This window comes from Paralichthys olivaceus, chromosome 7, assembly GCF_024713975.1.
Source record: "Paralichthys olivaceus isolate ysfri-2021 chromosome 7, ASM2471397v2, whole genome shotgun sequence".
NCBI classification, from domain to species: Eukaryota; Metazoa; Chordata; class Actinopteri; order Pleuronectiformes; family Paralichthyidae; genus Paralichthys; species Paralichthys olivaceus.
The window spans coordinates 22120711-22192488 of record NC_091099.1 but is presented as its reverse complement, the minus strand read 5'-3'; the positions used below and the strand labels follow the sequence as shown (position 1 = coordinate 22192488).

At 39.6% G+C, this 71778-nt stretch overlaps 3 protein-coding genes across 29 annotated transcripts in view; 1 reads left to right on the top strand and 2 right to left on the bottom strand.

The window, feature by feature from the left end:
- The first annotated feature begins 29902 nt into the window (after nt 1-29902).
- Nucleotides 29903-58115, top strand: ankrd26 (ankyrin repeat domain containing 26). 27 transcript variants are annotated; one of them, XR_011243418.1, is made up of 47 exons: nt 29903-30825; nt 31465-31753; nt 32605-32719; nt 32839-33012; nt 33300-33406; nt 33897-34034; nt 34337-34497; nt 34624-34650; nt 35002-35038; nt 35122-35191; nt 35270-35321; nt 35688-37942; nt 38150-38342; nt 39083-39144; nt 39233-39350; nt 39583-39681; nt 40173-40231; nt 40311-40380; nt 40461-40505; nt 41138-41149; nt 41554-41802; nt 41899-42006; nt 42081-42151; nt 42612-43565; nt 44591-44766; nt 45425-45640; nt 46209-46236; nt 46334-46472; nt 46554-46767; nt 46931-47114; nt 47383-47529; nt 47732-48194; nt 48906-49411; nt 49553-49705; nt 49839-50014; nt 50635-50728; nt 50926-50970; nt 51335-51412; nt 51576-51710; nt 51903-52015; nt 52817-52964; nt 53044-53334; nt 53598-53833; nt 54010-54253; nt 54721-54778; nt 57042-57087; nt 57203-57292. XR_011243418.1 is itself a non-coding variant. In XM_069528227.1 (46 exons), exons 2-46 carry the CDS (start codon nt 31554-31556, stop codon nt 57331-57333), a joined length of 9333 nt encoding a protein of 3110 aa, XP_069384328.1. In that variant the 5' UTR covers nt 29903-30825; nt 31465-31553; the 3' UTR covers nt 57334-58115. The 27 variants fall into 27 exon arrangements, 25 of the variants coding, with proteins under 25 accessions (XP_069384328.1, XP_069384325.1, XP_069384338.1 ...); XM_069528227.1 differs by lacking the exon at nt 54721-54778 and having other exon boundaries at nt 51903-52009; nt 57203-58115; XR_011243419.1 differs by lacking the exon at nt 50926-50970 and having other exon boundaries at nt 29904-30825.
- On the bottom strand, nt 57818-66340 carry LOC109624269 (myoD family inhibitor domain-containing protein-like). The gene is made up of 4 exons (XM_020078822.2): nt 66003-66340; nt 65581-65670; nt 64626-64862; nt 57818-63302 (listed from the first exon to the last, which is right to left on the bottom strand). Exons 1-4 carry the CDS (start codon nt 66061-66063, stop codon nt 63031-63033), a joined length of 660 nt encoding a protein of 219 aa, XP_019934381.2. The 5' UTR covers nt 66064-66340; the 3' UTR covers nt 57818-63030.
- Nucleotides 66341-69691: 3351 nt separating this feature from the next.
- LOC109624118 (forkhead box protein P2-like) overlaps nt 69692-71778 on the bottom strand; it is an 11700-nt gene continuing 9613 nt past the window's right edge. Inside the window, exons 11-15 of the mRNA XM_069528464.1 lie at nt 71731-71778; nt 71500-71621; nt 70848-70917; nt 70616-70752; nt 69692-70531 (exon numbers count right to left, since the gene is read on the bottom strand). The exon at nt 71731-71778 is cut by the window's right edge and continues 54 nt beyond it. Of these exons, the coding sequence (XP_069384565.1) occupies nt 70402-70531; nt 70616-70752; nt 70848-70917; nt 71500-71621; nt 71731-71778 (507 nt within the window). The 3' untranslated portion in view covers nt 69692-70401. The remainder of the gene's footprint in view (nt 70532-70615; nt 70753-70847; nt 70918-71499; nt 71622-71730) is intronic.

Genomic DNA, 71778 nt, shown 5'->3' with positions numbered 1-71778 from the left:
TGGGGAAAAGGGAAATGTAATTCACCTGCACTCAGCCAAGCCATGGGACCGACAACCAGCGAGAAAAACCACTCACAGTCCTTCTCTAACAACACTGCTGATCAAGTTGTAAAATTGAACTTGTCCACTGGTCAAAGAAAACACTAACACCCTGTAACACGGGGCTTTTGTCTGTAGTGGAAATTGATACAATCAGCATTCACTCCAGTGTCAAATTACTCTACAGACAGGTTTTTTTCGGCTACAGCACCACTCAGCAGTGATGGAAAAGAGAAACTCATGTGAACACACTAATTTGGTGCCTCGGTTTAATAATAATAATAACAGAAAGACAAACTCCTCTACTAGCAATGGGAGAAGAGTTGATCGCCTCTTGGAAATGAGTTTTCACACATAAAAAAATAAATCATGGGTCCCCTCTTATTTTGTTGTAAAAGAGCTATAGGTAAGGAGAGAATTGGGATCCTCAGAGTTTAATTGCATTGTAAAGAATTTTCATAAGAAATGTTAAATATTTAAAGAAACATCATACAGGAAACAAAACTACTTATCTTTGCTGCTTTAGAGGCTGTATAAAAATTGCTGAGGTTGAATGTGGGGCTGAATGTCATATTTCCCCAAAATAATAATCAACCTCTCTCCTAACTGTGCCTGGTTTATGAAGGCCATTTTTGAACCCTTTAAAATATTTCAGAATCTAAATAATACAAGTTGATAGTATATGTACTTGATAAATACATTTTGGCAGCATTTTAAATTGACTAAATGCTCATGGCCCCTGTTTCTGTTTTATATGAGGTCATAGTTGAATGACAGTATTATATATATATATATATATATATATATATATATATATATATATATATATATATATATATATATATATATATAAGAAGGCCCCTACAGGAGAGGGTGAATTATGGTTTTTATTTTTTTTTTTCTGCAGCTGCAGACAATATACAGCAGCTGCAGAAAAAAACAACATTATATATATAGATATATATATCTATATATATATATAAATATTGCCTGTCTCTGCCAGATACCCAGGGCCATTTTAATATTTGATGTCGATACTGACCGGAATCTCATTCATTAAAACCACTCTCCTATCCCATCTGACATTAAAGAACAATTTAGAACAGAGGAAATAAAACTGCCATCTCTCCTCTGACAAAGGAAGCCCTTCAAATAATAAATCATATTTCTGTTCAGTTTCAGTGTTTACACACACAGACCAGTGACCACTGCTAATCTTTTGGGAACAGACCGCCTCAGGGTGAAGAGGAAAGTAGCTCTAACGATGTAATGTAGCTGTTATCTACAACCAGCATCAGGAGCACTGAGCTGAGAGGATGCTGAACCCTTTACACCTTTCGCTTCACCCAAACACAGTGTAGAGCACCAACACCTCTAAAGGGTCACAGAATAAGAACCAATTCATTCACTGTGTCTGGTTGGCACACATAGATGTATGTTGACATCACAACTAACATACCGACACATACGTACAGAAGACACCCTCAGTGGAGGAGGGTAGTGCAGGATATATGCATGCATCCTGTAAAAAACTACGCAACAACTACGTTTGCAGGCAAAGAGAGACAGATGAGAATCTGTAATGTGATGAAATCTGATAAGGATGAATATAAAAAGAAGAAAATAAAAATGTGAGGTATGCACATGTTTTCACAGATGTTGAAGTGTGACATTATGTGTAAATGTATGTATGTTTTAGGTGCTTTTTGGGCTTTTTCTGAAAGGATGGGGGGTTGACATGCAGCAAAGGGCCAGAGTCGAACGACACTGAAGAGACCCAAAGCCTCGGTAACGATCTCATATTTTTAAAACCACTTAACATTTTAGGTGGGGTAGGTGATTTTAGTCATATTCACAGTAGAGCTCCAAATGCTAAGTGCAACACAGACAGTTAACACATTGTAGGTTACAAAATAACACACACTTAACTTCAGAGGTGGGTTCTATTGATTTATTTTTGCTTATATTTGGTTAGTATTAGTTAAAATATCAATAGTCATTCCAGAGAATAGCTCACCCCACCTTTATGTCAGCTTTGGCTGAGATTGCATCAGTTGTAAATAAAAATCTACACTCGAAAGACTTTATGCCTGCTGTTCCGTCACTTGGATGTTTAAACTTCCGTGTGCAGAATAATGTATGTTCAGACTTTGACAATCAGCCGCAAAAGATTCTATAGTGTCAAATACATTTTATTCATAAAGGCTTGTGCTCACCTTGTGTGATTTTTAAGACTCATTTATGACGTAAATTATGTATAGGGAAACGGAGCCTTCGGTACTCTGCATTCCTTTAATCAGTATTTGTTTTCTGAAAGATTACAGATATGGAAGAAACAGAAAAAATGGAGCAGTACCATCAAAAATCCTGGGGGCCTGTGTAAACAACAACCCCTGGACAACAAAGAAGAAATTACAAGTTTGGCTGAACCTTTTCAAGAGACATTGCAAGTTGGTAAAAAAATGTTACCTCATCCAGGCACAGGGACAAATGGCTGCATTTGCCTCTTTCTTACGATGCACATGTCAGAACCTCCTCCACCATCCCCATGGTTGTAGTTGTCAGAAAATATATTTATCCTGCCTTTAGTATATAACATAATACCATGACATCACAATCGTGATGTGGCAACCGTAATATATTCATTAGAAATTAATTTACCTTTTTTTGTAAAATCAGGGAGAAGTGGATAGCTTTTTTTTAGTTTAAAGCCAACTCAACCTTTTTAAAATGAAATTCCACTTCATAAAACATTACTCAAAGCTGAGTCTGGAGGGGATTTTCCCTTAAATATTACTTATAAGCCATTAACCATGCAAATTATAGACCTACAAGTCAGTAAAATCCCTCACCACTCACACAGATTGTTACACCTCACCTTTTTGCAGAGAATCTAGACCAAACTCCATTTAGCCAGTTATTAATAATTAGCACAGAAAAGTTTATGTGCCATGTCTACATAAATCCCAACTCATACTTTTTTTAAGCAATCCTTTTGCAAACACTTCCACAGCCTAATAATCTTTGCTTAAGCAAAATATTCCGTTCAGGTCCCTCAATGCATTAAACTTTACTCATGCACTTTATTTTATCTTCGCTGTGACAAAGCTATTAGACTACTTCTGACAGTTTTAAGACAGGTAGATAGGTAAATCAGAACATTTTGACAGTGGAACATTGTGTGTTTAGTTTTAGGTACTATATTTTACTGTGACTGACTGGGACAATGAGAAATGGAGTTTGTCCAAACTTCTCTTACATCAACTTACTGAACATAAATTTGCTATAAAGTTTGCTGTAGTATTGTTTTTGTTTATGTGCCAACTGAGGCACAATTGTCTTCTCCTGCCATGGCAGACATTTGTGACGTGGTTCACCAATCGTCATGATTAAAAGAGTACTATTATAATAAATTTTTTATATATCTGTTCATATAATCACGGATCATGTGTATTTGTACTATACGTGTTTGTGCATGCGAGCATTGACACGTCTCTACACCTCGTTGGAAGATATCAGCGGACATTTAGGCTAAAAACATTGTGTAAATGATCTTGTTTAGAGTCGAATTTGAATGTCAGGGCTTGCTGACATTTGGATGACACCACACGAGCAGTATGGAGGCATGGTATGTTTTTAATGTTGTTTTATTACGTCTGAAGAATCCATCACCATTGACTTCAATTGTATTGGATTCTGCTGTAACAAAGTTCACCCCTGAGACTCCAGAAGTGTTTTGTGGTCCCAAACACTCCCCCCTCTATCGACATGGTGGTGGGTAGACCATGATAGAATTTTCGTTTCAGAGTGAATTATCCCTTTAACTGCAGCTCCTCTTCTCAGCCTCTGTCTGAAAGACTTGGTTTAAGCTCCTGTCTCTTTAAGCCCCTCCTCCCGATAAACTTCTGCTGTGATTGACCAGCTGGCCCACTTTGTAGTGATTGGTCAACCGCGGTCAGTGCATGTCGGAAATGTGGCCGCCTTTCTATCATTACCTGGCTTTGTTAGGTGTCAGACTAGTCCTTAGGCTTGCATTATGCAAATGTCGGGCATAAGGGGCATGACATCATGATTACCCAGAAGTATTTGCTGGACTATTGATGAGGTGTTTCAGGAGCTTCATGAGCAGTGTTGTCTGTTCTACCTCAAACTTTGGGGTTTTTAACTTTGCCAACTTTAAACATACACAAAAAAGGTATATGATAAACCAGAGGGCCTTGAAAAAGAAAGAGGTTGCAATGCTCAGATGTATGCAGGCGTCTACCTGCCAGGCATTCACATTGAGGTCACAATATTCGGTTGAAAGCTGCATGCTTTCATTGTTTGCGCAGTGTCTATTTTTTTACAGTCATAAAAGTAGATGAAGTGATAGTACTTTGTTTAATACGCAAACAGATTACAAATAGGTTTCACCCGACACAGTCGTTAGAAATACACACTGTGTGTACATTTGATTATCAGATTGTATTATCGTATCAAATCCCTCAACAAACACACTGAAATCACAGCTAATATTCAACTTTTGTATCAACGCACAGTCAGTTGCTTGACACAGTTTATTCAAGGACGTTTATTTATTGAATGGATTATAGAATGAGGAGGATTAAATGGCCCAGGTGAATGGAAGGAATGCTGCAGTGAATCTATATGCAGTGATATAAATAGAGGCACATGAAATAAGGTTTTTTTATATGAAGAAGATAATCTGAGGGCAGCAAAGGAGAAGACTGAGGGATATTTATCTTGTCACAGCATGTCTGGATCTGTGCACACAGAGATGTACCTCATTTCTATCAGCTTAGAGAAATGGATGTGAATTTAATTTCATGTCATCCACAGTAAACTGTCTGACTAAAATTATATATAAAAGTTTACAGCCAAAATGTGCTGTGTATATGAAATAGATGTTTCTTTTATGGCTACGCATGCACAAATTAAAAGAGCCAGGACCACAGGTCTATAGATTCCTTAAGTTTAATGTTCCTTCATATGTGCCCATTTCCTTGGTCTCTGCTAAAGCAATTATACAGATTTTTTCCTTATAGTTTCATAGAGTTGTGCCTTAGAGCTGCAATGATTTTTTTTAAATATTAGGAGAGGAAAAAATGACTACTAGTAATGTAATGCATTGATATATTGTGAAGAGCATTGCTCATAGTGACAAACCTCCACCTCCAAGTAGTCACCAAAATTATATAGGAGCACTTAAGAGTCTTTCAATTTATAGTTTTGGTTTTGTGGTGCAAAACTTTTAATTCCCAGTTACTGCTCTCATTGTTTAATCCAGGCTACAGTCGACTGAAAACTACTGAAGCTAAACAAAAAAGTAACAAGAAATACATACTCGATTTAAGGTAGGGTTGGTAATTTGTCTCTGAAAACCAAGGACAAATTAGTTCTGACTGGCCCCGCATTGGGAACTCCCACACAGTTGTTGGAAGGGTCCCAAGTCCAGGCCCCATCTCTTTACCGAGTGTAATGGAAACTGGTTTAGTAGTTATTTTGTAATACTGCTGACAAATAAACCAGCAAGCAAACCAACAGCAACATCAATGTTGTACTTTCATGTCCTGAGAAACATCTTCAAATAAACGTTAAAATCACTGCAAGATAAGGTCCAGTGTGTAAGATTTGGGTGAAAGGGAGCTACTGACTGAAATTGAGTGATTAAGTTTTCACTAGTGTGTTTCATCTAAATTGTATGAATTGTTGTTTTCTTTACCATAGAATAGGCCCTTTAAATTTAAATACTTTATATTGACATCGAGGGGACCCTCTCTACGGAAATGTTTTTTACAGTTGTTCAAACTCTACAAACTAAACACCTTTTGAGGTTTTATGACAACTGAAGGCTATTACAGGTTCATGTTTGGAAGGGGAGGGTGAGGTGAGGGGGTATTCAGCTGCAACATGCAGCTGAATACCCCCTCACCACTAGATATCAGTAAATCTTACACACTATACCTTTAAGTATGATTAATTAACCAAAAGAAGCCGATTTTTCATATTTTAATGCTGAGAATCTGTGATGTTGTGTGAAATTTCTCTAACTTGGAGATTGACACAAACCAAATGATCCTCAGACTCAGGAGGAATAGAGAAGCAGGGAACATGTTTCAGCCAGTAGTTTAAAAGTCATTAAAGATAAAGTGTGTGATTGTCTCCTGATTCCGCTGGTCAAACACAGACAGGAGTGCACAAACATTCATAAGTAAAAATAATGCAAAGTAATTGACTTGTATCCTACTAAGAATGATAAAACCAAAGCTGCTTCCATCTGTGATGTAACAGTGGAAGCCGGACATTACAATATAAAACATTATGTACACTTCTGCCTTGTGTTTATTCAGTGTTCCCATTTTCTCCATAGGCGTGTATCCTGTGCAAATACATTATGTTAATCAGTGAGTACACAGAGAGGGGGATTGCATAATTTGCAATTATGCAACTGCAGCACAGCTATGTGTCCAAACACTTCATGAAGTCATATCTTATAGCACAAATACTGGGTGTGCTCTGCGCACTTTTTTCCATCACAAAAGAATCAAGGAGGACCCTGACATTTAAAAATCAAAATTGAAGGCCACGTTATTTTACACAGTGCAGCATGTACAGTAAATTAGTTGAATTTGAATATGTCAGCATTTGCATAAATGAACCAATCTCATTATATTGTTGACTTGTTTTAACCTTCATTTGTCTTCTCTGTTGTTCTGTGTAACCATCAACTTTCTATTTTCCTTCTATTTCTTAAAATATAAAGTTTACAAAAATACTTTGTTTTTTAATAATCCAGTTATAGAGTTATAGAGGATTGTACAGCCTGAAGCGTACAAAGTATGTATTAGTATTGTATTGCATTATTTATTTTGTTTCTCTACAAAACAGCATTTCCTGCAATGTCAGAATGATACATAACTAAAATCAACACTTCGCTGTTTCATGCCCCTGCCGACCAGGGAAGTTACAGTTTACATCCATGTCTCCATTGATGGAATTTAATGATAGTTGTTAAGTGCGTTTTATCTTATCTTATCTCAGCTTATCTTATCTTATCTTGTTTATTGAATTCAGCTAAACCAATGAGTTTGTGGTGGAAGAACATCCTCTCTGCTTTTCATCCATGAAGATGAGGTTGAGCTCCTGCAAGTCGAATAATGAAATACTTTAAAATGTCCTCACTTCATTACCATATCATGTTTAGACATTTGTGTGAAATTTTGTCATAAATAACCTCCTTCACGGAGGACATGAGGTCTGCCTTTGTTTGTTTGTTAGGAAAACACAGAAACTACTTAATAACTTACTAACTTCAGACTAAAAATAAAAACTCTGGATCTAGTGGTTTCTGATGTGGTTTCAAAAGGGGACTGTTGGAGCTTGGTGGACACATGCACAACTGCACAATGGACAACTGCCATTCTATTTACAGCCTGTAGTTTATGCCCAGTCCACAGTGAGTTACAGTGATTATGTTGAATATATTTTATGTGCCATACAGAGAGTGTGGCGACATCTAGCTCGGGAACACACCATGACGAGCAAACTCAAGAGAAGTACAAGTGTAAGAATGACATCATGTCTCTCTGGATTCCCGGTTGGAAACCCCCTTATCGACCACATCCATCTGATCTTGTGTTTAAATCCCCTGAAATGTGTTGGCATAACAAGTGAAGTGTTTGTATTCAAGTGTTTAACTATGAGTACCTGTGCTTACTCATGTGATGAGACCCAACAGCCTCTAACATTTCAGATATGTAAACTGAACCAGGGTGTTACTGTCGGTGCATTCAAACATTTCTAATGTGTTGAATGGTAACAGGGCATGTGAGAATGTGAACTATGAATTTGTCTTGACTCTCTCTCTCTCTCTCAATATATATATATATATATATAATATAAATTCCTCTGGGGTCCCTGTTTTTCTGCCCATACAATACATTCTGCCAATATCTGGTTAGTTGTGGTTAAGGGACCCCACTCTATTTATTGGCTCTGACAAGTTCATATGATATCACAAATGTCCCACACATATTTGTCCCTCTTGGTTCTCAGCTCTTGCAGTCAAAAATATAAGTGGAACCAAATGGCTTCAACCACAAATGGGGATGGAGGGACAATACTCAAGGGTGAAATAGAAAACCTCAGTTCACTCAGGAACTAGTTGTCTTTATTAACGTATGATGTACATTAGTGGGAATATTTGAAATTCCTGGAAATCATGAACTGTAATCGTAGAATAACGCACACATGCTCATGTTTAAAATGTTTTCCCATGTGACTGATTTGCAGGTCTTTAAAGATCAGGTGCTTTTTCATTCAAGGTCTACATTACATGAAGACAGCACTGAGTAAGCTACTCCTTCAGATTAGATGTTTGTGTGAGTGTAGACTATGTACAGCATTTTTAGGTGTGATGTGAACATTCCTCTTCATATGCGTGTGTGTTTATTTGTGTTGGCCTGTGCTGCAGTGTTTGTGAGGACCATAATCTTGAAGGCGTTTCTATATTTTGAGGACCTCATTAAGAAACAGTTTGACAAGGATAGGACATAGACATAAATCTACGTGTGTGTGTGTGTGTGTGTGTGTGTGTGTGTGTGTGTGTGTGTGTGTTCTACTAAGTGACAAGACGGTGGTTTTCAGTCTAGTTTCCTTGATGTCATGCCAAAAAAATATCATGCTGCACAGAAATGTATACATGTTAAAGGGCAGCTGTGGAAATGTAATGCTATACAGCTAAATGCTCAGTGGTGTGTTTTACACACTGAGAGGATAAGACAGGTTCAAATGTATTGTTACCTTAAAAGGTAGAGGGAGTCTTTCCGCTGACTTGCCTCCACTGTTATCATCTCTCACACATGAGGAGAAAAAAGGAAGCTGCATGTGACCTTTTCAAGAAATTGTTTTTCTTCAACAGTTTTTTTTCTCATATCCAGCAAGTGTTAATCATCAAGGCAGAACACAACAGAGCTGAGGAGGCCCCATGAGAATAGACAACCTTTGTCAGAATCCAGTAACCTTGTAAATCCTATCATGTTTTTTTAATCATTATTTTTAAAATGTAGTCTTTGCTCCTCCACACATCTGCTTGCATACGCCAGGTTTTTGATAGCATCTCATTTGCTATCATTAAAGTGGTAATACTTCAGCTCATGCATTCACCAAACAACCCAGATGAGAAGAGGCACAGGCAGATCTGTATCTTTCAATGAGTGCTGGTCCTGTAACTGATCCAATCTCTTTTCATTATGCTTCTAATATGAGGCCTGAGACAAGTTTGTCTTAACACATTAATTTCATGATTGTCACAAATCTCACTGGCTTTCCAAGTGTCTTCTACGTGTGTGGTTCCTCTTTTCCATCACAAGATAATTGTATTCTGTCTGTTTTTTTCAGATTTGTGCAATCACAATAATGTCAACTGATTCTCTTGTTCAGGGTTCATAGTAAGTCGGGCTTCTGTGGACAGAGTCCAGCTGAGGGTCTATACTTCCCATGGCTAAATTACTGCAGATCACTTTTAGAATTTTAGAAAGAAATCTGCTACTAGCATTACCATAAGACAAGCAAACACCCATTCCAAACAGGCAGGTTAAGTATGGAAACCGCACTAGTTTTACGTAAGGTGAAAAGGTAAAAGATTACTGAGCCGGGGTTTCAATAAGGAACCGCGAAAAAGTACAGATTCGGGATCAGTTTTAAGAATTCACAAAAAGCTTTTATGATGTTGACTTACTCGTGCGTAAATGAAATCGAAGAATTGATTTGACTATTAAACTACTGCATGATTTGGAGAAAGGCTTTCGCAAATAGTCAATTAATCAGACTCGCTTTCAGACATCAGAAAGCTGCCACACTCCTGAAGTGTCCATGAGCAAGAAATTAAATATCTTTCAGCTTCAGGGACTCCTCTGTGTGGCTCACCTTAATCCAGAGATGTAGCTTCTAATTAAACTGAACCCTTAATTCAGAGAAACATGTCTTGATGTTTGTTTGTAATACAACTTTTGACAGTGCTCTTAAGTACTAACATGTGTAAACCCAAAATAAAATCCTTTGACGAGGCATGAAGCAATCTATAACTTACACCGACCCCCGGGTTGCAAAAAACCACAGGTGTCTGGCACAGCATGTGTTCAAGTCAGATTGTCACAGTACTGAAGAGAGAGGCTGAAATATTGTACAGCAGAGACCAGAAAGATAATCAGAAATATCTGGTGATATTTCTCAATACAAGATACATCTTGAGCACACACGCATGACCCAAGTTACTTCTACAGAGAAGTCTCAGCAGTGCTTCATTGTTACTGATCATAGACAAACGTTCACCCATGCATCTTGTAAACTCCTGGGACAAGTGTAATTCATTGCAGCTTGCGTCTTACATGTTCAGATAAGCACTTTTTGGGGAGACCCTAAATGCTTAGGCTGAACACCACATGACCACTCATGTGGACTCCTGCTTACATCCCCTTATCCCCTTGCATTAACTGTTCGTCTCAGCTGCCCCAGTCCTACAAATGAATAAGATGCCTCCAAAAATACATATTGAATTTCATTCCCTGCTTAAAATAATCATCGGAAAATCTTCCCGGGTATATTTTTGGCAAGCCACTGTAAAATGCGATCATAATTCAGGCTTTCTTTGACTGATGCAGCCTGCTCGATTCTCATGGAACATCAGCAGGCACAGTGGGATCATATCTGCTGACAAACTGCTGACAGATGAGATGCTTCATCAAAACCAGATTTTTCATTCAGAAAGTAAGAATTTAGCTCTGTCATCAATCTTCATTCAAGTTCTGTTATTTACCATCAGCAAAAGTACCACAAATGAGGTAAGTTAGTAATGTTTGCTCTTTAAAATTGTCGAGACATATTAAATTTAAACTTCCTGCAGTTTTAATACATTTTATGGCTGTACCGTATAGTGAGTCAAATGTAATTTTGCGGTTCGATTTGCAGCAATTTCTTTCTTTTAAACTACCAAAAATACTTTATTTAAAAACCAGATTTTTTAAACTGGATTTGGCAGGACTATCAGGGTGACAGCATCATCTGAGAATGTGCCTTGGGCTTTAGTGTTCTGTCTAAAAGCCAAGCCAGACCCGAATCCACCAGCATTCTGTTTTTTGTGTCTGATCCCTACTAAAGCTCAATGTTATCCCTGATTGCAGGCAAGTGTAGCATAAAAAATCAGGAGATAGCACAGCCCAAACGTAACAGAACTGTTAAAAAAAAAAAATTGCAGACCTTTAGCCACACTCTACAACATTCATGAAACAATGATAACAATGGATTTGAAATGTGCAAGTTTTTACAGACTCTAGAAAATGATAGAAATTCATTGGCTGTCAGCTTTTTAATTTATCTGCATTCATATGTAGATAGTTGTTAATAGAGATGATCCAAGATGTCTTGAATCGGATATCAGCTGTACACTGGAAGCCCCAAAATATTGACCGTTGCCCCCAGAGGCTAATAAGACAAGAGCCAACGAACTCAGAGATTGCTAGAAATCACACAAAAGCCCAAGACTACATTGATTCAGTTGCTGTGAGCTGTAAATTTTTGCTACTTCTGAGGTGAAGGCAGAAGTGATGTGAGATAATGTTAGGAGCTTGATCAGGTGAGACTTCTTTTCCTCCAGGCAGCTGCCTCCGTCTTATCCAGACTCACCCTGGATTCAAGTCCACAGCTGCGTACCCGTCATGTCACGGTCATCCTCACCAAGCAAACAGGAGGACCTGAGGTAGTGGAATGATTTTACCCTGGAGAGCAGCGTGAAGGCGAGGAGTGCTCACTGTGTAATGCTACGGACCAAAGTGTCTCCAGATGTCCTCTCTAAACTTCACATCAATCAACAGAGGCTGTGAAAAATATATATTTATACCTGCATCAATTATTTGATTATGGTGGGGTGTGAGACATTTGTCCAAAGGTCATTTTCGGGTTATGTGTAAAAACAAAAATATCTTTTCATTCTATGGCCTGTGACAATTTGAATTAATATTTTAAGTTATTTTATGAACTGTAGCTAATGAAAGTATCATCTATCCAACTCTCCCTCCCAATGAACTACATATTATTTGAACTCTGTATGATACAGGTTTATACACACATTAGAGGTGGAGACCATTTTCAAAAATCTAATGATTGATTTCCAATAACAACACCCAGAACATTCACCTTGTATGTGGCTCGACAGACAATCCGTGGTGCACTTCTGTTATTGTCAGGTGAAAGGTCTGGCCAAGTGGAAACGTGACTCAGATGATGAAATGGACACCAACCTGGCATGCCAACCTCTGCCCCCATAATCCCTCTTAATCCCAGCCTCCTCGGGTCAAGCATCACTCCAAACGAGCTGTGGAGGAGACAGAAGCTGTCTTCGGTGCAATGTGGCTACAGGGAGTGTGTGCAGGGAGCAGATTAGCTTATAAATTCCTCTCATTAGAAGGATTTTATGCCAATCACCTTCCCGTGTCTACCACAAGGGTGTTAATTTTCTGATGTATTGGTATTGCTCAACATAGTTTGACACTGGAAACACGCAGAGGTCATGTAGAGAGGCCAAGGGAAAAGAATAGGCAAGTTTGGCACTGGATTGGTATAAATTGATCAGCACATTGACATGATGTGAGTTACCTGACTCGCTGTTTCAAATACAGAGATCAGCCGTACACCGAATCACTAAAGCATGTGCGTGGTATCATACTTTCAAAATTAAATGTATGTTCAGATGTTCCTGTCTTTTTCTTTCTCCCCTCTCTCAATAAGTTGTACACCGATACCAAAAGATGGGAGTATTTTTTCAATGACAGATGCAATAAACCTCCTTGCAGAGTTTCTGGTATCATTCTCTGATTTACAGCATTCAGCAATGTTCTGCAAGAACTAAAACAATCATATGTTATATTTGTCTGTTTGCCAGTTCGACCTCTTTATCCCACTTGGCCATGATCTGCAGCGATAGATGATGGAACTATCTCCTTTTGAAAAAGCCTCGTCAGCAGTCCAATGTGATCATTAATGACTAAAATACTAAATTACTAAAATATATACAATATTTTTGAGCCCACCCCTTCAATAAAATTATCTTTTGATGGTATAAGATTAGATTTACAAAGTACTTTTAAATTACTGAGTAACTGTATACTAATACAATTTACTTTAGCATTTTAGAGCCTAATATTTATTCGTAACATCATAAACTAAACTAATTTATACAAATCACACAGTGTGATATTAAATAGGTACAGGTAAAGTTACCAACTGTAATCCAACTGAGATCTTAAGTTACCGAATTGTAAACTATGGATTTTAAACAAAAAAAAGCAGTCACCATGTGTGTTAACCTGCTGAAGATTAGACTGGAGACTAGACACTCCAAAAACAACGCAAAGTGAACATGGCTGGAATACAGATGTGGTAAATCATTACCAAGGAGGACATCAAGAATCTGTTGATCTCTGTGAACTCAGATAGCAGGAAATGTTCTTACTTTTTACTCCTCATTAATAGATTTTATTTTGACTGTCAAAGGGCAAGGTCATGGTGACCTTTGGCCACCATATCTATCACATTTAATTTAGAGTACAAGTGGTAACTGATCAAAAGTAGAAGAAATTCACATTCAAGAGGCCAAAAACATGTTTTGTGAGGCCTTGCCCTGTGACCATCAAAATCAAATCTATAAACCCGGGAGTGCAAGCCAATATGAGTGCTAAATTATTGCCTTGACATGTTCCTGAGATACCGTGTTCTCATGGCAAAACAGATGCTTTGAGAAGTCACAGTGACCTGGACCTTTGACCACTAAATTCTATTCAGGTCATCAATGAGTGATTGTGCTAAATGTTCTCTAAGGGCAATCCATATATATATTTACAGGAACATTGCCGTGACACTGACCCTTTGACCTCCGGGCACCAAAATCGAATCATCTTTGAGTCCAAGGGAATTCTTTACCAATCAGCATTAGGATGTTCAACTTCACACAAATGATGTGTGTACATGCAGTACTCACTTTAGGGGATGTGGGGTATGGCTGAGAGGTGGTAGAATGGTGGTGGAATTTGCAGGTTATCAAGGGGGCAGCATTTTTTGTCATTTTGGTTTAATTGGGATGGCATCCATCCTCATTCCCTTAAAGATCATCTACACACAAAAGTTGTGTTGTGTAAATCTATTTCACATAGATAAACAAAAATAAGACCTATTTTGTTTGCCCAAACTCATGATTATAACCAGGGGAATGATCATTTTACCAAGGTTAATTAAAGGCAAAGTCATGAAAGGTTGTTGAAACTGACTTCTCCGACATGTCTCTTCACTTGCATCCTTCGGGTGACGACTTTAAATGGCAGTTTCTCACCTGAGTATTGGGTCACTGATGCCTCAACTTTGCATTTACCAGCTGAAGTTTTGCTTGTTTAGATCCTCTTTAAAAAAGGGTCAGTCAATGCCGGGAGACGCAAGATGTTTCTGACCTCTTGCTCTGCTGTTCTCAACAGACGGCTGCACAGATCACACATGTTTGTGCGTTTCCTCTGTAGTTTCAGTGCTCTGACAACGCTTGCTCCAATGATAATTAATTGTTTTCATTCCTCTTCTATGTGTGCACAACAGCTTCTTTCCCAAAAGACACAGATCCGGGCAGTCTGACTAACAGCCCTCAGTTCACAGCGGAGATCTCCTGGGAGCTGCTCCTCAGCGAATACCAGACTGTTGTGCCTTTATAAATCGTTTCTTGCCGTTCTCGAGCCACCACATGTTTTTCAAACTCTCACAAAGGTTAAACTTTTGTAATTCACAACCCGTCATGGAACTTTATATCCATGTGTGTTGCAATTCCTTCTTCACTTTTGTTTTGGTTTTTCAGTGAACGTAGAAAATATTTCACACTGTTTGGTCATTTTGTTGGCATGAACACCAACACATGCTTATTAATAATTACAAACAGGCAGGAATACTGTTTGAATTTAATGTCAGCTGACATAGACATACAGGGTCTGCAATCATTCTGTACATTGTAGAATTTTTTGGCAGAAACACCAGCCCAATTTCAAAACGCAAGAACATATGGAAACCTACATGGCCAAAAGCACTGCACTTGAATTAATTCGGACAAAGCCCACATAGCCAATCAAAAAATGAGCTGTAGAAGCAGTCACGCTGGATTTCACTCCACACTGCTTTCTACAGTTGCTTTCAGACAAGCACTGTACCCCAGACATTTTCCTGAAAGTATCTGGAGAGGCCATATGTGATTTAAAAAAAATGAGGGACCCCCCGTGTGGGAATACATAGGGAAAATGACAAGAATATGTAAAGCGATGGACATTCAACTGAAAAAAACAAACACGATACAAATATCTCAAGGTGAAAGAGATGAGCCTTACATATAGAAGAAGCCGATGAACATTTCAACTTGGAAAGACAGGACATTTGACAGCCTATTGGTCATAAGGGATGAACCCACTGTTGATGTGCTGTTAACAAAAACATTCCTCAGAGGAATATTTACATCATTTCCTGCCTCCTCTGTGGTCTACCCAGACACCACCCCCCCATTTTGATAAGTGCTTATGAGAAACAGGGTAAGGTGTCCTACTGTTATATGTCCTAGTTTGGCAAAATGATACAAACAACAGAGAAGGCTGCTCAGCTCCATTTGACTTCTGTCTGCGGCTCCGTTAATTCCAGGTGAATCGGATGCCTCACTTGAGTGACGAGTAAATGTGACAAAAATGTTGCATCTCGCACAGTCAGAAAATAAACGGTGTGTGCATTTTTTGGAAAACCCCCTGCCAGAGTAGAAATCAGAGCTGTGATGTAGAGGATCATTCTGTGGACTGATTGTGTGGAGTTTCCAAGTTCATGGCCGTCAGTGTCAGTCTGAGTGGTGATAGGCTCCAGTCCCCTGCTGCTCCTGCAGAGTTAAAACAGTAGGTAGAGATAACGGATGGAGCCCTGTCTGACACATTTGGGATGAAAAGGAATGCTGACGGTAAGCCTCATCGCCTTAAATTCATGCCCCACATCACTTATGTTCTTATGGCTGGACAGGAACAAAACATGTCCCTGCAGCCTCCTTCTAAAGGCCTCGCCGGAGGAGTGGAAGCGTTGTGTAATTTTATCAACGGTTTCAGGATGAGTTTGAGACAACAATCACACGTGGGTGCAATGTTTGGGTGTGCACATACTTTTGAGGCTCATCTCTTTTGACATTTTCGCCTTCAGTTTTCTTTGGTTTTCAATCCTTATCACATGAGCATGGTTAAGGCATTAATCTGGAAGTGCTGATGCCCGTCGTTCTCTCAATGGGCCTCTTAGCCGAGCTGAGAGTTAACCAAGCTGTCAGTGTTATTCGAGGTAAAAGAGGCCTCAGCCTAAGTCCTGGGGGCTGACTTAGGTGTACATGCCTCAAGAAATGTCTCTCTAAAAACAAGCTCTTGAATATTTTCAACCCACTGTTTGTATTTCCTTTCAGACACCAGATATGTGAGCAAACAATATTCAGTTGATTAAGTCATTGTACTTGTGTGAGACTTGTGCTAAATATATTTTTATAATACTGTGGGACTAAAGTGAATGATGTCTATAATTTGGTGAAAGCTACTCCAAACCAAACATGCAATATCTACCGCATGCCTGAGATTGTTGTTTAAGTAGAAAATACAACGGAGATTTTCAAGTTAAGACAACCACTGCTATTGTTAAGAATCAATGAATTTTCCTCAATAATATTTAGAGGCTCTTATCAACAAGAGAAAAGTTTGGATTTTCTGCATTTAAAACACATTCTGGAAGTATTTAGAAAAAAAACACTATCAAGTCATTTATCTGAACGATAAATGTTCCATTTTTCATTCTTTGACTATATTAACCCTATTGCACAGTCTGCTTTAAGAGAAACCAGATGACCAATCTTGTCAATCCATCCTGTCATATCAGATCTTCACTCGTCACTGACATGAAACACATCTTCCCAGTCCCATTTCCCAGTATTTGGCCACGAGAGCTGCCTTATATACTGTGTGTTTGTTTTTCCAGAGCTACTGTGTATTCTGGAGATTGTACTGTGGGGTTGAACATATTAGAGTGGCACTGAAGTCATGAACCAACATGAACTTTCATCTCAAGTGAAGGAGAAGGTAGACAGCTTGACTATGCCCTGACCTTTACAGGTTAAGCAGCCAAACAGACACTCAGAACCACTTACTGATTGAGACTTTCTGGTCATTATGCAGCCCTTGCTGATTCGACAGGCCCCGTCGCATGAGCTCTTTCGGAAGCCTCTAGCTATAGCACCAGCATTAGCCTCAGTTACAGGTGTAGAATGCAAAATGGGTAGTGGTAGTAGTGAGTGACTCAAATGAGAAAAGGGCACTTATCATAATTATTTAAAAAAAAACATTTTAAACAAAAAGTTAAATATAGTGGCACATCTCAGACGTACTTACTAATTTATTTTATTATACTCACACTCACAATTGTTAAATACTCAACAGTTCACACAGAGACAGTGGTCTTTTAAATATTTACTAGGTTTATCACAAGAGTGGTGTTAGCCAGCCCGAGCGATCGAAGTGCTTTCAACATTTTTCAACACATTGTATTGCCTGACTACACTGCAATGAACTCTGAAACCTGATTATTTGTGGAGAATAACACACAATTTCAAAATGCATAATATTTAGACAAATTTTGCACAAACCGTCCCAGTTCTGTGTGACTTTTTTATGCATCTGTGCACATTCAGGTGCAGTTCACTTTTTATCGGGGAGTGATTTTGTCGGTGAGCAGCGTGGGCCTGGCCGCTCAGTGAACCTGTCTGGCCTATTGATTTGTTTGGATGAGTCACATCCTCACATGCGGAGCTGTGATGTTCTCATATAAAGAAAAAGAAGAGGAAAGAGAAAAGTTCAGCTTTCCCAGCCAGTGGATTCAGTATTAAATTCTGAGGATTTACTCCTGCCACTGTATTAACCACTAAATCAGCCGTTGCACATCATGGTAGGTTATTGAAATGGAGAACATGAATTGTGGTAAGAGATGCAGTAGGGGAACAGACCACAATTAATCATGTATGTGGCTTAGACTTTCCTAATTGCTAAATAATTTCCCTTAAGGCCTCAAGAATAACATTGCACGCTATTATCAAAAGGAACGCATGATAAGACTTGTACTGATTTAATGAATATATGCATCTTAAAAAGATCCATCTAATATTGTACAATTACACAATCTGCTTGGATCATATGGATTATTTAGAGAAAGGCAGAACAAACAAAAAAAGATTGTTGTCCACACATTACAATGACTCTCAGCTTGCTCCAGCATTAAGTCACGTTCAACATAGTTTTACAAAATCCAGCTCTTCTCTTATTGGGCCTCGTTGAGGTCTGTCCATAGACTGTATATAAAGAGTCTTGCACCGGTAGTGTATAGGACCGTCTCAGCTAGGCCGTTTGTACTCGACATGGATACATCACAAGTGTGAAACATGATGCAACGTAGCCTTGGGTGTTGAGGTATGACACATTTAGATAAAATGATCCACTGCCTCATATATTTCATGCAGTTTCACTGCCCCCCCCCCCCCCCAGATTTGTTGTCATCTTCCATATGATCAGATTTTTCTTTGGCAGACACACACGCAAACTTGCCTACATGTGTGAAAATCTGTGGATCAACATCTTAACCGAGCCAGGATTCCTGCAAAGAACGATTCCCTGAATGCTACGCAACAGGTGGAAGCAGTTGGACTTCATCAAATGTGTTTATGTCATGAGCATATCAGGAATGTTTCGGTTGCCAGGGATTTGCTATGTTTGTTTCTAGGAATCAGTCAGGGGTTGGAACACACGCACAAAGTTACATTCCCCACACAAAACAATTTATGCATGACATGCATGTTTTTGTATTTGGTATTGAGTGGTTCCAAGAGAAAAGGGAAAAGAGAAAAAAAAGATTCAAATATTTAATCTCCCCTCCCTGATATAAATATAATGTAGTTCACCAGTATTACAAATTACAGCCTTCAAAATAACCATAACATTAACATGAAGTAACACCTCTAATACAATTAATCAACCATGTATAAATTAATATTAAATTGTTCTCCTGTTACATACAAAACATAAATTGGAGTTACTGAAGCTGTGTGTACTTTATAATCTGGCAACTAGGAATACATTAGTTCCTCATCTTATCTTTGCTTTCATAAGATGGGATGTGAACTGATGTTTTTATTATTCAGTATATTTGAAATCCAATTTGTCAGCCTTATTTGGGTTCACAGATCTTTGAACATAGCTAATGCTTCTATTTCCAAACTGTTATCATTTGATCAACGTGAATTTATCATCTGGGTCGAGATGTTAATGTATACAATCACAGATAGCTTGTTCACATAAATTGAAATGATCCTCATTTATCCCATTCAGCGATGGCCTGTGTAACTCCTGGGAGACGCCGCTGCTCCGTTGTGATTGATATATTTTCTCAAGGTTGAATGTTGACTAATTAAACCTTAACGGTTCTGTGGGGTAATTGCATACCCAATGCGCCGTTTCCCACAACTTAGACTCTTAGTTGATGTGACTTGCGCTTTCCTGACTGCACGCCAAGGTTCCCAGCCGAGCAATACGATGAGAAACAGGCAAATCCTTTCCAGATGTTCTGACCAGTGGCCCCTCATTCATCGACTGGGGAGTCCAGAAAGACAGCGATGATTTCCTTTCCTTATGCAGCAGCAGGAGGCAACCCTGGTGTCCCTGGTTGGTGGTGAAAATATATGGCCATGCTTGCGACCTCACTCACTGACCCAATGGATGCCTCTTAGAGAAAAACAACACCCCATCAATGCAGAGTGCTTAAATGTTCTCTAGCAGCCCACATTGTTTATATATTAACGACTTAATGATTGATCGGATTCAGCCTTTTCCCTGCATGAAAGGAATATGGTTTTAGGCTCAACTGAGAAGCCATGCTTATAATATAGGAAAATAAACTTTGGATTTCGTCGCTCTCGCTCATGTGGTCTCGGGACATCTCACCAGCTGTCTTTGCTTGTGTCTCTATTTCCAGCCTTTTCCTACCTCATTCTTGCTGGCCACTGTGCTTCTGTCAAGCAAGAGTGCATGAAGTTTTCAATTTAAAACCCCAGCATATAAATGTGATGCGAAGATGATTGAAATGCTTAATACAAGGCAAAGTGGTCCACTAACCTCCCCTGTAAAATCAACAGGCTTAAAAAAATCTGCCCTCAATTCACACTTTGGTTGATCCCTGTAAACAGCTGGAATGTGCAGAGCCAGAGGAGCTGCATGTGTTCAATCTTGGCTGCATATTCGGCACCACTCAGGCGGTAGATGTTGGGAGCGTGTTTGCATGTAGCATTAATGGAGTGACCAAACCATTATCACCTGCTGTGGCTATGTAGCTATTTCTGCATTATGCATTTATAGTTGGGTCCAAAGATCTGAGACCACACAAAGCGTCTGCTGGACCCCACTGTATATTTTCACTAATTTTGCAATGATCAATGTGACCCAGTCTGACACGCACATGCAGTGTTTCAATAGTTATTTAAATTATTCTGTGTTTTGACAATTAAGGATGGAATACAAAGGCAGCCAGCTGCCCTAGCTAGAATTCCCCGGGCCCCCGAAATTTCCAATTTTGCTGTGTATCAGTAAGTTTTGGTACAGTGATCAGTTACATATGAGTTAGGGATTTTGCAGGACTAGAGAACAATTTCAATTAATTATCATGTGATTATTTTGTGACCCTGACATATGGACAGCCACGTGTCAACTCTCCAGTTTTAAACAAGTTCTCATAACAAGGTCAATTTAGTAGCTACTCTGTACATTTGATCATATCACATGATCTTCATCCCAGATGGCACAGAACTCAAGGATGAACAGTGAACCTCAGCGAGAATGTACAAATAGGCCTTGAAGTGCTTGGGACAAAAAGTAATTCCATAACAAATTGGTAAACACCACCTGCTGATGAAGATCATGTGATATGATCAAAAGCTCAAGAAAAGCTAGTCAATAAACCTTGTGGTGAGACCAATTTATCAGCTTCCAAATTAACTTTCAATTTTAAAGAGCTGTTATCTTTTTAGCTGATATTGTGCTGAGACTAACTGAAACACACAAATCTTGTGATCTTGCAGTATTTTTCCACATAGTCGTACTGGTCTCTTGGTCTATGAGCAAATAATAAATCTGCTATATCTGTTATCAGAACTTGGAGGAGACAGGGTACATACACAGTGAAGCACAAAGGGGGAGGCAATGCAGGCTCAGCAGCAAATCTAGGCAGTTAGTACAGCCAAATCGACACTGCGTCTAAATATAGACATATAACCTTTTCACTCCTGGAATAGCTTCACGTAAGTTGTAACGACTTAATATGTGCAAGAAAGTAATGTCTGTGTAGATACAAAGCAGGGTTTGGGTCAGGATGTTCAAGAGAGGAATTCCCTGGAAGAGGTTCAAAATATGTGATCGCATCTCCTAACTGTGGACAACACCTCATACCACCCAGCATCTCTGCTACTGGTTTCCATCATCACTCCTAGGACAGCCTGCTGAAGCTCAGTGAGATAACCCAGCAACACGTGCTGTAAACACCGTCAGTCCTGTCTGCATGACACCATTTCAGCTTAGCCAGCACAACGTTCAACCTCTAAGCTTTTCAGTGTCATTCCATTCACTAACTGGTAAACTATTAGACACAGGGTTTCCTGAAATAAAAAAATCAAAGCAGAGGTTGGCCTTCCTGACCTTTGTCATGTGAGTTGCACTTTTAAGTGTCTAATAGGACCGAAGAACTCAGTGAATGTGATACAAACACAAATGACCAGACTAGCGAAGTTCACAAATAATGATTTTTCCTTCAAGATGCAACACTTGCAAGACAGCAAGGTTTCCAATGCATTGGTTTCCAGCGCAAAATGACGCATTGGGGAAAAAAAAAAGAAAAGGGGTCAAATACTTTTTTAAAGGTCCAGTGTGTAAGATTTAGGTGAAAGGGATCTATTGGCAGATATTCAATGTAGAATAATCCTCATGATGTTTTCACTAGTTTCTTTCATCTAAATTATATGAACTGTAGTGTTCTTCACCCCAGAAAAGACCCTTTATATTTAGATACTTTATTATTACATCGAGGGGGCCCTCTCTACGGAGGCTGACATGTTTCAAGTCCAGACTGTACAAACTAAACACCTTTTGATTGTTTATGACAACTGAAGCTACCACAGGTTCTTTTTCTGACATGACTGACATATAGGTATTAGTAAGCCCTTAAAGTAAGCACTGCTGTACAGTAATTATTGTATTTTTACAATGATTTGGAACATGGCTCCTTTATATGTGTTAATACTTCTTGGCACACTGATGGAGGATGTAGGAGACACAGACAGAGGTGGAGCTTGAACTTACATAAAATCATTTATTAACATCAGCATGTTATTTTCATGTGAATAGATTTGCAGGTGGTTTCAAATACTTGCTCGTCTAAATTTAGGCTGTGTGTTTGTGTTTCATAAAAGTATTATTCATTCATAGACTATTTATTGTATTGTAATTGTTTAAAATATTTCCCCCCAAAATATGATTAATTTAAGTCTTGGGTACAATAATACATTTCCCATCTGGCACTGCTGCCATTCACGAGAATATTTCCCATTTGAAGTCCTGAGAAGTTAATTTGGCCACGTCTATTTTTCATGGGTTGTCATTAAATTAAAAATTATCAAAATTTGCATACACGTTTCTTCCTTTCTGTTACGTGAATGTTTTTTGCCTTAGTAACAATTTGTATAATTGATTTCTTCAGAGAACCCTGGTGTGCTGGAACTTATCAGTTTGAATTTGAATTTATAAATCGTTTTCCAGGAGTACGCAGGAAAGAAATAAACCTCTACATGAAGAGATAACACTGCTGACACCTGAATTAGAAACCAAGCATGTTTGACAGGATGTATGACAACAAACTCGGCTTCTATTAATTCTTTGAAAGCACCGACCATGAAAGGCTTTGAAATGCATATTTACTACTTATTAACAATTATATGCAGGGAGTATGTGAGGACAGGTGCACAGAAATGTACTTGTTATTCTACTATGAATGTTGATGATTTTCAACGATGATATGCAGTATGTACTTATTCTTTTATATCTTAATTGTATTAAGCATTTTTTTAATCATGTCCTTTTCGCAATTATTCTTCAGGACAAACCTGATTGGACTAATAATTGTATGAATTATAATTGTGTATTTGATCATGATGGCCAAAAACCAATGCAGCAAATATGAGCATCAGCTCCCCAGTGTTTATGTTCTGATCTTGAATTGATGCTGAAAAACATCAATCTTCTAAATGGAGCAAGACTCGGGCGAGTGCAGCTTCATACATACACGCAGCAGATTGTGTGCATTCATCTCCTATAAGGTCATTTAAAGGGAGTTGAAAGGTATCCTCATGATGGTACTAAAGGACTGGTTATTGGGTCTCGAGAGTCAAAAGCTTTCTTAATTAACACCATTTTTGTCATTAACCGGCCAGGGGGGTACGTTCATACTAAAGTTTGGGTTATTGTCAGTGCATAAGGAAAGGTCACAGGGTCACGAAAAGGGGTTGTGATCATTATTTTTTATATTGGTCAAAGACAATTTACATGAATGTAATTGTATAAAAAACTGTTCTTTGTAAAGTTGGATTAATGTTAAATAATAGCAGTCCACTAGAAATGATTAGGACATCAGATAAAAGTTTAAGGACTGAATGGAATTATAATATAAGTTGACATTTAAGTGAGAAAGAAACAAGCAATCCTCTCAGTTCAAGGCCTCATGCAATCTAAGTGCCCGGTGTAAAGGCTCATTTATGTTGCCACTACATACAGTTTCAAACGATGTAACTGTCACTGCCCACATACTTCCATGCCCTTAAAGTTAGCATGGTTGTTAAGCAATACACCCATTAGCCAGGGCAGAGTTGAAAGCTTCTGGCGATGGTGGAGGAGGTTGTGATCATGCAGCTTTCAAAAAAACGTGCAACCTTTCTTCCTGTAAAGTTCTGACATTGTGGAAATTTCTTCCTCATGTCCTGTGGTGGCCGGCTGCACTGCCCCCTCAGTTTGTGATGTTACTGCTTGTATCTTCTGTTTCATCTGTATCTGCAAGCTTTCATATGATGTGTACAAATACAGATGAAATGTACACAGAGTGCAGTCAGAAGGCTTCACCTTTTCCGTATATGTATCTCATGTTGAGCAAAAATGAGCCTTAAAGTGCATGGTGCAAAAACGCATTTATGGTGTATCCAAATCCAGTTTTGATAGTTAAAGATAGGGTTAGTAAATTGTTTTTGAAGCACTGTTCATCTCATTTGTTGAAATCCTCTTCACGTCCTGATAGCAATTCATTAAAAAAATTCTAAAAAACCCAGTGTGTGGCTCTCACAGGAGTGTAATAAACACAACCAATCAATGAAGTGATTTACTGGCAAACAAACCTGCCTGCCTGCGTGCACCCTGCACTAATCTCATTCGTTTCTATAGCTGTCTTAAGCTGGAGAGACATACACACACTGAATCAGCGGCAATAGCCAAAAGTTAATGAGAAAGTCACAGAAAAGATGGCTTCTCGAAGCTGTTTTGGGGGTGTAGATTTGATGGGGTGGGATGTAACGGTTGCAATATTTTTTAGAGTGTTGCATGCTCCTGCTAGCTTGTGGACAAATGGAGTTGGTCAATTTGTTGGTCAGTTGTGTTTTAAGATGGCAATGCACCATTAATACTGACAGGGACAAAAGACATTTCTATTTAAACAATGTAACCTCTGGACACAAAAGTCAGAACTGCATAAATCTGAGACTATCATAGTGCTTAGTGCCACTTTGTGTTGGGTGTGAGTTAGAGCCCAAAGTGCTTTTTGTGCTGTAAGCAGTAAAAGCAATTGAAGTGCCACTTCAGTGTAAGTGGCAAAAAACATATTTACAGCTTCTAACCACAAACATGACTGAGCCATGGTTAGGGCCCAATCACTTTAGATGTGGTAACTCAACTAAACAAGGTTTCCTCCTCCATCATATACAGTTACAGTTTACACATCCACACTATTTCAGAAGCAAGACTAAACCATGGACACTGAAAAGAGCATTTTACCATATCCTTAGAAACATTGATGTAGCTTACCCCTTGCAGGACCCTGCTCTAATATCATCATTTCACAATAAGCCCTGCGGATGAGTCTTGACCTGAATTTTCAACATATGTCATATACATCCATGTATTCATAGTATATCCTTCCATGCATTCTTTGGGTCAGGGGTAGAGCAATAAGAAACAATTTGTGGAAGGGGATATTTCTACATCCACTTCCTTAATGCTTACTCCGTCCTGAGCCAAAAACAAAGTGGCCTTTACTCCGAAGCCACCTGAGTTGTTTCAATTAACCATACCACAAAATGCCTTTCTAGCACAAAGCTGAAAATGGACATTATTGACATCCTCCTGCTTAAAATCCATTCGCCTCAGACAAAGAAGAAATTCCACGGCTCCACAATTATGCCCCTGTTCATTCCACAAATTTGTCACATTCATGTGCCACCAAGGAAATGCAGGCATGTAGTGAAGTCACAGACGGTTAAATTGCAAGAAACGTAAAAATCATACGACAAATGAAAACAAACTCTAGTTGTAAGGGAAGATGAGAGTCAGTGTCCATATGCAGGAGAAAAACCAGGATGATAATGTTGTAAAGATTAACATTCCGTGTGAAAGATATGCTCCATTCAAGAAATTATTTTTTGAGCTGTAGTAATGGACAATCTGCCACAAATGCAGGCTGGGTTAGTGATTCTGAATTCATATGTCAGTGTTGTTTTTCTCCCCCCCTCAAGGCTCAGAGCTACCATTAACACTACCACCTTTCACAGTTCTGGCAGAGGGGCCATTTGTTGACTGTCAGTCAATTCAATGTGGTGCTGATTAGCTCCCTGTGAGAAAATAACTGAGTCTTGTGAGGCAGCGCAAGGTTCCATCAGTGCACCAGTGTTTTGACAGGAAAAACGTGTGTTCACATCATGATGTGGACAGGATAGAAGTATATTAAATTCATGTTCAAGCAGTCTCTGTGTAAACATTGTCAGATAGATGGGATCGCATTAGGTTGTTTTATTTTACATTTAGCCACTTGTATGTGAAAATCTAATTGACATTGGCATAGCAAATTCCTGTCCTGTTTTAATGCAGACTTGAGAACACTGAACAGAATTTCTATATCGTATGTCAAGTTTGTTCACATATTAAAATGTGTGGTTAAATCAGACCGGAGAGGAGTGAAGTGATATTTACCTTTGACCCAAGCTCCACTTCTGGATGATTTGCAATGAGACTATAGCTACAATCATGTCCCCCACAAAATGACTTTGCTCATTCTTTGACTTCTTATCTCAGTGCTATCATCGGGTCAGGATTGACATATTTCAGATACTTTTGTGTAAAGCCATCCATCCACCATCTTTACTGCTTATGCTGATCCTCTGTTGTGTGACTGTCTGGACAGGGCCAGGGCCAGCATAGAGAGTGATCTATGTCTGCATGTGAGGAAGCTGGAGTAACCGGAGAAAGCTCAGGTAGACCCGGTTTAAAAGGCTCAATCTAGGATTCAAACAGGGGTCCTTATGTGGATCAACAAGGAGATAAGCGTGTGTATATTTTAGCTAACTTATTAAGAATTAGTTATTAAATATTGCTTTGGCCTTATTATTAAAACAACTGTGCTGATAAAGCTGTTAAGATCATGAAGATATTCTTAATGATAGTTATGCATTAGGATTAGATGGGAATGTCAGCAAATAAAGTGGGTCATCTACAAAAGGTAGACGGCAGAGAGGATGGCGGACTCATAAAACTATGACGATGAAGTCATTAAATGAATAGGAGATTATGGAGGTAGAAAGGAATCCTCTACACAAACTCATATTGTGGATTAACATATTATCTCGCAGTGGCAGGCTAATTCTTGTATAATATCTCTGTCATCGCCCTGGGTTTTTGCAGACATTACAAGAAGCTTTTGTGAGGTTTTCAATATAATTAAAGTATAATTCATCCGATCTTTAAATAGGGGACAATTATGTAATTTGATTTATTTAAGCTCCTCATAAACCCTTTGAGATATCTTCAAATCACACAGCTTTCTTGAAGGTGATAGCTGGATGGCTCTGAAACAAGCCAACAAGCCAATTTGAGAACATAGTTAGGGTAAAGTATAGGGAGCTGGATGAGTGGAAGGTTTAGCAAGAGCATCTGCAGAGAAAAGAAAATCACTTTATGGTTCAGTGTGTAAACAATCTATTGGCAGATCTGATGTTTTCATCAGAGTGTCATCATCCAAATTGTCAGAATAGTTTTTTTCTGTACCTTAGAAGGAGCTACCCTCTCGTGTCCAAACATTTTTTACAGCAAAACATAGGCAGCTTCTATTGTCAAACCGAGTTGTACATTGAACTTTAACTCATTTTGCAGTCCAGTGAAGGGTTCAAACCAGGATAATTGCTTATTATAATCCTGACCTCCAAAGACACAGACAATTGCATTTGGAACACAACTGTGTGACAGTCTCTCAAAAAATATTTGTTTATCACTGAGTAATTGACTGAAGACATCATATCTCACGAAGCCCAAATAAACTCGCGGGATCCTCAGGTCAAACTTATGAAACCACATTTAATTTGACTAGATCCACATTTTTATTTGGATCTGCACAAAATTGCACACACTCATAAATATCGGTTTATTTAATGTCTCCTTTTTTAAACAAGATTCATGAAATATTCTCAGTGAAATCAATAAAAATGTTGCTATATTTCTATGCATCATGCAATGTAACAGAAAGTGTAAATGTACTCAAAAACCAGTTGTTTAATAATCTTTCATTATTATCCTCCAATTTAACACACATTTTGACATTATATGTCTTTTGTGACTTCAAAGATATCCACCCTAAAGCCATACTATAAATAAACATTGACTACAAATAAGACAGACAACTTCACCAAAAAGGTTGTGTTTGTGTCTTGACTGCCTGGTTATCTTGTCTTCTGCTTTTAGTTGTTTGTCTACTAGTTAGCAAGATTACAAACAACTCTCTACTAATTCCCAAGAAACGTGGAGGAAGGATATTGTATGCATCAAGGAAGAAACCATAATATTTTTGTGTAGATCCATCTTATTTTTCAAATCTAATTTGAGACATCCTAAACCCACAAAGCATTTGTATATGTAGCTATAAAAAAGAAAATAACAAGCTGTAACTTGATGATATGTTAAACAAGCACTTTATGGTTTTCACTCATTTCTCATTTTGACTTTGAACAGAGCAGAATGAAATCACTTGAGAAAATGATTCAAGTGGTTATCAGGCAAAGCCGTTGCAAAAAACGATTGATACATTTTGCTATTCTTATCATGTAATTTGTTTGCATGCATGATGTGTCAGGCATCTCGACTGCGATGGTGCTGTCATTAAGATTGGTTTATGGATCACTGGTCACTGGTGTATGGCTTTTTAAATTGAAAAATATCCCTGCTTCCAGAAGCAAGGATATTTTTGATCCAGGAATCAATGAGTCAGAGTCATATTCAATTGTTGTTATTGAGTGTTGATTCCAGATATCACCTCTCATATCTGGCTGGTTTATTACAGTGGGCCCTCAACAGTTGGCATTGTCCTTTGATGTACAAGAACAAAATCCTGTGTTATTTAATAGAAAAGTTAGGCAGTGTTTTGATGAAAAATATTAGGATTTTGTATCTGTTGCATTTGATTTTACATCTTAATATTTTTGTATTTAATTATATTATCTATTTATCTGATTTGTTTTATCTACAGCATCAGTTCCCTCTCTTCCTCTATAGATTTACAACATGGACACATGATGATTTGATAAAGTTACATTTCTGTCAATGATGTCACAATCTTAGTTTGCTGCAGTGCAATACCATTTTGAGCAGCTGTGCTTCAGTGGAGGTTAAAAAAAACGTTATGCCAGTTTAATGGTGTCTAGCACAATTTTTAGTACCACTATGAATCTCATTTAGATCTAATATTGTACGGCACCTGAATAAGGACAGTTATAGGGACGGCTTTTAGTTTAAACCCTGCGATGGTGAGACACTTTGCTGGAATCATCAACCTTTAGTGAAACAACTGTTGCAAGTGGACATGCACAGCAGTCACATTAATATGTTACAGTGCATTCATCCTGTGAGGGCTGTAATTGTATTCTCTACAGGACCAAGACGATCTATTATCTTTTCACGCAGTGCAATTTTCAGTTGGTAGATTTTGGTGTCCAGAGTACATGGACTCATTAATACATTCTTAGTTTGGAAATAAAGAAAAGCTCCTAGATGATTATTTTTCATTAGCCTTGAAATGGGTGGGGATATTGTGTTTCCAGGAAACAGTGCTACCCCTGTAATCTCATTGTTTCAGAAAACACGTGAGGATCCATTGCCCAAGCATCTTGGGAAGTTTGTGATTATTAAAAGCACTCAAAGAATTACCTTTGGTCACTTATGAATCAAATTAATGTCCACTAAAAGGAATTAACAAGCAATAATAACTTGGAAAATTGCTCTACACAGAGGACGATTTTTAAGTATACATGGTGCTTCTGCAAATGTTTGCCTGAAATATCTGAACACAGAAAACACTTGAAGCATAAATCATCTTTGAATTTTAAAATGGTATTGCTGTATATGTATGAAGATAGTATGCAAATCTTAGATTTTGCTGGCAAACTTTGATCATTGGGGGTAAATGTGATATTTGTCAGCAGTATAGAGACACTTTTGATGCCTCAATACTGCCAGTTGGTGTTATTTATCTATATATATTTTTTGATATTAAACTAAAACTCCATTACAGCTTATTTTACAACAAGCTTTAGTCAAATGTCTGATCTGTGTCACAAACACAAGGACTGTGGGCCTTGTCGAATGTCTGTCTGCTATGAAAACGCACATGAATTTAAAATACACTGATCATAATGAAGTTCGTCTTCTTTATGCCAAAGACTGTGAATTGGTGCCGGGTGTGTTTATTCCAGGACAAATGTCTCCATCAAGTGGTGAATTTGTGACTCTTCTCCATCTCGAGCAGACAACAGCGACCACCTGTGTCCTGTCAACCAACCTTCAGGTCACTGGAGCCTCCTATTGGTCAATCCAAGCAGTCGGGAGCGGGAACTCGTTTATGATTGGCTCCCTGAAATCCCGGCAGCTAGCATGTTTTCTTCTGAGCAAATGCTCGTTAGCTTTAGCTCTGTGAAACTACTCTGATTCAGACAATCAACAGGTTGGTGTTAGAGTTTATATACTGTTGTTTATTATATTGCAGAAGCTAGCTTGACTTGGGGTAGCATACCTCCACACTATTCCTATTCGTTTCAAACTCATCGTGCTGAGCAACGTACTAACCAGCTCAGCTTTGATTTAAAGCCTGTGCTAATTAGCAGTAAGTTAGCGGGGTTACTTTCGTTCCACCAAGGTTAGCGTTAGCCGGGGACCGCTGCCCTCTCGCTGGAGGGTCAGATGTCTTTGAGCTGAAGCGGCTCTCGCACATTAGCCGCGGTGTTCGCTGTTGCGCTCGGCTCGGCTGGGAGTCCTGTTTAAATGTGGCGGTTTGCATCGCTTGTGAAGTGACGACGTGGGAGGCGCAGCACGGAGTCAGCTGAAGGTAGGTGATGTTGCTAGGCAACAAACAATAATCGCAAATAGAAGAATGGTTGACCAAAGCTCAGGGTCTTTCCCCCTCGACACAGTCATATGAGATGTGTGTGTGTGTGTGTGTGTGTGTGTGTGTGTGTGTTCTTAACACCAGCAGGGAGGATAAACCTCAGGCTGCTACGTTAGCCTGCCATTTGTGCACTCATGTTACCATGGTTACAACGCCCACACGATATAACGCTACGTGTATTTAGACAGCGCGGAGTGTTGTCGGTAGCTGATGTGGACATGTCCGGTTCTGTGCGTGTTAATCGCTGAAGCGATGAGTCGCTGACATGTTTTCTCAAACCCAGGAGCGACAGACGTCTTGTGAGGTATCATCATCCAGTAAACGAGGCTACGTGTAGCTTAGCATGTACAGAAACGCTCCTGTTAGCATGACAGCTGTGTTTCCCGTCAGTAATTAGATACTCAAACCTTTGCACCTCTCTCCCCTTTACCTGCAGCTGATCTATGGTGTGTATGGGTTGAAATGACCTTGCAAAGAGCTGTATTTCTGGTACTCATTTATATCTTACATATAGCAAACCGGAGTGCTCCCTGCACAGCTTTATAGGCTTCTAATCCGCTTTGCACGTCTTATTTTTAGGGATGGGACAGCCACCCGCGGTGATCCTCCAGCACCAGATGAGTGGCAGGTAGTGGAGGTGCCAAAGCAGTGTGGTGCTGCTGTGCACAATGAAGAAGATATTCAGCTTCACCAAGAAAAAGAAACACCCGTCTGGTACCCCTGACAGCGGTAGTGTGCTTTCCCTTGGCTATGAACTGAAAGAGAAGGACCTCGGGAAGGTTCACAAGGCTGCCTGGACGGGGGATGTGGCAAAGTTGAAGCAGCTTGCGAAAAAGAATGATATCAATCAACTTGACAAGGAGAACAGGTAAGTGGGATTAAAGCATTTGTTTTCACATCCTTCAAAGTTGGTCTCCGATGAATAGTTCATTCAAATTGATTAATACAGGAAGCTGTCTGTCAAATTTCCCCCACACATGAACACAGCAATACTAACGTGTCGCTTTATTTTTCAGCACTTTTGAAATATTACTAATGATAAAGTTTAAAAGTAGTCTGAGACCCTTGTGTAATTGTTAAATTTACCGTGCAGTGTGGAGTGTTTCACAAAGTATGGCTGTGTTGTACTGTAAAAAAATGTAACCGTTAAAAGCAAACAGCCAGGTGTTTTTGAGAGTAAAATGTAAATGACACCCATGTGTTTCTTTTCTACTAACGTTTCAGGGTAGGCTTAAGTTACTTCACTGTCAATCAAGTGTTCTGAAGAGCATGATGCAATTTATTGAAAAGCTTGTCATAAGGAAAAGATGATAGTTGCTCAACTTGTCAGAATCTGTGAGGTGTTCAATACCTATAAAACTATACATAATCAACTAATATGCAATTTAAACCATACATGTTCTATAAAGTGCTTGTTGTAACTTCATATTACTATAGTATACCAGTAACTATCACTCAAGCGATCTCTGGATTATGGCTCAAATAATGGACTTGTTATATGTCTCTTCAGGCAGAAGTGTCTGTCATATGACTTTAATATAATGCCACAATGATCAACATGATCAAAAATGAAGTATTTTGATATATTCTGTAGTACGTCAAACTCTGCAGTGAAGAAATAGAACGTTAAAAAGGAAAGATCGTCCTTGTCAGTATAGAGCTTTAGTTAGAACATGAATACCTCTTATGAATATAATAAACTCTGCTTTGATATTACAGAACTGCACTACATATTGCCTGTGCCAGTGGACATGTGGAGGTCGTACAATTCCTTCTCGAGAGCAAAGCCAAGCTTAACCTATGTGACAATCAAAATAGATCTGCCTTAATGAAGGTAATCCTGGATGATGACACTTGAAGACTGACTCTTAATTTAATGAAAAATATCTTTCTACATTGTGTTAAGCAGTATTTGCCTTACTCTGCATTTGTGTTGATTCTCGACCGTATCAGGCAGTGCAGGGCCAGCATGAGCGATGTGTGAGCATGCTGCTGGAGAATCATGCCGAGCCTAACCTGGTGGACATCAATGGCAATACAGCCCTACATTTAGCCGCAAACATCCCATCCATCTCCATCGCCATCCTGCTGCTGCAGCATGAGGCTAACATCAATGCCCCAAACAAGGTGATTCTGTCTTTCTATCCACCACAGTACTATTTGTCAGCCATAAGCCATATGTTAGGACAGACACAGTTAATGTCATGGTATCAGATAAACTGTATTTGAATTGTGAGTAGATGTCAGCAGGCTATTGTAAAAGTCTTGTAAATGAAGGATATTCAGAAAAACAATCATATTGTTTTGGTCATGTAGGTATGGATTCATTCATTCATTCCACACAGGATGAGGTATTGCTGTTCTGATGACACATCTCCATTTCATGAGGTTGTTGACTGTAATCCATTTTTTAGGAGGGATTTACCCCCTTGACTGTGGCTGTCCGTGAGGACCATATTGAGATGGCTGAGTTTCTCCTCAATGAGAGTGCTGATGTGAATTTACTGGACCAAGACCAAAGGTAACAGTTATAAACATCTAATAATTTTAATGTTGCTGAATACATTTTTGCCAGCAGTGACGGCAAGGCTGGTATTGTTTTCGGCGTGTGTCTGTCTGACTGTCTTCGGCTACCTTTGGGGACAAATTTCAGACTAAACACCAGCTAGTTGGGGACAAAAGCTGTGTCCCCTGGTCCATTTGGGCTAAGTGCTAATTTTATGTTGGTGGATATGAGTGAAGTGAAGACTGTCTCATTTGTTGGCCGTTGAAGTGGAGAGGAAACAGTATACTACCTGTGTGTTTGTGAGAACTGTGGCAGATGTTTTCAGGTGTTTGTCTGAATTGAAATCAAAATGAAAGCAGAGTTTGAAGAAAGCTCTGGTCTGACCCAGCATCCCTCATGTAACAATGTTGCCATGACTACTGAATACTCATGGGTCAGAGTGTCAACAAAAGATGGTCTCTAATTCATAGTTGTATATATTGCTGTCATTGATTTTAATCTGCAGGTCCCCATTAATGATAGCTGCTGGCAATGGACAAATCGGTATGTTGCGGCTACTCTTGCGGTTCAACGCAGATACAACACTCAAGGATACCAAAGGATGGTCAGCTGACGACTACGCAGGAATGAATGGGCATCATCCGTAAGCTGTTCTTTTCTTTGCGCTTGCTTTCCTGGAGTGGCATTTCTTTTGTAATTTATGCTTTAGTGGTGTGTGAGTGGAAAATTAAACTGACACAAAAAAAAACAACCAAATCCCACCAGTTGCTCTTTTCTTCTTTTGAGCTTTATTTTATTCATTAGGAATCATTTTTTACAGGTTAATTAATCACTTTTTTCTCTCAGATTACTGTATATACTGTATAATCACATTTTCACACCCCAAAGCAGCACATGGAGGCATGTGACACATATGAAGTTGTCAGTGTCTTGCCTATCTTGCAGTTGTTCTCACCTGATCATTGAGCATGGCACCCAGAGGAGCGATGGCCCCTCCCTGTCACATCAAGGTCTGGGCAAAAAGAAGAAGAAAAAGGCATTGGGCAGTCCTTTCCAAGATCTGGAAGCAGGCTTCTCTCTGGGAGGACCAGCCACTGACAAAGATGGTAGGAATGCAAGTTGTTGTGATGGAAAAGTAAATGCCAGTGGTGTGAGGATATTATTGTGTCTCTTCATTATTGACTCTGACTATTTCATTCATTCCTCATGCATTACCTCTTGACTGGATCTAGGGAATGGAGCAAATGAAGCAGGGGGAGGTATTACTTGGCTTAGATGAGCTTAGGACAGTGGTTCTCGACCTTTCTGAGTTGCAACCCACCAGTATAGTCAGCGGAAATTAACCCATTGCGTTTGGATTTTTTTCTTGATTTTTTTCCCCGTCAGTCACTGTTGTCAGCCACAATATAATTCTTAACCTAGAGCAAATATTATCACTGGTACTGATAATTTAATGTAAAAACAAGTTTCAGATCAAAATATGTGCTTTGTGTCTCATACTTTTTCTGCTTTTTAAAATTGAGATGCTCTCAAGATGTCACAGTTTAAAAGTTTTAATACTAATATACGCCATTTTTTAAATTGATTTCAATTCCTCTTTTTTGTTGCAGGTTTTGAAGACAATTCTCAGTCTGAGTCCCTAAGTCGGTGAGCACAGTCTTGTTCTTCTGATCTGCAACTTGTAATTAAATTTGATTTCCCAGCTCAAACCATTCTTGCTCCCTCCTAAGGGTTTCAAAAAGTGCCTCTGATGAATGGCCTTCATCTGAAGATGATGATGAATTGGTTTTAAACAAGAAGGTTCGTGCTACCCACCCTTTCCTAGTATTTATTTTGTCTTCAAATTTAGTTTTGACCATCATTTGTGCTGTCTTTCAGAAACCACAGAAAGTAAACCTAAGCAGAATGATTGCATCTAAAAAGGGAGAAGGTACTGAGAATCCTCCAACATTAACTTCTTTTGTTTGTGTCAGCAGAGTAGTTTTAATAGTAATCTTCTGTCCCTGCCTACCCTGTAGCTTCTGCACTGCTTGACAGATCCTTGAGCGGTACAGAATCTGATCCAGACAGCGAGAGTAGAGTCCAGAGAATCCCACCCCTCCAAAAAAATGTACCATCCAGCAACTCTCTGCAGAAACCTGTAGATCCCACTCCCATTTCCTTCCTTACAAAAGCACCCCAGATGACTTCCATCCCTCATCCTAGCTACAGAGAGGTAAAATATTTCTGTTAAAGCTTTGCTTGTTGCATTTCTGTGACATCTTTCTCTCCTTTTGTCTTGAATGCCCAAAATAAGCAGACAGGGTAGCTGAGCAGGGGAAAAGCAAAGACTCAGAGCAACCGTCAAGCAGTAAAGCAACATCAGACTCTCGTGAGGGCAGCCCTGAAGCAGAGGACTCTGAGGAGGAAGTTGGAGAAGAAGAAGAGGAGGAGGAGGAAGAAGATGATGACGACGATGATGATGATGATGATGAAGAAGAGGAGGAGGAGGAAGAGGATGACGAGGAAGAAGAAGAAGATGATGAGGAAAGTGATGAGGAAGATGGGGAAGAGGATGAAGAAGAGAATGAAAATGAGGAGGAGGATGACGACAACTGTGTGGCTGCTGTCCAGGCCAACACTTCTGAATATGAAGACATTCTGAAACCCTCCGTTGCTGCTGCCCTTAACATTACTGACAGTGCTGATAGTCAGAAGATACCTGCTACTGACATTTCTTACAGCGATGGAACTACTCCTGATAATGTAGATGCCTCAGAGAAAGATGCCAAAACAGATATTCAGAATACCGGCCTTGTCTGCCCAGTTGGATCTCCAAGTTTTGCAATGCTAAAGACATTAAATGTAGAGGACGACTGTGTCGTATCAGCCATTAGGGTCGAATCTAAGTTCTCTGATGAGGATGACAGCCTTGGGAAGGAATGCATTTGGTCATCAGGACAAAACAAAACTTTACACCTGGGTTCAACAGGGGGTCCTATGTCATCCAGGCCTGGCACAGAGACGCTTTCACATTGCAAGATTAAGGAGGAAGAGTTTGAGAGAGAACTGGAAAAGGATGATGTTGATGATGACGACTCCTGGAGCAACAAACAAAACAGTGGTGAGACAGTTTGGAAGAACAGTGACAATGACGAAGATAATCAAACAGTGGGATTTGGTTGCAACACTGTACTTGCTAATCAAAAAAACATATTATCTGAGGTTTGTGCAGAAAATACACACAGTGCTTCTGATGCTGAAGATGGTACTGGATTAAGTGAAGTGCTCAAAGAGGACAAACGCAGGTCGTCCTGGGGGTCTTCATTAGAGGACAGCGATGCTGATCTCTCACAAGAAGATGAGGTTAAGAACGAGATGCTTGATCAGAAAAGTGATTTTCGAGGATTAGATTTACAACAAGAAGGACTGAATGAGAAAAGTAAATTAACTAAATCCAATGAAGACCATGTGGATACCTCATGGGATTCTTCATCACCAATGGTGCCATCTTCAAAATGTGTCTCGCCAAAGCAAATGGTAGAGAAACCGAAATCCTCTACAGGAGTCCATCCGTCTAAAAGCAGGCCAGGTAAAGCATCACCAGATTTATCAGAGTGGAATTCTTCTTCTGAAAATGATGAAAATGATTATGGATCCTGCACTAAAGGTAAAGTGGTTTGTGGTAAAGTTTCTAAAACAAATGTAACACCGAACAAGACTGGAGAGCAGCACAATTCTGATGGCTCTTGGCAAGGAAATACAGGAAGTCATAAGAAAGAGACAAATGATGCTCCCCCTGCAGAATCACCAGTACCTGATAATGACAATGTTGATTCAATTCTACAAAACAAGAGAAAATTAGACTTGGAAAAAAAGAAAAGCGACGACAGTAGTTGGGATGATGAAGATGAAAGTGATGAGTCAGAAAAGCAGAAGACAGAGGATGAAGTTGCAGACAGTGGCGACTTATTGAAGATGAATCTTTCTACCCCTGCCGGTGTGAGGTCACCTAAATCAAGGCCTTCAAGTACAATGGACAAGAAGTTAGAGGAAGAGACTGAAGTAGGTAATGGACATAAAAACAATGAAGTTGTTGTGGGAAAGGATCAGTCTACAGAGAATAACAGGCCACAGGAAGAAAAGCTGGTAACTGTTATAAAAAGTGATCCCCCCAGGGATGAGGAGTCAAGTGAGGACTCTGACAGCTTGGACCAGCGGTTGCAGTATGATTTTGCCAGCGCCACAGTCAAAGTGTCTGACGTGGGAGATGATTCTGATAACGTGCTTGATGGAGGCGAGAAGTCAGATGATGAACACGCGGCCAGATTAACTGCATATGTTCAGTTACAGGATAAAAGTGCCATTGTTCCAGAGACAAGAGTCTCATCACACAACATTGATGGAGAGCAACATTATGAGGTCACTCATGATCAAGGGCATGATGGGAAGACATTTTTTGATCAAGTGTTACCTCAGACTGACATTGACGATGTTGATTTAGACTCGCCTGATGAAGGAGAGAGAATAGGCATGGGACACTTCAAAAACATTGAGGACTGTGTCTCTCAGGTAAAACAGGAACACTGTGCAACAGGTAGATGTTAGTACTAGTAGCAGTTTCTCTAGTGTAATGTGGTTGCTAAAAGAGGACTGCAAAATCATTCTAGATGTGTCAATGCCATTTTCTTTCAGATGGTTATTCTTAGTTTGCTCAGCACTTAGTTTGTTCATCAGAGATGCTTTGTGGTTTTTAAACCATCAATGTTTGTAACACAGAAAGAAGATTCCACCGATAATGAGGACGATGACAATGAGGACGATGATAATGACGATAAAGAGCAGGTGGGAGAGGATGAGGAGGATGAGGACGAAGGAGACATGTCAGATGAAAATGATCAGCCTGCTGAGAGTGAAGAGTCTCTTGGTGCCGCTTCAACTGTTCCAGAGACAGAAAAGGATAAGAAAAGAGGTCAGTGGCAAATCATTTATCATCACAGAAATGTTGGTCCATCAAAATTTACAATACCATGACATAGATGTACACGATTTATAATATTTTACTTGATTTACAAATCCAGCACAATCCTACCCACCCTCTCAGCTATTTTGGCTACTAATATAATAACAACACTGATTTCAGATCCATAATATGCTGTTTTCATTTTGCAAAATTACATAATTGAATCGTATGAGAACAATATCTGCTATTAGTGCCTGAGCAGTATAGTTATGAATGGAATCAAACATAATCTGAAAACGACTCACTCCTCATTCCTTTGACTTATTCTATCATCGACCAAAAAATAATGTGAGTAAACAAAGCAAACGGCTCAATCCAAACAGGCAGGTTTACAATCAGCACTGCACTAGTTTGATTGAATGGCAATTAAAAAATGCTGATGAGGATGTTTTTGCTCCGTGGGCAAATAAAACTATATGATTAATAACATCTATCAAGAAATACAAGTTAATAACAATTTGGTCATATTGGTCACAAAATTAGGAAAATCAATCATAAAAGTGACATCAAATAATTATTTTTGACTTTAGTTGATTTCATTGTAGACCCAGGATATTAAGTCAAATCGAACCTTGAGAGACTCAAAGAGAGTTCTCATCCTGCATCATTTCTGCCTGTCAGAATAAAATGTAATATTTTACACTACTTTTCAATAGTTTCAGCTTAATTAATTTACATTTGTTGAATAGACTTCCTTTCTGAGCTGGGTCTACAGAAGGGAGAAGAAGAGCAAGATTCTTGGGACTCTGAGGTACAGTTAGGACATGTTTCTAATCACCATGTAGGATTAAATGTTTGTTATACATGTGTTGTTATTAAGACTGATTTTCTCCTTCAAGTCCCATTCTGAAGACACTAATATGCCACATGAGGAGAAACAAAGCTCATTCCTCAGGCCTACTGAGCCTACTCAGCATCAAGAAGTGACGTCCACTGCTGATGAAGCAAATAAAGAGAGTAGGTGCACTTTATTTCTTTATTTTTGTTTTTTAAAGCAATCAAATCATTCCAGGCACCATTTCATGCTACAGAAACAATGACCTTATTTAATTTAAAAAATCTGCATTAATACATGTATTAATATTGTCAGTAGTTAATTGTTAATGCTTTCTGTTTACAGCAAATATGTCAAATTTGCAATGCATAATAAAAACACCCCTGCAAACAATATGTTACATTTCTTTTGTAGATTTGTTTTATATTCCCTCATTTTTAAGAGGAGAAGGAGGAAGTAAGATGGTCGCTCTAGTTCCTCGGAGGAGTGTAGACAGGCCGAGAGGCAGCCAGGGTAAATGAATGTCTTGACTCAAAGGTCTGAAGAACCGCATGTTAACCATACCAGAGGCCTGACTATCACTTCATGATCATTATGAGACAATGCATGCAGCATACACCACTCCATTCCTCCTGCTACCTCTGAAACCCATTCTCCCAAATGTGGGACTTAGAGGGCCACAGGTTCGACTTCACCTTTTTTGGGTTCCTTTATGTTTTGGCTTAAATAATATTTAGTGGCTACAGGTGTTGTCAGAATTCCTGGCTGATGCTGAACTTGTGTCCCTATAAAACCAGAACAGGGGAATCTGAATGCTCCTCTGCTGTCTAACCATGTTGTCATGCTGATTAACCCATGAGCACATTTGCATGGGAATGCTTTGTTTTCACAACATTCTGGCAAACTCAACCAACTTCATCACATCGATCTTTTGTTTCTCCCTGAAGGAGATGATGGTGTTGAATGTGTCGTCTCAAACATAACATGTCTTTTCTCTTCTGTAGCTGGAAACGATGCTAATGAAAAAGAACATGATACTAAAGAGGACATCACCCAAAAAGAAGTACGTTCAGCAACTAAATAGTATAAAAGGAAATTGTGACCTGTTAAAATAAAGTTGCAATATTTTTCCTGTCTACCAGACTGGGAAGCCAAAATGGGAACCACTTAGTGTTCTGAGCAAACTTGAAGGCGATAATGACAGAAAGACAGGTAAAAAAAAATATAATCATGGTGTCTATTATTCCAAATGGTAAAGTTACTTGAAGAATCACTTTATTTCTCTTTTAAAGACTTGATGGAAGAGCTTGGTCTGGGTGACGTTGATGATCTTGAAGGTAAAATAAGATATTTATTCTTATTCAATGAATAGACATTTGAAACCAGCAATGTGGGTTTCAAGCATGAGGCTATAAATGTTTTCATGACAATCATGTGGGCACAAAGCATTGGACAAGCCCACTGTCCAGTGTTAACATATGTGGGAATCCAGCGTAATGGCAGGGACAGCAATGGTGGCTATTTGAAATGAATGGGGCCTGGCTTTGTCGCCCTGTACCTCCTGCTGAGCTTGACAGATGTATACCACAGGGAGAACTAATGTTGTTACAGTGTCTTTAAAATTAAAAAAAACTGGATGGTTGTGTCATCAAAACACAACCCCAGAGTTTTCAAAATAACAAACTTTCCAGCAGTGTTTCCAAAAGTCTTTGTTTTAGGTGATGTAGACATAAACAACATAAACTTTAAAAAAAAAAAAGGGATTTGTTTTAAACCTCAATACCATTAAAGGAAATAAGTATAAAATATAAATGACGTATTCAAAACAAGATATTTCTACAAAATGAAAGCTTCACTTTTTGAATACAGAGGAGCTGCTGACTGTTTAAGCTTTTGATGGAAGTGATACATTAGCTTCAAGCCTGACTTTTCTATTGTATGTATGTTTGTGTCATCACATGTCTTGAAGCTGTAAAACCAGGTTGGTAAATATAAAATAGCTGATTAGATTAGTTGAACTTTATTTTATTTAATGTTAACTGTAGTTCTATTTCGAGATCCCAGTTTACGATACTAGTTCCCATTGTCATGTACAAGTGCATTGGATAATGGAGGTGTGCATACTCATATCAGAACATGTGACTGCAATTGTTGCCCTATATCTTTGCTCACTTAAAAAAAATTTTAATTGATTTTCCACATTCTCGTGCATGTTCCCTGTGACTGTGACATGAAACTATACTGCTAACTTTGTCTTCCAATCCTGCTTCCTCAGCCGCCATTTTTACAAGTTTGAATGTCTCCTCACCCTTTAGGGTTTGAAGTTGCCGTGCAAAAGTGTCATATTCGTTCATTTACCGGCAGCTTCTTGTGTCAATGTCACAGATGCATCAGACTGGGACTCAGCCAGTACAACCAGCAAGAGAACACTGCCAGGTCGTAAAATGACCTCCCCTGGACTCGATGAGTTCCCAGAATGCATTAATCCAGCTTTGAATGAGCAAGATGAAGATGTTACTGCAGCAGCGCCCCCGACACCTCAGAGGAGCATCAGCCTTACACCCCATCGACTCTTACCCCATCCTCAACCTCGAGCAAGGAAGCTGGTGCCTCAGAAACCAGAAAGTGAAGAAGGTAAAGTGTATTAAGACCTTTCTTGTTCTGATTTTTTTCAGTTTACAGACATAGGACTTAATTTTCTGATTCTCTCTTTGACATGCTCTCATTCAGAATCAGATTGGGAACCAGAAAATGTAGCACCCTCTGCTTCTACCAACACGGCCAAAATTGACTATCAGTGGCAATACACAGCTGAGCATCAGGCAGTAGTTAAACCAGGTAAGGCTCACTGGTCTTTTTAAATAGGCCTTTGTGCACACATGTCCTCTAATAAAGACACTCTGTCTCCCTAGATTCTCCTGAGCTTTCATCAATGGCAGGAGACAGACAAGGGGATAAAGAGCTGGACGGGCCTCAGCACAAGGTGAGAAAGCCTAAAGAAATACTGTGTATCACAATCTTAACATATGTTCATTCCTCATCAAGTTTAGGCCCAGACGAACCAGCATCTGCCATGCCTTCCCAATTATAGGAGAAATACATATTCGTTATCATACCATATGTATTTGCAAATATGTTAATGCTTCTATGTGAGTATTAGATATGTGGGGATAATAATTTATTACCAAAGAAGTTGCAGCTTGTTAATATAGATTTTGACTTCACCTTTGAATGATAAGTCTTATTATTAGCTTTTGTGGTGTTGAATGTTTAATATGTTTCAAAATTATAATGTCATGCTATTTGCTAACATCAAAAGTAGAAAGTGATAATGGCTTCACATGTCAGTGTTGTTGTGTATATCATTTAAAACCAAAACATGTTTTCTTGCATTTTTGTCTCGTTTGTGTTGTGTTTTTCCCTGTCAACCCATGCCATCAAAGGAGAAAGATGATACAGGAGATACATGTGAGTTAGGTTTAAATAAAGCATGGCTATCAGGCCGTGTAGGGGAAAACTGTAATGACTTACGAGATCAACCCAGTCCTGAAGGAGGAGGTGAAGACTGCCCTTGGGAGAAACGCTACGAGAAGCTCTGGGTAGAGGTGGAGAAACGGGAAGTAAAATCCACCTTCAAGAACGTTGCTGGTGAATTAAAAGAGAAGTTTGGGGAGCTGTTTCAATCAAGATGTTCTGCAGAAGAGGCCGCAGAAGAGGAGCAGGCCACAGCTGAATCTACTTCTGCAGAAGAAGGGTCGAGTGATGAAGATGAAGGAGAAATCATTGTGCGCCCGGCAGCTAGAGCAAGAAGTACTGTCCTTCTCACCATACCTGAGCAGAGGGAGTCTGGACTGGAAGACTCGCTGACAGAGTCACCTGGTAACTCTCGGTGTGAAGATGGGATGCAGCTCGCTCAGCCTCCGGTCAGTGACAGCAGCATGCACCAGGAGCCAGAGCTACTCACTGATGATGCTCTGGAGGAGAGCAGGTCTCCTTCACCACATCTCACCACAGCACAGAGAGAGTGCTACAGAGATCACGCTAGCACAGCTTTTACCGACGGTCACATTATACGTCACATTTATGACTCGAATGTTGACTCTAGCTCATTTTTAAAGGATGAGACCAAACATGGGCCGTTCCACAAGCAACATTTGGACTTGATCTCAAAGGACCAAACTGCCGATCTACAGGAAGCTGAGGTGAACAATGTAGAAGAGGATCGTGAGGAGGCCACCAAGTCTTACCCCCCCTTAATAAGCAGGCATTCAGCATCTATTCCTGGTGTCTCTGACGAAGAGCTAGAAGAGGACTTGGAGAGGTTTAAACTTGAGGTAGGGATGCTGAAGGTTGTCTTCATGGATTTGGAAAAAGAAAAGGCCCAACTCCTGAAAGAGGTAGATGATGGCCGCCCCTCCCATAGTCCCTTCTAGATCACCTCTCTTTCTCTTTCTCTTTTTTCATTCATGTACTTAATTTCATTTCTTTTTGTCAGCTGTTTCCAAAGGGCCAAACTGACCAAGCATCATAACCTCACCTTAAGACTTTCATGTTAAAAGTTCATTGTCTTGTTTTTGTCATGTCTTAATATTTCTTTTCTTCAGGTTTGATTTCAAGTAGAAGTGCTAAGCTTGCATGTTTCTCTTTACATTTTTTGTGTGTCCTTAACTAAGACTTGTAGAACTGGGCTAAAATGTTGCTGCAGATCATTTGAGCTGCACTCAAGAAGCTTTTGGGTACTGACTTATAGTAAACAAAAGTATTGGCAGTGTGGCTTTCTTGATTGTTTTCCAAAACAACAGAAAGTCTTGTGAGTTCTCTTGTTGTGACTTATCTGTCATTATGCATGGACTCTGCATGTGTCTTTACATTGTACAAACTAGGTGATGCTTACTTTGCCTTTGAAAGAAGTGCTGTTGAGATTTGTTCTCTATTAATGCATGATGTGAGACATTTTACATTCAGGTATTTAAATCAAGAGTGATTTTTGCCAGCTTTTTGAGTGTTGCTGAAAACTGATTTATTCATTTTTTACCAAGTCTTTGCTACATGATTTGACCTTTTACACAGAGATCAACAACTAATCATAAAGTTGTGTTGAGGTCACGAGGAATTCATAAATAACCTTTGAATTCCATGTCATCTTGTTTTTGTGTCTTACCATTCCCATGACACCATTCAGTTTTCCAGATTGACACGAGCATTGCAGTGTGTGGAATTGTGCATCTTAGTGATTAACTAAAAATGTCAGAGTAAGCACACTGGGTGTTAGGTCTCAGATGGGAGGGGTAACACTGAATTATGCATGACAAAGTGAGCAAGTACACGCACAATCTGCTTCTTAAAAGGCTGGCCCTGACTCTTTTCAATAAGGATGAGTGTCACAAGTCAAGTTATCAAATATTTGCCTTTGTCTTTTCAGGTTGGTAAAGAGATGACAAAGACTGGAGCGGAGGTACAAAAATCCAACGCTTCCAGGGATACTGGTGGGATGACACAGGAAGAGGCGGATACTGAGAAACCGGAGAGCAGGTTAGGATCCCTGTTGAGACAAACTGGAGCAATTCAGCTGGAACAGCAGCCTGCAGCCAACAAGAGGTAAGTATTTTCTTCCTATTGTACATTTGTTAGCCCTGATGTTAAATGTATCCCCCTTACAATTTCAAAACACCACTTCCACAACCCTCTTTTAAATAAAAAAATCTGATCTGATCTTTTAGGTTATTACTCATGTTATAGGGACAAATATTTATTTACAGTCTGATTTTGTTGTGACGTCATGCCTCTGATTCCAGGACGCCAACATTCTATCTACAATCACTCACTAGGGCGGCAATATATAGTTGTATGGTTCGGTGTAAAGAAGCTCAAGAAGAGGTCTTCTAATACCAATATAATGGGATCTCTGTATAAAAAGCGGCGTGTTGCAACTTATTCTTCAATGGCACATTCAGAGAAAGAGCCCAGTTTTAAAGTAACCCATTTAGACCTGATGCAACATAAAGTTATAAACCTTAAAGAGCGTTTAGCAGACTAAAGCAGAGTTTCATTGATGAAAACAACATTGACACCTTATAACCCACTAAACAATTAGCAATTCTGTCAGTTCTTCAAAAAAAACTTGTGTTTAAGGTGAATCAATCAATGCTTAGATGTTAGTGTGTTTTTTTATTCAACACCACATTTCATAGGATTTTATCAGCAGTACCTATAAGTGCCACAACTCACTGATTATCAGGTTTATTGCTCTTTTTAGCACCAACGAGGCACCAGAGCAATCACATCTCCCGCTCCAGCAGAGCCACAGTAGCAACAAACAGGAGGAACAGACTGTAGAAGAGACCTTAAAGCTGGAGCTGGTCAGAGGGGCCCGGCACAGCAGAGCCCCTCCGACCAACACCCATGTTAACGGAGATCCTCTCTCTGTGTTTGACGATAGCACTTTAAGTGACGTGTCGGACGATGAAGGAAGGTATATATGCAGTATGCCACGTCTGTGTATCAGTTTCACCTCTTTGTCACTAACCTGTACTGAGAGTTCAGGCTGAAGTCAAGGTGAAACCCAGTGCTTCAAAAGTCAATGGAAATGCTCATCTTAAACCTTTCAATTTGATTTAATATATTAATGAAGAAAAGATACAAAATGAGACACAGGAGGAAACCTCTGATGTTTTTCGTAAGCTACATGATGTCTTGATTGGTTGTTTGTCCCAAATAAACACTAGTGGTCCAAACCTGACCTGCACTACTACCTATATTTTATATATACTGTATATATCTCCAATATAAATTGGCTTTGCATTCAGTCTGAACAGACCTTTACAATATCGGTGGTGGGTGATGATTAGGCTGCAAACTTAATTGAATTTAACTCTCTTCCTACATAACTGCATGACTAACCACTGATTTTCTAAAAAAAGAACCGTATACTGCATGTATAACTTATTACCCTACTAGCAGCTTCTTAACCCAGCTCTTTAAATGCACATGACTTTTCAGAAGTAACCCCTGTTTCTCTTCCCTGTGTTTCATGGACTCAGGTTAACCAGCAGAAAACAAAAAAATGAGGTAAAACTCACATTCAGCCAGTAACTGAATTTTTTGAATCTAGGTACACAATACAAAGGAACTGAACATTAAGTCCATGTTTTGTTTTCATATTCAGAATGCAGAAGAAGAGCTGGCTGAAGACTTTGATGAGCTCACTCAGTCGTCAGACACAGCAACAGACGACATCGACTCTCCCACTTCAGGCTATCGTCATGCATCTGTCCTCATTCAAAAGCTTGACTCAGCTACTTTAGGTACTGAATTAGGTCATTCAAATGTTTTTGTCCTTTTAAAGATGTAAAGTGAATTTAAAAAAACTTTAATTTATCTCACAGACTCGAGAAGCATGGTGAAGCTGCAGAACATTTTCCACGAATATGAGCGCTCCATCCAAAAGGCAAGGAGTCGCCATGGATACCTGGCAGATAAGGTTAGCCAGCTGGAAGTGGAAAGAGCTGAGTTGAAGAGCACCCTCGAGGAAGTTAAAGATGTTAAATCTGCCTTGGAGCGAAATCAGCTGGAACTGCAAACTGAAGTCACAAACCTCAAGTGAGAATTACCTCCTTTCCTCAAAAGTTTGAAACATTGTCTTGGTCTCTCCTCATATTTTTGTACATCACACCTACTTGTGGTAACTCTAATGCCTATTTTATGCGTGTTTGGATTTTATGTATATTTTGATTTACTATCTTCATATTTCTGTGTGCGACAGGTTTCAGCTGAAACAGGAGCAGGAAAATCGCCGCAATGCCACCATGATGTACAACACCACCAGAGATAAGCTGAGGAGGACAGAGGAGCAGCATCAGTTAGAGGTTCAGGAGAGACAGAAGGTAGAGCTGACTCTCAGGAACCTGGAGCTGGAGATGAGAACACTGGTCAACAACATGAAACAGGTTCATTGTCATATTTTTCTGTTTCCACTGCAATAATATTGGTTTGTGTCATTTTAATGTCAGTGTGAATGTTAGAAATTAAGTTGATTTAAGATAGTTTCATCAATCAGTTCATACATACAGTATGTATTTTGTACATTAATACTCCTTATACATCATTTATTTGGAATTCACAATGATGCTTTTGAGTGTTTAATCTTGTGCAGGTGGTTTTTGTTGTACATACAGTATATGTGATTCTTCCATCAATGGGTTATGTTCTATGTAGCTTGAAGAGGACCACAGTGAGACCCAGAGACTGCTGGCTCAGGAGCGCAGTGCAAGGATGCTGCAGGAGAACCTGCTCAACAGTCATCTGCATAAACAGCAGGAGATAGAGGAGGAGAACAAGAGAAATATAAGCAAAAGCAACGAGGTAATCCTGGTACTCATCGTGTTATTCATCACTTTGGAACGTGTTGTAAAATAACAGTCATACAGTATGGTGTTGCAAATAGAAGATTCATATTAGTATCTTTAAAATTCCGGGGATAAATAATATATTTTACAGAAAAAACATTAAAGAGAACCAGCCAACTTGAGGTGAAATTAACTTTTTCTGCTGTTGTCAATAACAGGCCTTGTCTCAGCTCACTGAAGCCAGTGACAGGGAGAGGGAGCTGCTCCAGCAGAACGCTACCTTACAGGAGCAGCTGACCATCCTTAGAACAGACCTGGAGCGTTCACAGGCCAACAGCACTCTCAAAGAGAGCCACATTTTGGAGGAGAATGAGGCTCTCAAGGAGCAGCTAGAAGATTTTCGACGAGATCTCAAACTCAACAGGGACGCCCTGACCCAAACTGTCTTCAACTGCAACAACCAGGTGACCACCCTGAAGTCTGAGTTAGCTATGATCACAACCCGCCTGGAAAATGAACGACAGACTCGGGAAACTCTGGAGGTAGAGGTGGAGTCTACCCGTACCAGATTGGTGGGGGCAGTAAAGGAGGCTGAGCGTTGCCTGGCCGCTACCGCAGAAACAGAGAAAGCTCTGCTCCGGGAGAAAGAGGAACATCAGCGTCTTAAAGAAAAACTCACAGGTTAGTGATAGTTTGAATGTCTGGGTAAGCCAAGCACATTTTAATTACTTAAACACTCAGCAATCCAAAGTGCGTTAAATAAGATAATGTGAAAAGAGTTTGACTTGCCACTGAGAAACAGATTAAAACACATAACTGATGCTAGCTTTAGGCCTGCCCCTCACACTACTCCAGAGTTTCCAAGCACCTAAAATGGAGAAGTCTGGAACTACTTCAGGCCTTGTTTTATTTTGAAAACGTTCCAGTTGTCTGCACGGGCATAAGAAGAGATGTTTGAAAATGATGACGCATTTTCCTGCATTTGCTTTCCCGATTGGCTCTTTTCAGCCACAATGCGAGTTCCAGTGGAGAAGACAAAATGTAATAATGTCTGGTCTTAGCTGTACCATTGTTGTTTTCGTTCATAGTATTTGATGGAAGCAGACAGCTGTCTGCAGAGTAGATAATCTGCTTCCTGTTTACACAGACACACACAACCAGCGTATGCGAAAGGTCCCTTGATGTGTGTTTTAAGGTGTGTTAGTATGGACATGGATTATATGAAGCTATAACTATCGTTTTTCATTTTAAAACCATTTTAAAACAAACATGTATTAGCATAGATGTAGCCCGAGGGTCTGTTGGACCCTAGATTTGTTTGTGTGAATCTTTTTGCTAGAAATCTTACTAAGTTGTAGTTTTTATATTACTCCTAATAAATATACTCTACAGGGGAAGCTACCACTCAGCGTGAGACAGTTAGCTGCTTGTCCCAGAAGCTGGCCAAGTCAGAGGCTTGTACAAACAGCTTGGAGAATGAAGTCCATCGGGGCACCCTGCAGCTGACTGAGAAGGGCCTACTGCTGGATGTCCTACAGCGGGAGAAGGACCAGGCGACTGCGCGTGTCAAGGAGCTAGAAGCAGCTCTGCAGTCTGAAAGGGAGCTGGTGAGCCGCTCCAAAGCTCGCCAAGAGGTCACACAGGAGCGGCTCGCACAAGCCCAAAGTGAGGGTATGTTAATGCGGCAACAGCTAGAGGAGGCCCAGAACAAAGGCGTCGCAAAGGACCGCGCTGTGACAGATGCCCAAGAGCGCTTCAGCGACATTCTTTCCAAGCTGCGCTCTGACTGCGAGGAGAGGGTACAACTAGTGGAGGAGAGAAATAAGGAGCTGGCCAGTAAGGCTGCTGATCTCCGAGATCAGATCTACAAGTTGGAGGAAGAGAAGAATGAAAGAGAGGTAAGTTAAGAACTGCAGGGGAGGAAAATGAACTAACCTCTTCCTCAAGACCCACTTTGAGTTATTCTACTACATGCCATTAAAGGATGCCCCTGTACATGTATTCAATCTTTGCTTTCTCTGGATTCTGCCTGTGCACAGACGAACCTCAGGCAGCTGCAGCAGGAGCTCGCCGACTCCCTCAAGAGGCTGTCGATGAGCGAAGCCTCTCTGGAGGTCAACACGCGCTATCGCAATGACCTGGAGGAGGAGAAGACTCGGCTCTTTAAAGACATTGACAGGCTTAAAGGAAAGGTAACGGAAGGGATCAGCGACACCTTGTGGCAACATACTCTCACTATATCTCTGACACCAGCTGTGTTAAGGATTATGAAGCAAACCCCTCAGTATTTTAGATGAGCTGCATTCTCTTGTCTTTTGTCTGTAGTTGGAGGAGAGTGAAGACCACCACGTGCAGGCGGAGAGACGTATTAACAGTCTGAAGAGCGGCCTCGATGAAAGGGAAAAGGAGCTCACCACTGCTGCTCAGAAACTCCAGGAGGCGCTGTCGGCCTCAGCAGCCTCTGATACCACCATCAAACAGCTGGAGGAAGCTGTGCAAAGGTATTTACGAATATGTGCTGTACACACACACACACATATTTGTACATATATCTTAGTGAGGACACTCATTGGCATAAATGCATTCTCTAGCCCCTTACCCTACCCCTAAAGGGATAGTTCACCCAAAAATAAAATTCACTCATTATCTACTCACCACTATGCTGAAGGAGGGGTGGTTGAAGTGTTTGAGTCCACAAAACACTTTTGGAGTTTCAGGGGTAAACAGTGTTGCAGCCAAATCCAGAAAAATTAAAGTAACTGGGGACCCCTTAATGAAAGAAAAACATAACAACCCTAACCCTAAAACCAAGTCTTAACCCTCAAACACTTTTAATGGGCTCATTAAAAGCAGGTCAGAAAGTGAGCATTGGCCAAAATGTCCTCAGAAAGATGTCTGTACACACACACACACACACACACACACACACTTGAGAGAAAGATTGATCCATTTGTTTTATTATCAGTTATATTAAATGAAATCAATAATGTTAATTACACCAACTCCATAACACAAAATAATTATATAAGCTAATATGTTTTAAAGCATTTTTGATCGTGAGTATAGCCACGCTTTGATGTACAGTTTACTGATGTGTGTTTTCTGTATCATTTCCCATTAGGCTGGAGATAGAGAATGCCAGACTGGAGGCGGCTGCAAAGCTACAGTCTAACAAAATTGGAGTTCTTCAGAAAGAGGCCCAGGAAGCTGTCATGGTGAGTGAATGAACACATCACCCAGTAACACGAACATCCACATTTTAAACAGAATCCTCATGGTGCAATGTACAAAAAAAACATATCATACCATCTTACAATATCTCAGTATTCTCTAACTTGTTATAAGAACATTAATAATGTTATGAATTCAAATAGCTGATTTAAAATTATCAAGTCTTTTATCATATTTTAAGGTATCCAATCTCTTCCAGCTGTCTGACTGCTCACCTGGAGGAGGGGTTGGTATTGTGGATGTAGACTTAGTTACTCTGTGTGGATTTACCTCTGTTTAAAATATATATTACATAATTCTTTATGAATCTGCAAAATGAAAAGCACTTTTCGGTGAGGACAAGCTGTTTGACCAGGAATCAGTAGCTATAGCTTGGTGTAGGTTTTGGGGTTTTCTTGGTGAAATCAAAATGTGTTGTGCTCTCTAAGCCTGATCTTGGTATGTGGGGTCTTTCACTCCTTTTCATGTCCTCCTGCATGATCCATTTTACTTCCTTACATTTAAAAAATGTTCTCTTATATTTCTTAAATGACAAACAAAAAACCTGCCATCTTTTATTATTTGTACAATGATTTTCTATATGTTTGTAGGTCAGAGGTCATTTGGAGGATTTGGTAACAAACCTCCAAAGCAGTAAGATGACTTTGGAAGACCAACTCAATAGAGAGGTTGGTAACATATTTTTTTTCCCACTGAAAGAGGAGTTAGATGTTTGGCTAACTGATCAATCTGAAATTTGATCACAGTAACAAGCTGACTGGAGCTTCTTTTTATATGGATATTTACACCTGTCTTTATAATAATTAAACCTCTTGTCTTGCTCTTTGTTAGGTCCAGAAGCAAAGCGTTCTGTCTCACACAGCCCAGGACTCTCAGGCTTTGTGGGAGGAGGAGCTGAAGAGTCGTTCTAAGCTGGGACTGCGCCTGGCAGAGCTCGAAAAGGAAAAAGGAGAACTGAACACTCAGGTGATAATAACATGGCATAGTTCATGGATCTTGATCATAAAAAAAACACATTTAGGTGACTGATATCTGTGAGTCAGTGAAATCTGGTACTGCTTCATTGTTTCATTGTGTTCATAGTTGTTGTCTGTAGTTGTAGTATAAGTGTTATACATCATATAACCATCCCCCTGAAACTACATCTTGTTGTTCCAGATGGAAATAGAGAAGAAGAAAGCCAAAAAGATAACAGAGCAGAAGAAGGCCGTTGACACTCGCCTGGATCAAGAGATGAAGAGAAACACAGAGCTTCAAAAAGAAATGTACAGGTGACTCCTACCCTCCTCCTCCTCTGGCTCTCCTCACCCATGGCAGCGCCTTCTCCTTCCATGTAGACATGAATTAGGATCCAGTAGAGTGCAGTCTTTCCTGGCTTATGTGGCTGTGGTGCCCCAATGTCTGTATCTGGTGTAAGGGAATATTTTTTTGTTTTTCTTTTAAACTACATTACTATTCATATATGGCAGGGGTAGGCAACCTTTACTATTAAAAGAGCCATTTTGCCCCCTCTTCCCCCAAATAAAATTTGTCTGGAGCTGCAAAACATATTTGATAACACAACTTATAAAGTTTTATATATAGCTATACTATACATATATAAAAACTATAGTTTGTTGCATTAATGCAAGTGACTTACCGGCTGCTTCACGTAAACAAGCTCTGATCGGACTGTGTGTGTCTCTCTGAGTGAGTGAGCGGGGGGGCGGAGCCCAGGGGTCTGCGTGTGCGCACGCTGTCTGGGAGCACACACGCACACACACACACACGCACACACACGCACACACACACACACACACATTCGCCTGCTCCTGGTATTTCATGATGGCCTGATACGATGATGATTTAAAAAATGTTCACTCACATTCATCATGAAAACTGATTCGTTAAATTTACCGTTCGTAGAAAAAATAGCCGCATGCGGCTCCAGAGCCGTGGGTTGCCGACCCCTGATTTATAGTGTTTGTCTAGGTTTTTTTGTGTTCACTTAATTGTGGCTGATTTATTTTGTCGTATTCTTTGCAAACCCAATGTTGTTGATTACTTACAGTATTTGTGCATATGTGTTTAAGGCTTCGTACACTATTGAAGACTGCTAAGAAGAAACTGCGGGACCAGGACACAGGTGGAGCAGAGTTTGGTTCTCCTATGAGCAGTGTAAGGATGGAGCTGGGCAGACACAGCCAGGCGGAGGGTGGCTTCGGAAGAGTGAAAGATAAGGTTCGACTGCCTGAAACTGATTTCAGTATGAAACCCCCCAAATAATTCAACCTTTAACCTCAAACGTTTCCTCTCGTAGGTGGACGATCTGCAGGTGCAGCTGGAGAAGGAAGCAACTCGTCGCAGCCAACTGGAGAAGGTGAACGGGGAGCTCAAGGACCAGCTGGCCTCCCTGAAGAGCTTCAGCCACAGTACCGACCAGCTGGAGAGGAGCAAGAGGCAGCTCGAAGAGGAGGTATTGGACCTGAGACGCAGAATGGAAACAGCTCACATGGAGCAGAGCCAGGTGGAGCAGTACCGCCGTGACACAGAGGAGAGGGCCCGTCAAGAGATACAGCAGAAACTGGAGCAGGTCAACCTCTTCCTGCAGGTAACAATTCTAACCGGGAAAATTTGGTGCTAACGCGATCCTAATTTAACAAGTTAACTCACTATACTGAGCAAATCTTTTAATAGAATTAAATGTTAATGACAAATAGTGTAAACAAAAGAAGAAGAATATGATGACAAAGTTTATAAGAGACGAGATGATTTACTGAATAACTTATTTGTTGTGCATCTACAGGATGTCCAATGTTGCTACTGTATGATCGTATAACTGATTGAATTTGATTGTGTCTTTTTATCTCCCAGTCCCAGGCAGCATCCCAAGAAGCATTAGATCAGATTAAAGCAACCAATGAGGTCAACCTGCGCTCTCAGCTGGAGCAGAAGATCCGGGAGCTGGAGGGGGAACTGGGCCGCGCCCGCAACACCCAGCAGGACAGCCTTAACCAAAGAGATTCAACTCGCACCGAGCTAGAGCGATACCGCCAGCTCTACGCCGAGGAGCTGCGCCTCAGCAAGTCCCTGGCTGCCAAACTAGAGAGGTGAGACCAGCTTGTTCTCACCACAGTGACAATAAGGTCCGGCTGCAGGTTTCTGCAAAGTATTTAAAACCTCATTTTTTTTCATTCCTAAAATATTGAATGAGTCTGCGAATTAGACAAAGGCACCACACCTGTTTTATGTAAACAATGAACCTTTGCTGTGTTTTTATCTGCAGGGCCAACAGTCGGCTCACAGAAGCCAATTCCAAGCTGCTGAACGAGCGCAGCCGGTCTCTTTTCGCCAGCAGCATTGCAAACGGAAGCCTTGGAAGTCCCTCGCTGGACGTGGGCGCTTTGGGTTCACCAGCAAACTACGGGGCCACACTGGGGACCCTGAACAGAAGCCTTGGCCTGGGCCTCTCCCTCCTCAGCCCTGTGGCTGATGCACAGAACAGCAGGGTGGAGGACTATCTGGCCAAGGTCTGTACAGTCATGAACCCGGCTCACTCACTCACTCACTCACTCACTCACTCACTGAAGTATATACTTCATTCTGTTATTTTGGGCCATTCTCATTTCCACAGCATCATGGGTGTCAGTGTTGTTATTGTGTAACCGGTGACGTGTTATTCAAAGATGTTGCTTTTTATAGACCAGTTAGTGTGTTGTTATGTTTTCATCACCGCAGAGAAATTTGATTCTGCGAGACATTACACATCAAATCTTTCTCATCGTGAGAAAACAGACGATAGGTATGAAATTGATGAGGTGGCTTTCTAAATTCTCTTAACGCCCATCTTCCCTCTACGAAAAACACCTTCAAAACTCAAATGATTTCTAATTCCTGACTATTTTTCTTCCTCCGACACATTGTCTCTTCTTCACTCTCAGGTCTTCATGTAGTGGGACTCCACTTCTAACCTGTCTTCTATTTCTCACTCTTCTAGCTTCTAGCTCAAAAGTCTGTCTCTCATCTCTCCTCTCTTCAGCCAGACTCATAACCAGGTGTGTAGATGTGTTGAGCTCAGTGTCTGACCGGCTGCTGTTGCCTTCACTGTGCTGGTGGCCTCACATTTAAACCTCTGCTCCCATTTAATCAGAATCAGCTTTATTTGCCATGTATGTGTCAACAATCACATACAGGATTTACACAGTGACAAAAAAAGATGTTAAACAAGCTCTGTATTTTGGGGCTGGGATCTTTTCCACTGCTGCAATTCGATGCATGTCTTTATTTTTCATATTTTTCAAACGATGACGTGACAACTGTTACAATGTTATCAAAAGAGTTTTCTGAAAGTGAAATGTGTTGATGTTACAATCATCATTTTTATCACACAGTGCACTTCATTGCAGATCTAAAGTTGCAAATTGTCAAAAGCTGACATAAAGATGTCATCTACTAATTATTTAATTGTCAAATTACAAAAATAAGTCAAATTTGCAAAAAAGATAATTAGAAAATGTAAGAAGTCAACAACAACCGTTTTACCACTGAAATATGCAGGAATGTTGGATTGAGCTTTTTGTGGTCAGTAACATCATTGACATGACTTGATTTTTTCCCTTTAAATTACAACTTTATTTTGTTGAAATTGCAGCTTTCTTCTCAGTTACATATAAATCCTAAGAATATGACATTATTCTCATTATTTCTTCATATGGCCCCAATGCTCTGTTCTACAGACACTCCTTAAAGGTCCAGTGTGTAAGATTTAGGTGAAAAGGAACTATTGGCAGAAATTTAATGTAGAATAATCCTCATGATGTTTTCACTAGTTCGTTTCATCTAAAATGTATGAATTGTAGTTTTCTTTACCCCAGAAAAGGTCCTTTATATTAAAATACTTTATATTTACATCCAGGGGACCCTCTCTAAGGAGGCGGCCTTGTTTTTGACATTAGTCCAGACTGGACAAACTAAACACCTTTTGAGTTTTTATGACAACGAAGGCTGCCACAGGTTCTGTTTCATGTTTGGAAGGAGAGGGTGAGGTGAGGGGTGTTCAGCTGCAACATGTAACTTCAACACTAGATATCACACAATTCTACACTCTGTACCTTTAAGTCTTTCTGTTGATGTTCTTTATGCTCTGATGTTGACCTGTAGAATAGAGCTCCACCTGCTTCATTCTGTCTCCTCTAAAGCTGATTTTAGCAGTGAAGTTCAAACCCAGCCAGTTGGGTTAAGTTATTAAGTACACCTCACATTCCTGTTGGTATTTGATTTGAAAATCAAATCACATCCATGAGAAGGAGACTTATTATGCTCATTTAGTTTCATAATTTACTTGAAATGGTTTACATGCTTTAATGTTTGGAAAACGCTTCCCTTATAGTATCCATTCATGCAGCTCCTCTTTTCAGCCTCTGTCTGAAACACTAGGTTTTGGCCTGTATTGACCAGGAGCTTCATGCACAGTGTTTTCTGTGGAGGACAGGAGCTCACTTTACCTCAGATGTTGATCTTTTTTACTTTACAGAACTTTTACATTCACAAAAAAAATGATATAACACACTCAAGGAAAGAAACTTAAAAAGCTTAATATGTCTCCTTTAATCATCTCCTTACAAGCATGGGATTTTTCAGAAGAAACAAACCTGCTGAGATCAAATGAATAACTAGCCAGTATAATAATAATCGGTTATTTCTCATCTAACAAATGTTGGAGAGACATGACACGTTTTTTTACACACATCCTTCAAATGTATTATTACCCAGGCATTGACCTTTGACAAAGGAAATGTGAAGAGAATAAATTAAAAAATTAAAAAAGTTAATATGGAAAACATATGAATTATGCATAAGTGAAGAAGTTAATATCAACAGGAACTTTACCCATTTTGATGTGTTCATATCTGTATATATAACACACAGATGAATGTTTTTTTAATGTGAGATTCTTATATTCACCTGAAAGCATTCATCTCCAGTGTGAATATATCTCGTAGATACATTTGTATAATTAGTGGAGGCAGATAACTTGAGTTGACCGCTGACTGTACCTGCAGTGAGATTTAACAGCAGCATGAAATAACCTGCAGTAATAATCCCACACTGAAGCAGAGCCTGCATGCTTGACGTGTCCCGCTGTGTTGCACATAATAGTCCTGATTTTCCTGCAGTAATGTTTCCATTTACCACCGTGTTGTGTTTGGTGATGAAAAATCATCCCTGCATCTTTTTGGATTTGTGGAAATATTTATTTTTAAAGCATGTTTTTTTTCTCACTTTTCATTTCAAACTCCAACTTTCCTTTTTTTCCAGATGCAGAGTGAGTTGGACAGAAACATCTCGAAGGAATTAAACAACGGTGAGTTCACTGCAGCTGGAATCACGGCACAAAAAAAAAGTCTCGTGGAATAAATGCTATCAGAGATGTCACATGTTGCTGCTGCCTCATGGCGTCACCTCTCTCTCGTCCTCAGCGACAGCAGAGCTGGACGTCGGGTCTGCGCGGTTGTCCCCGGTGGGCTCCGTCTCAAGGGTGGAGCTGGACCCCTTCAGCAGGGCGACACAGCAGTACTTGGAGGTACTGAAGAAGAACAACATGATCTGAACACACACATCACAGCTGCTAAACCAACTCGAACTCAGTTTTCCTAATTCAGCCATTTAAGCAGCATCTTTAAGGCCAAGGCCACAGCCTCGTTGCGTAACTATTAGAATCCATCCTTGTATCCTCTTTTGTGAAAGAAATCAAACATAATGCACATTGCACTAAACCACTCAGGAACAAAGGGCATGAGTCATATACATATATATGAAATATATGTGTGTTGCATTATTGATGGGTACAATTAGAGAGAACCTTGAAAGTATTTGTTCCTTCTGACTAATTCTGATTCATCTGTAGCTGTTTTGTTAGCAGAGAAGATACTGTGTATATACAGAGTAACGGTTTGGATTTTTGTTTGTGAATATTTGGTGTTTCTAAATTTGAATTTATAAGTATTTGATGTATGCATCATGAATTTATTTTTACCAAGATATTACATTTGGTACGTGCCATCAAATGGTGCAATATTGGTCTTGGTGTTACATTATTAGACTCATAGGCGCATGGTGTTTATGATTCTTTTATTTATTCTTTTTTTTTTTTCAACCATGATATACTTGAATCAGACGAGCTGGAACACTCTCCAGTTATTCAAACAGGGTGACTGCATTGTTCACTTGTCATTTCAGCTTTTGCTTGGTCTGTTTTCAGGGCTATCAAAAGTGAAATGCACTCATTTTCATCCATGAATATTGTAAGACTACATATATTGATAAACATTTATGACACCTGTACATTACAGAAGATTCTAACGTTATAAATAAAACAGAAAAAACCCTGAACTGGTGTGAGACATTGATGTTTGGAGATTGAATGGAAGAAAAATCACCTGGGCTGCATCAGGTTTGGTCAATCCATCACTAAACTAGAGGCACATAACTCCACTCATGCTAACATTCGAATTTGTTTGCCAGGTCTTTGTCCCATCACAATCAGTTAACTATCAACTGCAGGTCACTGTAGCATCACAAGATGTCACGTAACTACCAAAAACAAAATATGTCAGATCAACGATAGTGGTGCAGATGAAACCAAGAGGACTTCAGTTGTTTGGTTGTGTGAAATGTTGCTGGAAATGTGACTGATGCAGTTTGATTTCATGTCATAAAACTAGAATGACACTCAGTAGAGCTCATACCTGCACCAGGGCCCAACAGTCCCCTTAGATTCAGAACCAAGCTGCACCAAATATACACACAGAGATATTAGTTTCCTTAATGTGCCTGATTTATTTTTCTAAAAGATTCATGAATAATGAATGACCTGGGAAAATAAAAATACAATTTAATGGGTTCTTCCCTCAGCCCACATCCTTCCACTACGTTTTGTGGTAAATCTGTGCTAACTACCAAACAAACATATGGACAGAGGTGAAAACAAACAAAGCACAATAAAAAATGGATTTGTCCAGATATCAACAGATTAAATGGGGCATGCACTTGCTGAGACAAAGTGACACAAACACTACATATGGAACAAACTCTCTAACGTGCAGATTTATTGATTGTGTTATTATACCAATACTACATATACTCATATATCAAGTACATTCACACTTCTCTCTTTTTTTCCAATCTGCTTTTATAAAGGCATTTACACTTGTTTTTAATGGATACTTAGTTTCAGACTGAGTGTTAACAAACACACTGAATAGTATAAGCAAGCAAAAATTGACACTTGTGTATTTTACTATTAAATTCAGTGTATAACTATGCATAGTATATTTAGTCCTGAACTCTGCCAGGCTTGAATTGCTCCAAATTCTGTTGTGCAGAACGTCTCTAGTTTCCAGGTGTCGTAGATTCAAGATAAAAATGCAGCTTGAACATCAATATTTCATGCACACCCATTTTTAACCCAACCCTCATTAGCTATGTTTTGATGTACTTTACACACACACACACACACACACGCCCTCTTCCTCCTCCTCCTCCTCCTCTCACACTCTCAAACACATAAAACTTGATTGTATGCGCTGGTTAAGAAACCATTCCCCTCACTTATTAAAATGAGACAATGTGTTTATGATTTGCCCCCCCTCCGCTATGTCTTTCTTCCTTTGATCCGTCCTCTCGGCGTCAGCCTCAAATGTTAGATATTCAAATCTGGTTACATTTATTTTTGTTTCCTTTACAGCAGATGGGCACATCTGACAGACTGACTATTAGGTGTTATTATTTCCCCTTTTTTCCAATAGATGCCTCTTCACACGCTACACATACACTTGTTTTGATTGAGGAGGTTACAACCATTGTCATGAAGCTTTGGAGGAAGGCGAGAATACAAATAGACAGATTCTGAAAAAAAGTGTTGAAAGGGTTGTTTTTGAAAAGCAGCTCAGGTTTGAAACCAACTCCTCGCTGGGTCGTCCTGCGTCTGTAATGCCCAGCCTTGTTATCTCAGAGTGCCAGTCCAACAACTGTTCACCAAAACAAGGTGTCAGTTCTCAACCTCAAGGCTCCGTCCTCTGAATTTTATTTATAAATCTTATACAATGCTACATGTGTAAATGCACTTTACACCCAAATGAAAGCGTGACACCAAATAACAAAGTCAAACATTTGTGAAACCATATCAATAAACCTGAAACTTTGACCTAAAACACAAATAGTTATTCCTTTTTTTATTCATATACAGTGAACTTCATTAATTTTTTCTTTTTTTAAACCTGTAGTCCATCAGTTTCATCTATATTGTGCCAAATCATAGCTGATCTACTTATCTTAGTTTTCTCAGTGCAGTTTTCATTAAGAGCAGGTCTAGACCATTTTCTATAAAAGGTTGAACAGGGGACCAACTAACGAACATGTTCTTTCTGAGAGCCCTTCTAGTTTGATAGCATTTAAAAGAAAATCCGGCTTTGATGGAGAAAGTCTTCACTCATATTATGTTGTTGGTTTCAAGTCAAACTTGAACCCTCTGAGTCAAAAGACAACACTAGAATGTCACTCAGTGACCTCAGTAACCTCCCTACATCAAGCTGCAGCAGATTTTCACACTGTTTGATCTCAGTTCCCTAAAAGTTCCTGGGTTTTGTCATCATTAATTATTTCCTGAAAAATGAATGAAAATGTTGAAAAACGCTCGAATTCTTAAGAAAATGAAAAATAATAATAATAATCCTGAATCAGCACCAAGATTTAATGGATTCTTCTCTGAGCTATTCTGCATCCTTCCACCAAGTTTCATGATAATCCATCTTGTAGTTTTTATTAGTCCTGCCTGACGAAGACAACCTCTTTAGCAGAGGTAACTAATTAAATAACTTTTAAAGTTATTTAATTTGTCAATACCGCTCTCTCTCTCTCTCTCTCTCTCTATATATATATATATGTTATTATGAATTTGTTTATTTGATCATATACATATGATTATGATTTATTGTAACAATTATTTTATTGATTTATCAACTAATTATTTTGCATATAAAAACAAGGAAAAGTTCTCTTTAGAATTTTCTAAAGTAGATTTCATGTTGCTCGTTTTGTCCAACCAACCCAGTCAATCATCAGTCCAATCATTTTTTCTCATTAAATAACTTTTTATATTGTTATTATTAATTCATTTTCTGGTTGTTTAATCACTTACAGAAAAAACGAATACATAGTTTATTTTTCCTTTTTCTGTCAATATAATCTGGACATTTTTTATCTAAACTTAAAGGCGATAACTTCACCCAGCCTCAAACAGCGTGTGACTGTGTGGCTGAAACATATGTAGGAGTGTGTGTTCTGTCTGTTTATGATGTGTGCAGGTAGACATCAGGTGTGGGTAGAGGGGAGAACAAATTGAGGGGGACAAGTGGAACAAACCTGGCTGTTTATTATTTGTTGGTGTGTGCTCGCCACGCTCTAAATCAGACATCAGCGCTGTTTCTTGTCACGAGCAGAATCCAAATGTGTTGTGGGCAAAAGAGACACTTAAATTCGATTTACTCGCTCTAACGTGATTTAAATGAGCCTCTTGGCTCGTCCGGACAGATTGACAGCGTTGTCTTTATCGACGCTTTGTTTTATTTTTGGCTGTTTACTCTGCCTCTCTGCTGTCGCCTCACACGACGACTTCAAAGGAGCTCGCTTCAATCTTCTGAGATCTGGAGAGAGTGCGCACGCTTTTATGTTCTAAGTGCTTTATATGACAAATTATGAAAAGGGATTCAAGAGAGAGCTGACAAGTTTTTTGTCGGCCTGTTCCTCAGCTGCAAAGAGCCGAGCGGGGAGAAGTCAAACCTGCAATCTTACGACATAAGATCCCAAACAAATAGCAGCAAAGAGGCTGAGCCGTCTGGGTCGGGGTCAAAGTCATTTAATGTAACAACGAACAAACAAACTGCGTTTCTGTGGAATAAGGCCTGAAGCTTTAAAATCTGTAAATTCTTCATGCTTGTGGGTCTTTTTTATGCTATTCATACTTTTTTTTTTTTAAAGAAATGCAACGTAACTGACAACAACACTGGAGTCTGATAAAGTCCCACACTGAGTTTTATTCACCCTGTCAATCCATAGGTATTCAACCACCAGAAGAAATGACCCTGGTAAATGGATTAAATATTTCAAAAGGTTCTTTAATTTGTTTTCCAAATAATCATGTCAAGTCTCAAGTCTCTTAATTAATCATAGCTGTGTTTCAGGCATAATAAGTAACAAATAAATCAAATGCCATGCATCTCACATCCTTCCCAGATAAGTATTCTAAGGGTTGTAAGGGTTTTTATTCTAAGGATTGTTTTGGTTGTAAGAGAGAACACGTCTCTGCAGAGGAAACAGATTCACTTTACTCGTGAGCTCATTATCTATGTGTAACAACCAGAGTGTGGTTGTGTTGCATATATTGAGCCATATTACTAACTTAATAATGTTACTTTAGAATAAATAAGACTTTACACAGTTTTATTCATTAAAAGCACAATTGTGTTCCTCAAGGTAGCATTGTGACCACACCTCATTTTACAACCACCCGGGGCACTCAGATGGGAAAAGTGCTTTTGCTATTGCCCAATGTCTTTTTTTCTAAGTTGTGTATGTCTCTGGTGAAAAGAGGTTTTCATCAAATAAGATAAAAATGTTGTCACATTAGGAACATTCCCTTCACTGAAGATGAAGCTGAGGACTTAAAGGTTCAGTGTGTAGAATGTTGTGATATCTAGTGTTGAAGTTGCATGTTAGAGCTGAACACCCCTCACCTCACCCTCTCCTTCCAAACATGAACAAGAACCTGTGGTAGCTTCAGTTGTCATTAAAACTCAAAAGGTGTTTAGTTTGTCCAGTCTGGACTAATGTCAAAAACATGGTGGCCTCCGTAGAGAGGGTCCCCTCAATGTAAATATAAAGTATTTAATGTAAAGGACCTTTTCTGGGGTAATGAAAACTACAATTTATACAATTTACAATGACATTAACTAGTGAAAACATCATGAGGATTATTCTCCATTAAATCTTACACACTGGACCTTTAAAGTCAAATTTCTCCTTAATCACATGGATTGAAATAAGTTGTAAAAAATTATTTAGCAGCAAATGGTGTAAAAATCAAAAAAGTATTAGTAGAAACATTCTCGATCCCAGAGAATGGCTGTTTGTTCAGTTCAAAACTTGAGAATCACCACAAGCGATGATGATGATGACGTCTCATTGATTTCCACAAGTACCTTAAAAATGATAGTCCTCAAGTCGAGGGGGTGGGGGGTGCAGCTGCCCCCTAGCTGTGATGGCAGATCTCGCAGCACTCGAGGCAAAACTCGAGACACTCCGTCTGCTCACAGCAGGACTCGAACATCACCGAGTGGCAGTGGGCGTGGCAGTTGAGCTCCTCCACGGGCGCCTCCTGGATGGCCGAACAGCAGCGGGCGCAGGCGAGGCAGCATGACGAGCAGAGGGCGTGGAGGCAGGAGGAGCAGGCCTCCAACAGGCCCAGGAGCAGCACGGAGCACTGGCACGACAGGCACGCCAGCAGCAGGTGAAAGCACGAGTCTTGGCGTCGAGGACGAGACAGGAAAGTGATTTAGCTGCAAATCGCTGAGGTCACGACAAAAAAAAGCTGCCGTTTGTTCTGAAAGCCTGTCAGACATTAACAACTCTATTAACCCGAAATTAATCCTTCGCATGTTTGCATGTTGTGCAAAGCAGAAGTTAAAAGAGAAAGCACTGTGCTGCAGTGATCAAGTGTGATTGTGTTTACTTAATCACAGAGGTTTGTTCCGTCCCCCAGGGAAAATAAAAAGGGCCACAGAGGCTGCTGCTGATGAGCAACGACTGCGAAGAAGCTGTCACAAGATAATTGCTCCACTACCCAAATTAGGTGCCCATGAAATTGCATACATTAACCCCGCCGGTGTGTTATTGTGCGTCTCTCGCGATCCAAACCGTTGCTCAGCTCGCGTTTTCATCCTCACAGAGCACATCGTCAGTGAGCTCATGCAAATCGAGCTGTTTTATCCTGTTTACTCAAGGAAGCAAATGAAACGGAGATGGCGGAATTCCCTGGGGAGTGGGGTCCGGCGTTTTTCTGCTTAGCCGCTCGAATTATGCACCCCCCGCACACAACTTATGCTAATGTCTGCGTGTAGATGAAAAAAGGATGCATTATGTGTGGCTGCTGTATTGATTTAATGCATCACTTCATAGAGATCACAACATGAACACAATGATAAACAAAGAGTCATCCGCCACGCGCTTTGGTAAAACTGGAAGAAAGTGCAGCAGTTTGAAAGTCTCCAATGGAAACTTTTTTATGGCTCCGCTTGTACACACAGACAGATTCTCTTTGGTGGTGACAGGAACTTCTTTTGATTGCAGTGGTTGATCTTGGATTTGTCTAAATCAGCTGGCTTTAAGGGGCCACAGTTGACCAATTACATGTCCAACATCCATATACCTGAATCAGGAGGGGGCACATTCCTTGTTTACTGGTAGCTCTATAGCTTTAAGCAAAGTCACACGTCTTTGAATATATTTTGAATATTGTTCCTTGATCATTTTGTTTTTCAGAAAAGCTTCAGGAAATTAAAACAAATTGTCGTACTTAACTATTGCTATTATTGTTAGTAAATGGGAAAAAAAGATAATTGAGAGAACGTCAGATTTAATCCGGGGCCAGTGCCCCCTGACCCCCACCTGCATCCACCACGGTTCGATTACACATGTTTTTTTTTTTCTAACTTTACCAAGTAACTGATCAATTGTACCTCAGCTGTTAAATCCTTCTTTTTTTTTTACCTTTTTATCTTTTAAAGAAAGAAACGACCAAGTTATTTACAGTCAGTCTGTGTAAGTTAGTCGTGTTGTTGTCCCTACCACTTGTTGTGGCTGCAGGTTGGTGTGAACTGACCACCCTGCTCCTGTTCCTCCTGCTGCTGCTGCAGCTGCTGTGCACGGACAGACGGGAGCCCTGCAGGCTGCTTTGGTCCCGGGGAACAGACAGGAGTCTGTGGTCTGGCACTGTGAGGCCACATCGTGGGCAGGTGGGCTTCTTGGGGTCACACTGAGGCCTCCTCGGCCCTGCTGCTTCTGGTGAGGCAGGCCGAGGCTGGGCTGGCAGGAACAGTGTGGAGGCGCCTTAGTGATAAAACTACTCCAACTCAAAATCAGTGAGGGCAAAATGGTTGTTTTGTAACAAGGACTGTTTCATGTTCTGAAGTATGTGGGAAAATGTTCCTTCGCCAAGGAGCCTATGTTTTTGTCTGCATTTTTTTGAATGCTTAATATGTATCCGCTTATTTATTTTGATTGGATTAATAGAAATTTGATTTGTAATTTACATCAATGAACTACAAGTTAAAGAGAAATCTTGTAGGTCCCACATTATTAAATCATTTTATGAAACTGTGATTTAGCACATGATAGAATTATTATTTACCCTCAAGTCAATCTCACAATAGTTTGCTCTCCTTACTGACTTATTTCACTCAAATAAAATCAATTTGTTTTTCAGATCCATTAATCGTTAGGAGCCTTAATATATAATTTACGTCACTGAATACTATTTGTACAAACATTCTTAAATAATACAAGGACAGACACAAGCCAAAGCCAGAGCCCATCTCGATCTCACACACACACAACAATACAAATTATGTAGAAACGTTTGTAATCTTGTATCCACGACACAAACATAAAACCTTTAGCAATGCATCCACATGCAGTGTTTAAATCCAAATATAAAGCTACAAAACAAAGAGAGGAAAATAATAACAGCAATATATAAATCCACTTTACTGTTTGCTGTGCAGATCTCAGGGTTTCCACTTACTGCTGATGAGGTCAGTGTGGATGGTATTTCCTCGGCTAACAGGGTCCCGAGCTGAAAGGATTTCCTGTTGTGATTTCAAAGACGTTCCACCTTGAGACACAATGGGGGGAAAAACATGCATGTGAGCTGAAAAACTAAGAGAGCACATATAAACAAAAAAGGCATGAAACCAGGATTATTTCAAACTTTTGCTATTTTGTTAATTGATTGTTCAGATAAAATGAAATGATCCAATATGATCTTCTGTTTTCTAACTCTCATATAATACAATGAAGTGTCTCAGGAGGTAGTTTCAATATCCCATGATGCCTTCTACTATGCCCTCTTCTAATTTTCTAGCAACCAAGTTTCTCAGGGAAGTAGCAGCTTCACTGGTTGCAGTTAAAGATACGTGGTCAGAGCAGCAGCGTGTGTATAATTACCTTTAGTCGGGTTGCTCTGGTCTCCCCTCTCGTCCGCAGGTAAATTATCTCCAGGTAACATGTCTGACACTCATGACTGCCGCGTCGCTCTGTTCCACTTTCATCAATCAGTCACCCTCTTCATCTTCCTGCTTCCGTCCACACCAACACGTCAGGAAAACTCCAGCAACACCCAACATGCCGGCCTGAGTCACCACTCAGGAGACAGTGAGCTGGAAGTGTGTGTGTGTGTGTGTGTGTGTGTGTTTTGTTGTTGTTTGGTGGGTAACACTCCCCGTTCCCAGCTGATCTGAGTGGTCACTGTGAACATGCTGATCACAGCAGCAGAGACACAGCTGAAGCCGGGCTGTGTGACTTTAGCCTCCTCTGGTCTGCTTTTAGTCACATAACACAATGGAGACACATACCTCACAAGTGTGTCAGCTCAATACTGCTCAACCACACACACACACACACACACACACACACACACACATAAAAATCAACATGTCTTTATGGGCAAAATTTCAAAGCAACAATTCATAAAACACAAATGAACAGAATCATTGATAAACACATTGTGTTATGACTTTGTATAAATACTTTAAACACTGATGCACCTCTGCTTGTAGGTAAGACGTTGTGTTTTCTGTTACACATCTAGTGCAATTCTGTCCCATGTTTTTTTTTACCCTGTTAAAGGGATTTTTTTCGTCGCACCTTGTACAGATTGTTTAGCCTTATGGGGCAAAGTGTGATTTGTGAATATGGGATATACAAATACAATTAGATTTAATTAGTTTTTTTTAACTTTTCTTTGAAAGAGAAGTTCCATTTACTACTGATGAACAAATATTAATGGTGGTTGGTGGTTCACATATAGAAGTCCATGGCCTGATTCCTAAAAGAGCCCTGTGGCCTCATCTTTGTCTTCGTGTGGTAAATTTGTGTAATGACGTTTTACAGACTCGAACAAAACCCAGATTTGCTGCTAAGTAAAGTCTGATGTTACCTCTGTTTTCCCTCCTGTCCAGGATTGTGCAAATATGATCAGTCTAATATGGTTTGTATGTGTATGGCATGGGCCAGGCAGCAACACATTGTGTTTTGATCACATGGTGAGATAAGGCTTTTTTCCCTGGGGACTCGTGCATGATGATGGTGTATTCAGGTGACTGATATGTGTGAGTGTGTGAATTTTGGTGCAGCCTGGTTGAATCTAAGGGGACAGTTGAGCCTTGGCAGAGGTATGTGCTCTATGAAGATCAATATTTTGAGTCCTTAAACTCTCTCGTACATTAGAAAAGCTTTTTTTCTGATTTCTTCACAGCCCCCTTTACTGTTGAGTTGTTTGTCTCTACTCACTTGGTCACCGATATGATTCTAGACCTTCACTCTGGTTTTCATGTGGTTCAGCTCAAGGGAATTAATCTTTTTTTAAATTATTATTATTTCAACATTCAAAGACAAAATGCAACATTAATAAGTAATAATTACAATCAGTTCCATTTTTACTGTTTATCTTGGTTTGTAAAAAATCGTATTTTCCCACAGACGATGTTTTGAAGAGTGTGAAGGCGCTGGCGACAGCATCGTTGTTACATGTTGATGAGAAGATGAACAGAGACCAGCTCTTTTTCGGAGGGGCTGTTGACTAAGTACTGTCAAAAGTGCTGCATTGAAAAACATGTTGACTCGCCCGCCTCACGGTGAGTGTGTGGCACATCAAAGCAACACAGAAATGAAGCTGTTGAAGTTGTCTCGCACCACGCTAACTTTCCGTCAGTAAACACACTGCACGCAGAGACAATCAGAGGAGAATGTCATCTAATGGGCTGACAGCGAATCAAAGGGAGCCCTGAGAGGCAACAGCAAACCTAAAACGAACTCGTTATCAGCAAAGACAATTACTGACATTAGTCAAAACACGGAGCGGAGACGATCTGAGGCCTTTGTTCTTTTATTTGGTTGTGAAGTCGACGTTAACAGCTTCACTTCACAGCGTTCATCAGTTGATGAGACGATGTGATGCAGCCAGGACTGTTTGTCCATGGATTTTATTATTAATCCCATATTTTACACAATGATGTCGTAAATTTAACAGGAGGAAAAGCCTGAACCTCATCTCAGTGATCATCAAGGGGCAAAAAAACATCAATATTGCACAAAAACTGAGCTAAAAAATGTATGATGCAGAAAGACTACTGTTCACCCAACATTTCTTCATTTGTTGATAATCACTCAATTCATAGAACAGGACCAGTCAAGACTCGGGGGGTAGAGCAGGTTGTCCTCTAACCAGAAGGTCAGCATTCAATCCCAGTCCCCCCGTTCCATGCCGGAGTCTCTTTAGGCAAGACACTGACCCCCAGATTGCCTCAGACGGCTGTGGTGGCAGTGTGTGATGGCTGTTTGACAGAGAAAGTGCTGCACAGATGCACAGTTTGAATGGCAGAAATAAATGAATCATAATTCTACGTATAAATACACTTTATGTCAATAACAACATAAAACTCACAGTGATAATAAAACATTTAGAAGTACATATTGCAGCAGTGTTATAAAGGATATTCCCTGCACTGCATATCTAATGTAAATAGATTTTGAATTGTTTACTCATATTTGCCTCTGCACCTCTATCCATCTGTTTGGTGGTGGGTTCATTTGTTTGTTTGACAGCTGGATTTCACACATCTGGACAAAGGGTTGGATCTGGGAATTTTTAAGATTGCCTTCTCTAACATTTCTAGATTAGGCATTGTATTGCATTTTTCTAGAATTTACCAGGGGACTAGAATGGCACTCAGGAGAATGCATCCTCCACCAAGTCCCCTAATGAAACCACATTTAAATGTGTTGGATTCAGATTTGTTATTTGCATCTGCACTTACTTACACACTCAAAAGAACACTCAATATTCCTGATTGTTTCATCAAGATCAATTAATCAATCAATCACATTCTACTTGTAGAGCTCATATCCACATATCACAATTAGTTTCATGGGGATAAACAAGGTGCGACTTAATCCTCAACAAAAGTAAGGAAAAAGTTCCACAGAAGAAAATTATTAACGAGGGGGAAATAACATGTAGATCCATGAATTATTCCCTGGGAAATTGGTGACAATATATATATTTATATATATATATATATATATATAAAATAAAATGTCCTATCTTGCAATGTTGAAGCAGGTGATGTATAATCCAAGTTATTCCCCTTTATCCAGAATTTAACGGGGTCTTTCTTGGTCCATGATACATAATTACACATTTATTATTACTTTTTGAATTCATATTAAAGGCAAATTATGTGAAATCCAATGGAAATCAGTGTTTCAAAAGACATTTTGATATTTTCCCCTCGCTTGTTAACAGTCAAAAATGCATGAAAATTGAAATTGTATTTCAATATGAAATGTTGACTTTGATAATTGATGCATTGATGATCTGTGAATGGAGCTGTTTCATTTCAAAACACAGTTCAAAAAAATAACTGTATTTTTCAGTGTCATTTATCACAAGTTTTATAACAATAAGATAAACATTAAACTGGTTACAATATATATATATATATTTAATGTTAATGAAATACATCGGACACACAACCATACAGACACACACATCTTTATAAATATTGATTGTTGTAAGTATTTATTCAGAATATTTTAAACTTTCTGAAAAGAGGAATGTTTGGAACAATCTTTGTTTCACTGAAAAACAAGTTTAATGAATAAGTTACACACATGAAACACAGTTGTTACTTGTTTTTTTAAACAAAAGTTTATAAAACCTGGTTCCTCAAAAGAAATCTTAACATATATACTGTACATAACACTATCTTCCTATGTAGAGACAAAACAGAGTAGAAAGACAAACAGCACAAACATGATTTTAACTGTAAACACAAACACGACACCTCCATCATGTTGTAACTGTACCTGCTTTACTCAACATTATTTGTAGATGATCACCAAACGTAGCATTTTATTTACTAGATATTTTACGTTGAAACAAAAATATTGAAAGGCAGAGCATCAAAAATCAATGAACTTAAACACTTAAAACACTTAAATACATTTATTGCTCCTGTTTTACAGTCAGAAATATTTTCTCATTTACCTATAAATTTGAATATTTACAAAAATGATTGAAAAGGTCCAGGGTGAACACAGAATCCATATGTGTTACTTTATTTCACTCTCTTTTACTACTTTTGTGAGAAACTGCTGAAAAACAGGACTTTTATGGACTTGATCAGATTTAAATTCCAGTTTTGGTGATTAGCTGACAGCACGGTGAGATGTTCATTAAATGAAATCACAATTGTTCTGTACATACTGGGAACTGTTTGGCCCACATCTCCGAATGCTCAATGAATTTACTGCTTTATAATTAAAAGATCTCCACTGTCAAGGGTCATTCGAGGTCGAACAAGTGCTCCTGGTCATTTTCAGTCATGCGATGCTGCAGAGCGGCTGCTTTCACAGTCGCCATCTGACGTTCTGGTTCATTCAGAGTCATTGTTTCGTCTTTAAGGGAAGGAGACCTGCAAGAGGGGAAAAAACTAGATATTTCAAAATCCATTTTTGTACACGAGTCATTCGATTTTTAGACTTTGAAATAAACTCACTGCTGGACACGTGCGAGGATGTTTCGGTGACTGTGGCCGTTGCTCTTTGCTGCTTTGCTCTCCTGTGTTTGACTCCTGGAGTTCCTGCTCGCACTTTCCTTCGTGAATCCTGGCAGTGATGTGTCAGCCAGCGCTGTCTACAACAATTGATAAAAACAATTGAACTATCTTCAAAGATCAACCAGCTCAAACACCTTTAATCAAGAGGCTGCGCTCAAACATGCCCGCTCACCTGCAAACTGGCGGTCAGAGCTGCCCCGAAAGCAAGGTTCGAAGACACATTTTTAATAAGTGATGGACTCCTGCAGAATAACAAAGGTTAAATTATTTAGACATAGGCAATTTCTATGTCTAATTTATGGAGAGCAAGTCAATAACGTATATATTCCACTGATGAAACAACACGGTAAACAGCAATCGTTTGGGGCAAGGTCAGTTATGATGACAAATAATTAATTTGAGTGAATGATCGGGACAAGGCCTCGAAACTGTCGTCATAGTTACACTCATCATAATCATTAATTTATTACAGACAATAAAAAAAACAATCATGTTCAATACAGTAGCTGTATTATAGATTCAGTTCTGTCGACAGGGAGAACACAGGACATGGACGCTTGTATTTGCTTTATGCTTTTTTAATGCATTTGTTACCTTCTGTCAATCCATGAGCCCCAGTTTTTTTTTTCTAGAATACTGAAGCAAAGAAAAAGAAAAACTTTGCTTCGTTCATTTTCAATGATTTCCTTTCTGTTTTCCAGTTTTTTTTTTTACCTCTTTGTGAAGTCCTTGAATGTGTTATAGATATCATAAAGTTATCATTATTATATTCAAGTTCATGTTGATAATAGATCTGTGATGAAGCAGGGTGTTATCTACTCTACCCTGTGATCTTCTGGGATCTCCTCTTCTGGAATTCCAGCTCATCCACCGTCCACACGGCACCTTTCACATTCTCCACCCGCACAAAGCACTTGTGCAGACTCAGGTTGTGGCGCACAGCGTTCTGATCCAGAGGAAATCAGAGTGGAGGAGCTGAGTGAGTACATCCTGCATAATTCAGGTGCGACACACACGCTTCACATCACAGAGTTAATTATCTGCGAGGGTGATACCTTCCAAGTGGCAGCGTTGCGTCTGAAATAAGCGAACGTCCGTGTGAA

Excerpts from the sequence above, each read along its gene's own strand:
- ankrd26 (XM_069528224.1), top strand. The coding sequence starts at position 31,554 with ATGAAGAAGATATTCAGCTTCACCAAGAAAAAGAAACACCCGTCTGGT. Across the intron at positions 47,115-47,382 it reads TGGTCAACAACATGAAACAG|CTTGAAGAGGACCACAGTGA; the intron begins GTTCATTGTCAT and ends TGTTCTATGTAG. Across the intron at positions 52,965-53,043 it reads TCGGAAGAGTGAAAGATAAG|GTGGACGATCTGCAGGTGCA; the intron begins GTTCGACTGCCT and ends TTCCTCTCGTAG.
- LOC109624269 (XM_020078822.2), bottom strand. The coding sequence starts at position 66,063 with ATGTTACCTGGAGATAATTTACCTGCGGACGAGAGGGGAGACCAGAGC. Across the intron at positions 65,671-66,002 it reads CCAGAGCAACCCGACTAAAG|GTGGAACGTCTTTGAAATCA; the intron begins GTAATTATACAC and ends TTGTGTCTCAAG. Across the intron at positions 63,303-64,625 it reads ACCTGCAGCCACAACAAGTG|ACTCGTGCTTTCACCTGCTG; the intron begins GTAGGGACAACA and ends CTCGACGCCAAG.